The 60426-nt window shown below is 34.0% G+C and overlaps 2 protein-coding genes across 4 annotated transcripts; one reads left to right on the plus strand and one right to left on the minus strand.

The window, feature by feature from the left end:
- The first annotated feature begins 4960 nt into the window (after positions 1-4960).
- LOC110034053 lies at positions 4961-21814 on the plus strand. 3 transcript variants are annotated; one of them, XM_020738295.1, is made up of 6 exons: positions 4961-6620; positions 11383-12865; positions 12936-13050; positions 20302-20519; positions 20796-20891; positions 21574-21814. In XM_020738295.1, the coding sequence occupies exon 1, from the start codon at positions 5266-5268 to the stop codon at positions 6604-6606; it is 1341 nt and encodes a 446-aa protein (XP_020593954.1). In that variant the 5' UTR covers positions 4961-5265; the 3' UTR covers positions 6607-6620; positions 11383-12865; positions 12936-13050; positions 20302-20519; positions 20796-20891; positions 21574-21814. The 3 variants fall into 3 exon arrangements, with proteins under 3 accessions (XP_020593954.1, XP_020593956.1, XP_020593955.1); XM_020738297.1 differs by lacking the exon at positions 12936-13050; XM_020738296.1 differs by lacking the exons at positions 11383-12865; positions 12936-13050 and having other exon boundaries at positions 21574-21806.
- Positions 21815-28927: 7113 nt separating this feature from the next.
- Positions 28928-31374, minus strand: LOC110034047 (protein YABBY 4-like). The gene is made up of 7 exons (XM_020738284.1): positions 30921-31374; positions 30617-30775; positions 30369-30495; positions 30015-30063; positions 29545-29620; positions 29383-29457; positions 28928-29219 (listed from the first exon to the last, which is right to left on the minus strand). The coding sequence occupies exons 1-7, from the start codon at positions 31023-31025 to the stop codon at positions 29142-29144; spliced, it is 669 nt and encodes a 222-aa protein (XP_020593943.1). The 5' UTR covers positions 31026-31374; the 3' UTR covers positions 28928-29141.
- Positions 31375-60426: the final 29052 nt, after the last annotated feature.

Raw genomic sequence — 60426 nt, forward strand, 5'->3', positions numbered from 1 at the left:
TATATATATATATATAATTTCGAGCAAAAATGAGCTAAACATTAACAATAAATCTTTGTTCGTGTTTTGTTCGTTTGTATATTGAGCACAAAAAAATTGTTCATGTTCAGCTCATTTGTTTAGCGAACGAATCGAACACGAACTTCTTAACGAGCTGAACACGAATTATTCGTGAACAACGATAGACAAGCAGAACACGAAAGTAAAATAAGAGAAAAGAAATAGAAACACTAGTGCTGAGCGCTACATTTCTGACTCCAACGTAGCTTTGATCTAATAAAGGTAAGGGGCAACATTGGGGTGCGAGTCCATAACTTAGCGTCCAATTGCTCCTTATGCTCCTCCATTTTGCATTCTTACCCATATATTGCATATACAAGTACACATAACTTAGAAAAGTAAAAAAAATGAGACAATCAACATAAAAATTATAGAAAATATCACGTCACATTTTCTATACATCAACATTTTTGGACAACTAGTTGAGCTGATTCAGACCAATATCATCAAATTCTCTTTTGTCATTATTGTCATATTTTCAATGCTATATTGTAAAGTGCAATATGGTTTACATATATTTGATACATCCAAGTTAATGTCTAAAATATATCCATGCATGTAGTCATTTAATAAGAAAATATGATGTTAATTATAGCAAGAATACATTATTTTTTTAATTCTTTAATAAGCTTTTGATGTGTTGGTGCCAGACAACGGAGTGGCATAATGTGCACTGAAGGACTGCTTTATTGGGCCTGCTCTTTAACGAGCTTGTTCAATTGACTGTTCAACCCTTCCAACCTGTAGATTTTCAAATTATTATTTTAGCAACTAGCAATCTAAAGTACAAATATGCTTATAGTTAAGACGTTCATATAAATGAAACAAAATGAGTCCGAAATCACAAAATTTTGAGCTCATAAAGGCCTTGAAATGTCCATAAAAACATTCGGTGATCAAGGGGCTTATTTATACCATTTAATGAAATGTTTAGGATTTTAGTTGAGATGACATAAATGCATCCTCAAACAATTTATAAATAGGTCGTGCACTCATATTTTTTATATTTGTAGTAGAGGATTTTCAGTTGAATGGGATGTGAGATATATAGAGGATTATAGAGCTCCATTCATCCAATCTTATTAACAAAGGATGTCAATTGATTGATACTAATGCCTCTCATCATGCATAATCGCCCATCATCTTTTGCTTGTTATTTATTGACATTGATCCTTATATCGACCTTTGCATGTTGCCCAACATTAAGCATCACTCAAAGTTCACCCTCATGTATACAGATTGCTTGTGTAGTCATAAATTGCCATCAATGCCCGCAATTTCTCATCTTCAATTACTGAAGGACACCAAACATTGATGAGATTAAGCATTGACCAAGATTGATGTAATTCATCACCCACCTTTGACTTTTGACCGACTATCGGTGTCATGCCTAATTTTGAGGTCAGAGACTAGTAGTTGGCAAAAGTTGAATGTCTATACCATTGACATGTGTCAAGCAATATCAAGATTATTTAAATATATTTATTTATTTTCTCACCAACTCCACTCATCACACATAGGATGAAAAAGAGAGATGGAGGCCATAAATTCATGAGGAAGATTAAAAATTTAAGGTAAAGAAGCTTTTTTAAGAAACAAGAGCTCTCTCACAGAGAGATTCTCCTCTAGTATTTGTAGCTTTGAGTGTCCTTTATTGTAGTCTAAAATTGCTAAAATAATGCGAGATATAGACCACCACTTGATGTGGTGTATATATAAATCAAATAGGAGAATGATCGATGAAACGAAAAATAGAACGAGAAAATTCACATTAAAAACAGCAACACAGCGAAACACACAAATTTACGTGTTTCGTCAAATTGCCTACGTCCACGGAGTTGCAGAGGATTTTACTACTTAGGAATTTACACTAGTTGATCACCTCGACTTACAGGAGGAATCTCTCACTCTCACTTTGTGGCTCTCTCTTCTTCTCTCTCTTTTCTTCTCTCTCTACACCTGAGATGCATCGAAGAAACTTTACACCGAGGTACACCGAAGAAGACAAACTTACAGGAGATATAAACTTAATTTCTCTTCTTCCACAAGTCACCAAGAAGAAGCCAAGGGAGAACAATCTTCTTCTTCTTCTTCCTTCTTCCTTCTTCTTCCTCTACGGCAAGAAACTACTCCTCCTTGTACTTCACTTCCACTGTCCCGTGAAAATCCGAAGAACTTTTCCTCTATTCAAAGAAAGCTCGAAGAAGAACTCAAAACGTGACTTTGAAACTTTAAAGGAGAGTCGTGCTTTCTTCCTTTCCTTCAAACTGCACACACACAACCGTCCGCCTCGTTCGCGACATAGATAGATTCGAAGCGAAGCTTCGTTTTGCTGGTGAAGCGAGGTGGGAGCAGTTCGCGAACAAGGGAGGCGGGAGACGCAACGGGAGTGTTCGCGACGTTTCGCGAAATAGAGGAGGCGGGAGCGGGAGATCGGGTTCCAGCGCAACCTAAAATTAGAGGAGGCGGGAGCGGGAGATCGGTTTCCAGCGCAACCTAAAATGCACACAGAAGAATAAGGTGTTAGCACCTAAGTTGTTCATGGATGGAAGACATATAACACTTTGGCAATTAGGCCATTTTGTTTAAAGTAGTTGTACATTGAAGTTATAATATCTATATGCAACCTACGAGTTATAATAGTCATATTGTGAATTCGCCTAATACAGGTTGACAAGCGGACAGAAGTAGTGTCAAATCAGGTTCTTAAGCTAAGTTTGTGTCCGAACCGAAATTTACCCAAACACGAACCAAATATTAAACATGTTAGAAAATCAAACTCGAACCCGGCCCACACTCAATTTGCTAATCCAAACCTAACCCGTATAACATATTTAATATAAATGATAACAGTTATTCTAGTCAAAATTGAGTTAATAGGTCAATTTTGAGTGGATTTCGGGTAGACGGGTTGAGTAAGAGTAAATTTTAGGTTGGCGGGTCAATTAAGGTTTGGACGGTCAACTCAAATCCGACCAAAAAAATTCAATGTGTTAAGAATCATACCCAAACCAAACCCGAAAATTATTCAAGTCAAAACGAACTTGTATTTTTTTATTCAAGTTCAAGTCCCGTTGACATATTGGGTTAAATTTTGACATCCCTGACAAACATCACGTACTAAATCCTAATCCTAGCGGCAAGTTAACACAATTAGTGGCAAGCTATACTAGCCTACGTCGAATTGCTCGCATGATCGAGACTGGCTTGATCATGCTTGTTGGGTTGTGTTTCTCCAATCACAGGTTAGATTTACGTCGTCGGGCATATAAGAATGCACTAAATTTGAATAAAAATAGAGTGAATGTTTTGATTCAATATTCAAACTTAAAAAAAAAATCATAATAAATGCTTACAACTAATTATCTTTAACAGGTCATATGTCACAATAATATCTATTTATATAAGCAGGATCCTTATTTTTTTTACATTATTGTCCACATATAAGTTTAAATAATGTTCCACCAACTTCTGCCTATTCGACACAAGCTAAGCAATAGTTTACTTTTTCAGCCTTTGCTATCTTAATCATTGCCAGCATATAAGATATAGACAATGTGACAACTAGATCGGTCAACTTGACTAAACCTTGCCAAGCCTTTCCGTTACTTCAATCTTCCAATCAAATAATAAGAAAATAAAAATGTACCGAATTGTTTCAAATATGCCTCATAAAATTAATATCCTAGTTATAAAGTTTTGCTTCTTAAATTTAATATAATTTTAAAAATATTATTATTTTAGAGATTAAATAATCTCAACCAATTTTTAATTATAACAAATTTTTTTATGAAATAAGTATTGTCAAAGTTGGATTCAAATCTGTCTGATCATGGCCATGGGATAGAACCTAGCGATCGTGGGAGAGAAAGATGAAGAGAGAGAGACTTGCCCCGTCGGGGCAAATGGGGGTGTTCCCAGACTCTTTAGTCCCTTTTATTTCACTAAAAATGTAATTACAAAAAAGGGGAGTTCTCCCTATATGAGGAGTATGATACCCCTATTTATAGAAGATAAGGAAAGAAAGAAATATAATATTACATATTTACCCTCTCTAGAGAGGAGGTATTACATGTCATTTTGGGTATTTTAGTCTACTAACATTGACCGTTAGATTGCATCGAGATTCATGCAGATATTTGGGTGTACAAAATGAACTAAAAAATTTGCTTGGCATTGTGCGATTAAATTTTTCTAAAAGTTATTTGAACTATTTGGGAAGTTGAGATCAACTTAAAAGTTTTTATTGTGAGGATAAATTCGGCAAATCAATCATGATGAGGTGTTCCAAGTTATATGCAGTTTATTAGAAATAAATAAAAAATAACAACAAATAATAAACAATTTAACACTTATAGGAGGCGACATTCAAAACCTTCTTAAAATAGATTGCTCTCAAGAGGGGAGGAAACAAACAGAAATTTTTATTATTTACATAGAAAAATTATAATTATGATAATGTCATTTGACGAGTCTTGATATAAGTTAGGTTTGACACCTATACGGTCAGTTTGGCTTCATTCGACAGGTTTGCCCAACTTACAGTTCGATATTTATATTTCGTCTTTTGCCTGGATCACCCTAGACATAACCCGCTTGCAACTTGGTCAAAAACATAAATATTGTATACTCAAAATTATTTTCATTCTTATGGTTATCAGATTCATGAATTATGAGTGATTTTATGATAATTAAAAAATTTCAATTGATTTTAAAACAAAACATTTTCATGGCCAAAGAAAGAAAACAAACTAACCCTAAAAATTTACACAATCACCAATATTTTTCACAATTACTACATAATTTTTTTAGGGTTTGGAATTAAAACACATTTTTTTTAATCCTTGAGGATAATATACCAAAAAAAAAAAGAATTTTATGGCATGTTCGTAAGATTTTCAAGAAAAAAAAAAAGTAAAAAACTCACATTTCCCAACTCAAATCCCAGCTGTTGGAGAGAATTTGGAAGGAAGCTACACAGGGATGATGCAGATCCTCGCAGTCAGCTGATAAAACTTGCTTTTTGTTGCCTCTCAGATCCCATTCCTTGTTGCACTGCAAAGCAAAACCCTTTAACAATCTCTCCCCTTTCCTGAGACGAAGCACCAGAGCTTTCAAAGCTGAAACCCTAAGTCCCTGCTTCCATTCCGATGCCCTGTTTCCTGATTTCTTGATCGGAAAGTTCTCCCAAATTCGTCTACTGAGATGCTGCAGAAGTTTGCTTTAGCTTTCAAGGCCAAAACAATCGAGTTCTTTGCAGAGGAGGAGGGGGAGGACGACGCCGTTGTCGATCTTGACTCTGTGCCGGAGGAGGTTATTACAGGGCAACGCGTAGTTGTACTCAAGCCAGACCGTCCGGTCCAACCCAATACGGAAGATCTCGTCTCTTCTCTTTTCACTAGTGTCTCCTTCTTCCGTGCCGCCTATCTTCAGCTTCAAATTGCCCACTCCCCTTTTGATCTTGAAGCCATCCGCAGCGCTGATTCCGCGGCGGTTTGTCATCTTCACCGGCTTTCTGAGCTCAAGCGCGCCTTCTCCACCAACTCCCAAATACAAAACTCTAAACCTAGTTTACCCCTTTCAGCCCAACTGGATGCCCAGGTGCAGGAGAATCAGAGCCTCCTCCGCACCTTCGAGACCGTGGTTAATCGCATGCAGTTCGATATCGATCAGAAGGATGCGGAGGCCTCGGAGCTAAAACAGCGGCTATTGGAGTCCGAGGCCGCTAATGACCGCCTCGAGCGGCGGCTCGAGCTTGCCTGCTTGCCGCCGGAGGAGAAGGTGGAGTCTCTGCTTACAGTGGGAGTATTCAATTCCGTGCTGAAGGACTCTTGTCGGGTAGCTCACCGTTTTGTTCGGGCACTTTCCGAATTGATGAAGAAGTCAGGATGGGATTTGGAGCTCGTTGCGAATTCTATATATCCTGATATCTGGTATGCCAAAGCAGGGCACTGTCCGTATGCAATCCTCTCCTATGTTTGTTTGGCAATGTTTGAATCCTTTGATTTGGATAGTTTTGGATGCGAAGGGAATGGAATGTGTTCCAATTCTGAGGATTCCGAGTTTAGAAAGATGAATTCTTTAAGGAAATTCATTGACCATTCAACCCTAGATCCATTGGAGTTGATCAATAGAGATCCAAATTCCGATTTTGCAAGATTTTGTGACATCAAGTATAAAAATATTGTTGAATCTTGGTTGGAGTCATCTTCATTTAGGAATTCAGATCATTGCTCATCAGTTATAGAAAATCTGAGGCCTTCAAGGCCTCTTTATGAGCTGTTTGTGAATATGGCCAGCTCAATATGGATGCTTCACAAGTTAGCATGGGCTTATGAGCCGGCAGTAGAGATATTTCAATTAGGCCGAGGCGCAGATTTCTCCATGGTTTACATGGAGAGTGTTTGTCAAAAATCATTTGATAAAAATTCAGCTTGCATGAATTCACGTCCAAAGGTTGGGTTTACAGTTTTTCCAGGATTTCGTGTGGGGATGACAGTGATCCAGTGCTGGGTGTATCTAGATAGAATGAAGAAGATATTTTGATTTCATTTTGAACTGTAAGTTAAGAATTAACCCTTTTTTGTATGATATCAAAGAGGACAACTATATAAGATTGTAATAATTAAATGAAATTTTATATTCTTAATGCAAAGCACAATCAAACACCTTATTCTGTATGGATTTTTTTTTTTTTTTGAATTAATTTGTGATTGAACAAAGAGAATGACAAACCAATTTTTTTAATATATTGTTCTTGACACTGACTGCAATTCTCCAACATGATGATGCATATACTGATTTGTGTGTAGATTTGGTAAAGCTTTTTTGCATGATCTTTATAGTTTTCTTTGCAGTTCATCCAATTTGACAAAGATTCTGGTGTTGGCTATACCATTACTTAATTGATTTGCAAAATTTAAAGTGGATTTCTCTTTTTGCTAATTTTAATTAGGAAAATTTGCTCTTAAAATAATATGCGTTAAGGGGCCAAAGGAGCAACTTGCCTGAGCCATTGGTTGGCTTCTGTCCGAGCCTATCATTGTCTGATAAAAAAATTACCCATTAAATGGGTGATTTCTTTTTTTTAATGTTTATAACATTAAAATTAAGATAATGCACAGATGCATTTCTTTTGTTCCAAAAGTTTCTTAGCCAATTTCGTTTATTTAAATGTCTATATATCAATTCAATCTATTTTATTATTATTTTGACAATTATATATATTTTTACCCTAAAACAGTTTTCATTTTTTTTATAAAAAATTGAAAAATATTTAATTTAATATTTCTTTACATAGACAGATACAACCAATATGAATTTTCACTAATTCTGACATGTTCAGTAGCCACTTAGTCACCACTATTTCTTTGAAACTGTTGTTGAAGTTTCCACAGTAGGATTGGAATGTTTTGTCATATGTAACTAAATTCAAAGGTTCTATTGTATAAATATACCCATGGTAATCAGGTAGAGGAATGTCATTGATACTCTCTTTTGTACTTTCATTTATTGCAATTTTATATTGATAATTTACTCATCTTATTGTTTCTCTGTTTTATTGATTTACCATTGCTAACATTGTATCAGAGCTGATGCCTCACAACTAAGCATTTATTTTGGTATGATAAGTGATCCCGACTCTTTCTATATATGTTAATGTGATGTATGCGATTATATTCTTAATTTTTCCTTACTTATAATTCTTACTTTATAACGGTGCCAAAAACTTGATCACCAGCAACAACTAGGCACAAACTTGACTTGAAAGCAAATAAAAATATAATTATTATATTTAAATATGGGATATTACGCAAAGTATGCGTATTTTTTCAAGTAATATAGGACTTTTTGGTTAAGTCTCAAATATCGAATCCACAGGAAAAACTACAATATGCAACTACAAAACAAAATAAATTAGATAGCAAATTCTACTTAGCAAAATAATCTTACTTAAACTCTAGATACTATAATATGAATGAATGTTCAATTCTTTTTGTAATTTTTGATAATTAAAAATGAAGTAAACAACTAATTAACTTAACTAGATATTTGTAAGATGAGTGTAATATAAATAAAATATTTTTTTTTCTTATTATGAATCGGTAAAATGTATAGAAATTATGTTGTGAAAGTATTTGAATTTTGTTCTGCCAAATATGAGCAATAATATTTTTTACCCTTATTAGAGATGCTATAAATAATATTGGTTAATTTATAGTTTGAATAATCTTGAAGACGAGTTAGGTAAGGAAGATAATAGCTCTCACTCTAGAGTTCCCTTTTCTCCCTCCACCTGGGGGCTAACATCTCGTATCAAAACCTAAAACTATAAATCAATTGGGGGCTTTAGATTGTTACTCTAAAGTCCTCTAATTCTACACCTTGCAAAGTTTATTTTCCTATTTATTTGTACTCAATCATATGAATTACATTTTAATCCATACAATTCATGTGATTTTTACCATATGTTGACTGAGACAATACCATCACAGATCTTACATGTTCTCACAACAGATATTAACATTTTAATTGGCCAAATCTAAGGTTTAAAATCATCACAACTTCTTCCAACATTAAAGACTAATATTTCACACAACTTCCATCCAATACTTAATCACTTATCATTTTAAGGAAGAAACATAAAGAACATTACTCATAATCCATGGAGAGAACATTACTGCTCAGTTGAATGTTCTAATATATAATATTAAAAATATCTTAAATCGCTCTTTCAACGAATAATCAACCTTACTGGAGGTCTCAACTTTTGAAAATATTCCAAATTGATGGATTTGATAGATTTCTTGATGATAACATTATTTATATTGTTAAAGGTCTAATCTGTTTTGATTGTATAACACCGCAAACCTCATTGCACTCTATTCTTCCCTACATAGACCAAAATATTCCAGCAGCCCTTTATTCAATCATTTTCCTTTCTATTCTTCCCTACATTCTAAATCTTGAAACCTATACCAAGATATGAAAAACATTGAAAAACGCTTACAATCCACAGCTGTCTGTTGTATTGTCCTCCTCAAAAATGAATTGCACCATAGCATATTGAAGGATCTAACTGTAACTCAATATTTATCTACATTCAAAGCTAATGTGGATACAATAACTGCTACGAACACTATCCTGGATTTGAAAGATGTTATACTATATATATTAAATGGTCTTCCCTCCTCCTATCAATCCTTAAAACAGCTTTACTAACAAGCCTTTGGCTCATTAGCCTCGATGATTTATATTCATTTACTTGTAGTTAAGGTGTTCAATTTTACAACTGAAGCTATATGAGATTGCCTATTGGAAAGATAAACAAAAAAAGTTATGTGCTGATGGTTCAAATGGATTACGTAAACACTACTATTATTTCTTCAATTTTATCACTATCCCATGTTAAAATATTTATAAAAGTAGTATGAGAGTATATTGCCTTAGCATTGCAAAAATCTTGCACATGCCTGATAAGTTGAGAGCTACTCTTAAGAAACATGAGATTTTTTTTACACAAAAAGTTGAAAAGAGAAAAATCACTAGATCTAGCCTAATATTAAAATGAATACCATCATGCATGGTATATTATAAAGGGTATTCTTTTTCATACCATACATCTAAGAGGAATTGTGGAATGTATTGTGGGGGAGTTAGAATTACTGGGACACATGAGTTGTCAACAACAACATCAACAACAACAACAAAGCCTTAATCCCACTACGTGGGGTCGGCTACATGAATCCTTTTTCTCCATTGCATCCTTAGTGTCATATTTTCCATTTAGTTGTCATTGAATGAAAATGGACAATAAACTTGGTTGGAGTCGTGATTGAGAAGATGAGTGTTGGACATCAATTGCTGATGAATGTTGGATGTTGATTGTTGGTTGGTGTCAAACGAGAATTGATAAGAAACTTCTTAGATTGGGCGTCATTCGGGCAATCTGAATTTTTTGTTATCCTTGTAGAAATGGAGATCAGATAATGAAGAAGGCATTTGTCAAATGTCAGAGTTATTTACATCATTCATTTCTCTTTGGCATGTGCATAAGGCAATGATCGATGAAAAATGTTAGGAGTTTGGCAATGTTGTGTAGTTAACGTAGTTGCTCTTCTTGTAAGTAGGAAGTTCATGCGACCATGGAGATAAGGTATTCCATATTGATGATTGGAAGATATTGGCATTAGTTGGTTTCGGTGTTGAAGTCGATACACTAGAAGTGTTATAGTGATGTTGGATGGTCTTACTTGATCATACATAGATTAGGAAACTAGATAACTGGGAAGATGCTAGTTTTTAACAGATGTGAAACACCACTCTTTGATAAGGCATCAGGCTACAATTGATGAGACACATTAGAAATTGGGTGAGTTTAAGTGGTCTGATGTCATCATTCTCCTTATAAGTGAGGCGATTAGTTTATTTGGGACATCTTTTCGCCTGCTTTGCGTTTCAAACCGCCACCATAAATTTATTTGGTGAGTTACTTTCTTGCTGTTTCTTTGAAATTTTTGTGATGGAAGTTATTTTTTTTAACCTGAATTGTTAAATTGTAGTGGCTATAAGAAATTGCATAGTTCTATAACATTGTGGTGTGAAATAGATGAAGTTCATTTAATTATGCATGAAGTTATGAAACCAATTTTTAAAAAAATCTTGCTCAAATTATTAAACTTGATTTAGATGATACATTCCACTTATTTGATGAAGAGAAAACGGTGAAAAATTCTTATTTTAAAAATAAATGCAGCTAGATTTCCGGAACTACAGTACTCTGAAAATATTAATTTAGACTGAATTGATATATTTAAAGTTTAAGATAAGAAATTATCTAAAGAAATTAGAAACAAAGAACACATGTATGCAATGTTTAAATTTTAATTTTAAAAAATAAATAAAGATGAATTGTTGACTTCTATTGAGCCACTGATTGGCTTTGGCTGGAGCAAATCATTGGCTGGCTGCTAATCAAAGCCAATGATTGGCTTCATGCAAGCCATTTATTTTCAACTTTGAATGTTCAAGAGCCCTTTTTCTCATTATTATCAATTTGTAAATAAGCTTTATTAGATTTATAATGACAATCACTAGCCGTTATTACTTATTATTTATTTTTATTTCCTCATTATGCATTTTCCTATCTGTTTTATTCTGTTTTATTTTATTTTATTTATTTCGTTTATTATGTCTATTATAATTGAGTATAAATATCCCTCCTATCAATAATAAAGAGTCACTCTATTCCAAATTTCAACATGGTATCAAAGTCAAACCTTAAATCCGACAGCCACTAAACTCCTTTGCCGATTCCTGCAGGCGTCTCCTAGCTGCCGGCTCAGCAGGTTCCAACAACTGTAGATCTAGTTCGTTCCAGCAAGTACAGTCACCAGGTTTAGCCTTCTAGCTGCCGGCTCTGCAGATTCCAATGACCGCATGTCTAGTCTGTTCCAGCAAGCGCAGTCACCAGGCTTAGCCTTCCACCGGCTGAAAGTTCCAACAGCTATCGATTCCAGCGCCTCCGCCGATCTCCTTTGTTTCAGTAGCCGCCAATGCTACAGGAAACATTTCCCTCTTTTTGTCCAGCAGCCACTGGTCCTCTCACTGCAGAAATCTGGACACTTGCAGGAAAAATTTTCTATGTCGGTCTTCCCTGCAAGTGTCCAAATTTCTGCAGTTGTATCCTTTTGTCGTGACTATATCAGAATTCATTGATGGCTCATAACCACTATAACATCTTCTTTGGCTCAGATGGAACTATGGTGGATTCCTCCAACAATGAACCACTTTCATAAGGTATTATTGACCCCATCGGAGGATCGATTCCAACCTCCGCTCTTGTAGACCGCAGGATCGGAAACTAACATGAACTTCTTGATCACAACCCATAAACCGAACGACAGTAACTTTCTCCAATGGTCCCAAGCGGTGTCTTTGTTCATTAAAGGACGTGAGAAGTTCAGTCATCTCACAGATATGATTCGTGAGCATCCAGAGACTGAGCAGACATATAGAGCTTGGGAGGTCGAGAACTCCATAGTCATGTCGTGGAGATCAACTGCATGGAGACTTCAATTGGTCGTTCATATATTTTTCTCCCTTCAGCTAGTGCTTTCTGGACGACAGTCTGTGATACCTATTCAGATGTAGGAAACTTTGACTAACTCTATGAGATTTCTAAGAAATTCAGGAGGCAAAACATGGGTCAAGGACTGTGATTCGGTACTATAATGACCTTGTTGCACTATGGATGAAATGCGACCTGTACTACGACTACACGTGGGACTCTCCGAACGACCTATCTCTTTTTCAAAAGATTGCAGAAAAGGATAGCATGTTCCTATTCCTAGCTGGCCTTAACTAAGACCTCAACGAAGTCTAGGGTCGTATTCTTGGTTGGCATCCTCTTACTTCTGCTCGTGCTGCTTTCACTGAGATTCGTCGGAAAGAAAGTCAGAAACTTGTCATGCTTGACACTTCTAATCTTTCAACTGAATCGTCCGTCTTGATCTCAAATAGCGCTCAACCCTCGTTTGTGCCACCTTGGACTGGTCATCCCACTTGTAATTACTGTCACAAACCCAACCATATTTGGGATTAGTGTTGGAAACTTCACGCGAAGCTAGCAAACAAACCTTCGGCTAAATTTTCCGCCAAAAGGGTCTCACGGAGAAGTTTGAGTCTACCACAACTCAACCGACTCATATATCTGGAACATCTCAGGATACTCTGAATTGCTAAAAAATCGGATGAAATAATTGGTCAAGCTTCTTGGTACCAATAAAGTCCATCGACCTCCCAGGTTCGACATGATACTCTTTCTGTGACTCTCATGGTTTATTCATTCTCTAATCAATGTTTTATTGATTCAGGTGTCATGGATTACATGATTAAATGTTTGCAATTTTTCTCGACTTACTATCCGTGCTCTGGAAAAAATACATTCAGGATTACTGATGGTTTTTGTAGTTCCATTGCTGGTAAAAGGTCAGTTGTACAACCAACCGGTCTAACTCTAGAGTCTGTTTTGCATGTTCCTTTGTTGCAATGTAACTTGTTATTTGTCAACAAGTTGGCACAAATAACATCGATTGCGTTGTTAATTTTTCTTATGATGGTTGTGTTTTTTAGGGTCATGGTTCGGGAAGGATAATTCGAATTGCTGAAAGAGTCATTGGACTCTACTGCTTCTAAGAGGAGAGCATGGAGAGTGAGGACACACAACTCAGGAGTTGTAGCTTATCTCGAGTCATTAAATGTTTCATTATGTTGTTGCATTGTCATTTGAGTCATCCTAGTTTTTAATATTTAAAAAATTTATATCCTTTGATGTTTTCTGATAAAGTCTTTTTAACTTCCATTGTAAGACATTTCAGTTAGTCAAGTATCATTGGGTCCATTACCCACCCCATACTTACACACCTTCCACTCTTTTCTCCATCATTCACAGTGATATATGAGGACCCCTGCACTTCTAGCTACACCAATAAATGGTGATTCCTAATCTTAATTGATGACCATAGTCAATTGACGTTAGTCTATATTTTAAAAGACAAATTGGAAGTTGCTGTCACCTTCTAAAACTTCTATACATATGTTTAACTCATTTCAAAACTCCTATTCAGGTCCTTCTGACCGACAATGACCGTGAGTTTTTTAATTATATTTTGGGTGAGTTCTTGGTAAGGGTATTTTTCATCATAGCTCGTGTACGGACACTTCTCAAAAAAATGAGATGGTCGAGAGGAAAAATCATCACCTCATCGACATTGCTCGTTCCATTATGTTTAAATCCAGTATCCCGAAATGGTTCAGGAACGATGTCATTTTGACTGTCACTTATCTCATAAATAGAGTCCACTCTAAAATTCACAAGTTCTGTGCCCCCTTAGCTTTCCTGATGTCATGCTTCCATACAATCAGATCTTCTCCACATTAGATCCCAAAATTTTTGGGTGCACGACCTTTATTTGGAACACTGCCGCACTCGGAGTAAACTTGATCCTAGATCCGTAAAATGTATCCTTCTAGGATACTCTACAACTCAAAAGGGGTATCAGTGTTGTGACCATACCACAAATAAAATCTTTATGAGTGTTGATGTCTCCTTTGAAAATGTTCCCTATTTTTCTAGCTCTGCCTCAAGTGAGGGAAAGCTTGAGTTCTCAGACACTATCCTTTATCCTACTCCCATGGATGTTCCCCCCATTGTTCTTACCACTGAGGAGTCCTCCGTTCCGTTGAGTACACCATCTCCTCCTCCCATTGTCTGTGTCTACACTTGACTCACCTGTCCTAATGCTTCTACTCTGGAGCCTGCTACCTCCTTACAGGATCTTGATTCCACTTCGGGCGACATCTTCAACACGACCCCTCCTCGGAATGAGAAGGTGTGCTCTCTAAGTATAGCACACAATTAGACATGCTCTCTCAGTTCTATGATAAAATATGTCTCTTTCCACAATCTATCACTGACGTAGAGAGCATTTATTACTGCTTTCACAGACCATCGGATCCCAACAACTATTGGGGTTGCTCTTGTTGATCCAGCCTAGAAAACGATAGTAATATAGGAGGTGAATGCCCTTCAATGGAACCATACGTTAGACGTCATGAATCTTCCTCAAGGTAAGGAAGTTGTAAGGTGACAACAGGACACACTTGGTCGGCAAAGGATACTCACAGACCTACAAAGTTGACTATGAGGAAGCATTTGCTCCAGTGGCTAAGTTAAACACAATTCGGTTCCTGTTGTCACTTGTGATGAATTTGGATTGACTTTTATTCCAATTAGATGTTAAGAATGCATTCTTGAATAGAGAGCTTACAGAAGATGTGTACATGCCTCTCTCTCTTGACTTTAACTCTTCTACCTCCAAAATATAAATCTGCAGGTTACGAAAGTCTCTCTACGACCTAAAGCAATCTCAAAGGTCTGGTCCGATAAGTTCACAAAAGTTCTCGTCGACCATGGTTTTACTCAGACTCAATCAGACCACACTCTTTTCTTCCGACATTCTTCCAATGGTCAAGTAGCTATTCTTATTGTCTATGTTAACGATCTTGTTCTTACAGGTAACAATCTCCCTGCATTGGAGTCCTTGAAAGACGTTTTTTGCTACGTATTTTAAAATGAAGGACTTAGAATCTTTTCGATGCCTTTTAGGAATGGAAGTGGCGCGGTCATCTCGGGGCATTTGCTTGTCTCAGTGCAAGTATGTGCTTGATCTATTGGCAGAGAACAACATTTTTCTCTACAAACATGTTCCTATGGATCCCAATGAAAAATTATCTAACATTTCCAATGTTGTGTCTGTGAACAAGACTCATTATCAGCGTCTTGTGGGAAAACTCATCTACCTCGCCCATACTTGCCCTGACATATGTCATGCAATTGGTATAGTGATTCAATTCATGCATGACTCCTATGAGCACCATCTCCAAGCTGTCAACCAGATTCTTCACCATTTAAAAGATACACTGAGCTCAAGTTTGTTTTTCTCTTGCCATACTTCTCAGTCTATTGTTATTTGTACAGATGCTGATTGCGTTAGATTTATTCATGATCAACGCTCCACTCTATCGTATTGCTCTTTTGTATGAGGCAATATTGTCATGTGAAAAAAAACAAAAAATAATCCGTGGTTGCTCGGAGCAGCGTTGAAGCTGAATTTCGGTCTATGTCTTTGGTAATGCATCACGCTCCATGAATTTCATATGCCAATCTCCGTCCCGCTGTAGCTATTCTGTGATAATATGACCGCAATCAACATTACTCACAATCCAATTCTGGAAGATCGTACCAAACATACGGAGATTGACAGACACTTCATTAAGGATAAGATTGAGTCCGGAAAAATTTGTTTTCCTTTTGTACCCTTCAGTGGTCAACTAACGGACATCCTCGCCAAGAATATTTCTTGCCCTTTGTTCAATAATTTCAAATTCAAGTTGAGCATGATTATCATTTATATTTCAACTTCAGGGGGAATATTAGATTTATACGGACAAATCTCTAGTTGTTATTACTTTTTATTTGCGTTTATTTCCTCATTATGAATTTTCCCATTTGCTCTATTTTGTTTTATTTCTTTCTTATTTGATTAATTCTGTTTTATTTTTTTCATTTATTATGTCTATTTTAATTGTGTAAATACTCCTATCAATAATAAAGAGCTGCTGCATTCCAAATCTCAACAAGTTTCTTTAAAAAATGTCTCCTTGTGAATTTGGTGCATTTTTCATTTTAGTACTTTTTTCTTCTTTTTGGAATAAAAGTAGAAATTTTTTAAATCTAAGTTTTTTCTTCTCATAATTCTTTGTTTTTACAGTGGTATTCTAGTTATTTTTTCCTTACATAAATAGCTGAAATTTTAAAAATAAATTAATTCTGAAAGCCTTTTAGCACATTGTTTATGGGGCAGGCATTTGCAGAGATATTATTTTTGTTGTTGTTTACCTAATGGAAGAAAATAAGCCTAATCCTTCTTGAAGGAAAATTACATGCTATAGATTGGATGATTTGTATTTAAAAAAGGGACATTTACCTACATCTGACACCTGAACTTTAATTTTTGTATTTGTACTACCTAAATCTTTCATATCATATTCAAAATACCACACTTTAAAATTTATAAAGTGAATTACACCTTTTTTATGCATAGGTAAGTTGGCATTTATGTAAAAATTAAGTTTAGGTGTCAGAGATGTAAATGCATAGGAATTAAGTGGTATGTATGTAAAACTTCCTAAAAGAATATATTGAAATGTGATGAAGCATCTTGAGCAGGTTGAGCTTTGCAATCATTGTAGATTGATGTAACGTTCTAGTACAGACTGTTGTATCTCTAGTATTGTTCTTGGAAGATAATGGAACTTTAGACATTTATATTGCAAAACTGAATTCTTGCAGAATCATATTTCTGTTCATCAATATCATTATAGTTAGACATGCTGTTCCTGTCCAAAATTTTATATGTTTGTAATCCTTTATTTTCCAAGGACTGAGATTTTTTAGAACTGATTTTCTGGATGATGTAATTTTGTGGTAGATAGCTTGCTGCAGCCTAACAAACCTTAAATGCAGCTGTTTTTTTTTTTTTTTTGGAATCATCCTATCCTTTTATTCTTGGTTGCTTTCATGCGGTTAGGTCTGGTATTTTCCTTCCTTATCTATTAGTCTATCTCTTGAAATTCTTTCCCTTAGAGCTAATGCTCATTATGGAAAGTAATGACTATGACCTTTGTTTTTGGTATGTGGCTCCTTTCTTGGAATGCGTATATTATATTTTCTAAAGATATGCTGGCTGTTTAATTCCGAGGCAGCTGCTTTGTCTTCAATATTACCTAATATACAATATTGAATACAATATGTGAACAATCGTTAAAGGAAAATATAATGGGGCTTAGCCTAGTTGAACAAATTTTACTTGTGTGAGTTGAATAGAGAAGGCAATAATATAATGTAATAGATAGAAATCATAGAAAATATCTTATGTGTTCATGGGAAGCTCGAGTTGCCATTGAAAGGTGGAGAAAAGGCTCAATCAGGGACTGGACGACTAAGAGGCGTGTTGGACATCTGCTGCTAACAAATATCAGATATTGGTTATGGTTTGGTGTCTAGTGGCGATAAAGAATGATGGAGGTGGGTAATGTTCGGACAAACCAACTTGGTTATTTTTTGTTATAGAAGTGAAGATCGAATGATTGTGAGTGTTTGTGTTAGATGTCGGTGGAGGACGGACATCAAAGGTATGATATGAAATAATCCATGTACTCTACTTTTTTAGTTTATTTTATTGGTTTTTAAATCTATGTAATCTACTTGCTGCTTTTGTAAGATAAGAGATTGGGTTGAGAAGAAAGGGTGTTGGATGTTAGTGATTGGTAGTGCTACTTTTTGGTAGGTCTTAGATTATGATTGGCGAGGAACGATTCAGGTCGGGAAGCGTCCGGCTGTACGACTCGATCATTTGCATTGTAGGAGGGGAGATTGAATGATAGGGAAGGCTTGCACAAGGGTAGTTGACTGGCATCCAACATCACTCTTTGATATGGTCTGGAAAACTATCAATTAAGAATGTCGTGGTAGCACTCGTTGAGCAGTCTGACTCAAACTTTCTCCTTATAGGAGAGCATATCGAACTATCAGGAAAGCTAATGTCGAACATTGATGGCTAACGGATGTCGAGCGTCACTATTTAGCATGTGTCCAGAGGCATTTGATGAGTGATATTGGAGGTCAGTTAATGTTGGGTAGTTTGACCTGAACGTTTGTGGATGATGAAAATCAAATGTCACCAAAACCTCATTTCTTTTCTCTCTCAACACTTGAGCCCCCATAGGAGTAGAGCCTATTTATAAATTTTCGAAAGGGATGCCTATTCAATTTTTTCTATTTATCAAGAACTACGGTCCAAGTTGATCCCCTTTGATCTTGATATATATATATATATATATATATACATATATATATATATATATAAGCATCTCAATATCTTAATTAATTTAAAATTGTGCAAGGGTTTGTTGGATTTATCTCTTCAAGGTGCTTGTTTTGATCAAAGCATGCTAAATTTCCAATAAATAGAGAAGTTTTCTATTGTGTTTATAGTGCTTGATTTGAGTACATTTGGACTCTCGGATCAAGTCCCAGTACTTTTGGGTTTGTTACACTGAATTGTATTATCTTGAGTAAAAATTTGCTGAAAATGGGGTTCGACTGATGTTGAATTTGATTCTAGAAAGTTTATGACCCTAGATTCTTTAAGCGCCAATATTTACTTCAAAATTGGTGTGAGAAGAGCTGAAATTTCTAGAACTATCAACCATGTTCTACCGTGGCTCAAATTCCTTTCCAACAAGAGTTTATAAAGTAGCTGAAGGACTAAGAATTATTTGTCCTAAGACATTACAAGGATATTGTCTGTGAATATGATTATCGTGAGCTAAAATTCTTGTTAATTTCATATTTGTACTTCATCTCAAATTGTATCCGGTGTATTATCATATCAAGCATATCTTCTACTTCATAGTTTAAATTTTGTATTTTAATATTTATTCTTCTTCATATTTGTATTCAAACTATTTCTATAACTATAATTATTTATGAAGTGTTATGTTGATGTTAATAAATGACATCTTATATAATTAATTTTAGAAATAAATGACGTAGTTCTATAACTTTGTGCATAAATGCATTTAATTTGCTTGAAATTATGAAACCAGTATTTCAATTTTTTTTTGTCAAAAGCAAATGGCGAAAAAAATTTTTGTTGTGACAATGAATGCTGCGAGGTTCCCTAGATATAGTACTTATGATTTATTTTTTCAGATTGAATTGATATGCTACAGTTTAAAATCAGAAATTGATCTCATCGTCAGTCTGTGCATGAGCTTCTAGGCTATGTCTCGTCTTTACTTGAATAAACTGCTTCTACTTCTACTGGAATGAAGCGACGTTCGTGAGAAAAAAATTCGTATTCCGTCGAATTTCAGATCTACCTCTCTCACGACTGTCTTCTTTACTTTAGTGTGCAGCTTTTATCTGTATATCTCGGTCGTCCTTTTTTAGACTACAATCGGTGACGATCTTTTTGACTGAAAATTTTGATCAAAAGAATTCATGCATGCAATATTTAAGACTTAAATTAAAAAAAAAAAGATTTTTGTTTTTAAAAAGGTGTTATCCTGGCTTTCTTTCCAAACATGAATAAGTTTGATTACTTAAAACTAAATGAACTTGAAATCCTTTCGACTATTTTGTTTTTTTTCCTTAAATTTTATAGAGTAGGCAGTTGTGATATTTTTGTTGTTGTTGGGATGACTTAATTAATATCAATAAAAATATTGCCATGTGATTAATAGTGCTGAATACTTGTTCATTTGCAATCGTTATTGTTTGATGTGATGTTGCAGTACAAACTGTTGCATTTGCTCATTAGATTGCAGTTATATTACAAAGTTGAATACTTGCAAAAACATATTGCTTTTTATTACTATCATTTAAGTTAGATATGCTGTCCTGGACAGAATGTTGTGTGTTTATAATCCTTTACCTTGTTGGATTTTTGTAAAATTGATTTATGTTTCATTAAGGGGCTGTTTGTTATGATGAAAAAAGGAATGGGGTGTAATTGAAATTTAATGTATTTAACGTATTTTAAAGTTAGTTGATTGGGTATAAAATAAGTGCAAAAGTTAATTCCTTCTTTTTTTTTTTCTTTTTTTCTTCAGGGAGTATATGAAATCAATATAAAATCTGGCGGCAGCTGGTTGGTGGTGGTTGTAGACAACAATGGGCAGCCGTGATGGCGGCCATTAGGGGGATGGCAATGATGGCAACCAATTGCAATGGCAGCTAGCAGTGGTGCTCGAAGCCGACAGTTCCTGCAGTGTATTTAAAAATTGATCAAATCGAGCAGGTTTGAAATACACCAAAAATGAACAATACGGTGAGTTTGGCATTCATTAAACCCTTACTTTGCATTCCAAATTCATCAAACTGAACACTAGAATTCTTAAAACCCCTGTTTTCTAAATGCAATAAGCCCATTTTTTATCCAACCAAGCGCCACTTAATAACATCCCATGCTTTTTTGTCTCAAAATAATATTATTGTGCAGAAGCCCGCTCAGTGCAGGCTTGTAAATCTTAAATTTTGCTGCTTTCTTTTTGTTGGATTTATTCCTTCTGTTTCATTCTTGGCTGCCTTCATTGTCTTTGTGCAGGTAATGGATTTTATGAAATTTCTTACCTATATTTTGTCCCTTAAGATTCTAGCCTTACAGCAACTCGGCAAGTAACAACCCTTACCTTTATTGCTGGTATGTGCTACGTTTCTTGTTACATCTATATTCCTTTAATCACTACTTTAATTTAACTATGTTTTCTTAATGATAAGCCGGTTGTTTAATTGCTGGGACGGCCATCTATATATTGCTCTTAAAATAAAGTGCCAAAATAGCCCCTCAAGTCTTGACTATTTGCATTAGGCTATTTTAATCTCAGAGTCTACAAGAGAGAGTCATCTTAGATGGTTTGATCACATTAAATGTCGACCATTCGATGATCCGATTGGGAGAGTAAATATTTTAGAATCGACTTATGCTAAGAAAGGAAGAGGTAGATCTAGAAAGACTTGGGCTTATTGTATAAACAATGATCTTAATTTATTAGAACTAAATGCAAATATGACACTAAATAGGACGAAATGGAGAAAATGGAGAAAAAAAAAAGGATTCATGTAACCTATAGGAAATGAAGTCTTTGTTGTGTTGTTGTTGTATTCTATAAAAGTATCAATTTTGTCCCCAGGCTTTTTTAATTGGGGCTAAAATAGTCCTCCCTCAGATTATTTCATCCTATATTTAAACAGGACGAGGATTAAGTTGATACTTTTATAAATTATGGGACTAAAATGACCCTTGTTAAAAGTCAAGGACCATTTTGACACCTTTTTCCTTACTCTGATAATATGGTTATGTTTTTGCAATCCCTTTCCTGCAGGTAGATGCATTGTTCAGCATTGCTCAAGGACACCGACAACACACTGCATCCAGCAATTTATGAGAAAACTTGGCGAGTTCAGTCGTGTATTTGATGTGCCTGTTTCCAATATTTAAAGTGTTTTCTCTATATTTTTTTTATTGCATAAAATTATACCTGGTATTTGACCATAATTAGGTTGATTTCATGTTTTACAATTGTTCTGACTGTGGCACTAATGCTTAATGTCCTGGTTCGTTTCTATTTTTCTTTCTCAATTGGGCCTGTCATGCCATTTAATATATTATCTTTGTGTATTACTGGGCTTTTGAGCATGCTAGGATTGGGCTTTTGGGCCATCGCGTCAGCCAATTGATTTTTGAAGGTTTTACATATATGCCACTCAATTCCTATGTGTTTACATATTTAACACTTAAATTTCTTTTTTCTTTTTTAACATGTATGCCACCATAGATATGCATGAAAACATAGGACTTCAAATTTATGGATGTAGTCCGAAGAAATGAGCATGTATGTCAAATGCTCACATGGTAGCATATAGGGCTGTAAACGAGTCGAGCTTGCTTGAGCGAGCTCAGACTTAGCTTGTGTTCGGCTCGTTAGAAATTGCTCGTGTTCGAAATTGGCTTGTGAGTGTGTTAGTGTTCCACTCGAAATTGGGTCGTTAAAATTAACTAGAAAAAATAAATGTAGAGTGTTGGATTCGAGTCTCGATCAAATCTGTGTAAAAAAAAAACACATAATCACATTACCACGATCTGTCATGATTTACATTTAAATGTAAATATATATAATTTATTATTATATTAATAATGTAAAATATATTATTATCTAAATAATTATATGATTTCTTTTTTTACGAGTTAAAACGAGCTGAGGAGGAACAAATAAAGAGTTATTCGTATTTGACTTGTTTATAATTAGAGCTTAAGAAATTATTTATGTTCGGTTCGTTTACTTAACGAACGAACGGAACAAGAGCTGTTTGCGAACAACGAGCTTTTTTTTTGACAATTCTAATAGCATATTGAGTCGAAATAAAATAAATAATCTCAAAATTTTGAGTTGGATGTTCATGATGTCCCTAAAACAAGGAACATGTCATAAAAAAAGCTTTGTTTTGCTCCATTGCCAATCCTCTTAACGATATATTTAGGAAAAAACAAATGTGTTGACATTTTCTCAGTTTGTAGACTTGAAGCATATACTAAAAAATAAATATTAATTTAAAACATATATTAATAAATAAATATTAATTTTTCATCAATTCAATGTATAATAATCTAACTCTAGAATTTTTTTTTCTCTTGAATATTTTGAATATGATTTTAAACTGAAACGTAATATTTTAATTAATCATTTCATTATTAGTCACACATAGGGCTGTAAACGAGCCGAGTTTAGCGAGGTCAGGCTTGGCTCGTGTTCGGCTCATTCAAAATTGCTCATGTTCAAAATCGGCTCGTGTTCGAAACCAGCTCGTGAACAGTGTGTTCTTGTTCGATTTATATATTTGTGTTCGTGTTCGGCTCGAAATTGGCTCGTCAAAATTAAACTGAAAAAATAGATGTATAGTGTTGGATTCGAACCTAGATCAAATATATTCAAAACAAGACACATAACCACATTGTCATATGAGCAACTATGCTCTAATCATAGTATATATATATATATATATATATATATATATCGAACTAAAAAGAGCCGAACACGAGCTACTTAACGAGTCGAACACGAGCTGTTTGCGAACAACGAGTTTTTTTGGCAGCCTAAGTCACGCAATCAAAATCAAAAGGCCAAATTTTGATTAATATTAAAGCCAAGTTAAATTACCTCGAGGTAAACTGAACATGTTACTACTTGCCCTACAATTAATTATAGTTTACATTAATGCAATAATTAAATAGTGTCTGTAGCTATTTATTATTATTATTGTTATATCAATCAAGAGAGCAAATTCGCTTGTTCAATTAAGGCCACTTGGCCAACATAGTTATGTATAAATCATGAAAAGACCAAAGCTATTCCTGCAGTTAAGCGTGCTGCTTCATACCACAATTTGGAAGCAGGAACAGTGCAATGAATCATTTGACAAGATAACTCCTTCAACTTTCTAATCATTCAATAGTTCTTCTTATTAAAGTACATATGATTTGGGTCTCATTTATTGCTTCCTCTATCAATTATTCATTTCTCTTTTCATTTTGGCAAAATTGATTTTTAAAATGAAATTTCATGGAGAGATGGGAAAGTAGTTAATTAGTTAGCCCTTATTTTCATATAATCATATTGTTGTTAATAAATAAATATATTTCTCTGTCCTATTTGTTAATGTGATGTAGTTAAGTTCTTATCATATCAAATACTTGTATGGTGTGATTATGGTCTTTTAATGAGTTGAAGTGATCTTATAAAATATATGCGAAAAGGTTGACATTTTGGTTGTCAGCGGTGTCGAGGCTCGCCTTGAATAGCACATTATCAACTTGGAGTAGCCTGCAAATATTACAATCCATTTTTTTTAAAGTGACCTTATAAAATATTTTAATTAATGTCATCTCCTCAAACTAATATTTGGTTGCCTTTATAAATTAATTTTTTGAAGAAGTTAACATCATATAATCACAAGTAAAAGAGTGGAACGAGAGAGGGGATGTCTATCAAAAGAGCAAATTACAACATTTTTAGGGGCTTCTGAGCGAAGTGTTATATATATTTTTTTTCAAGTTGAAAGAGTTGATGTTAGTTTATTCTTGTCTATATCTCCCCCGATCTTTCTAGGAAGCGAGTTTGTTTAGTCTCAAGTAATTTTCAAGAGAAAATGGTACATTTGTCTTCTTCTTTAACCCTATATATAAGAAAAAAATGAAATATCTATGTTCTTAAGCTTAGTGTAATATTAAATTTACATGCTATCATATTTACATATTTCTAACTACTTGAATAAAGGGAGAAAAATGCAAGAGTGTAAGTTTAGAGAAAGTGCATTGAGAACTTTATAGATGAGCCTATTTCATTTAATTTTTTTAGCAACGGCTAGATGATCAACTTAGGGTCTTTTTGGGGCAGTTGCAGCTTTTTGAAGAAGCAACTGTGAAACTGCTAAAAATAAACTGTTGTTCAAAAAAACTGCGGTGACTATTATATATATTTAAAAAAAAAAAGTTACACCACAAAGCCACTGTAGGTTGCCAGGTGTGGTGGGAAAATGCAGCTTTCAAGTATAGTTTTATTTAAAAACACAGACAAAATATAGTTTTGTCAAACAAGACAAACTGCAGTGGTCAACACACCGCCATAAAAATAAGAAGAATTAATTAAGCTAAAATATTAAATGTTTCTACTTTTTATTTTTAATGACGACGCTTTATTTGAAAAAAATATAATCGTTCCCTCTTCCTTATTAAAAGATACAAAAAAAAAGAAAACCGTACATAAATAAGTCAACTATATATCCAACTTGGTAAGCTCTAATTCATTGAGTGGAGAAATGCCACCAGATATGGGTAAAAAATCTCTTAAAACATTGAATTTTTTCGAAAATGAGTTTAATTATTTGAAGTATATCAGAGAGCTTAGGGTCATCAAATATGCAGCTTGTCTTGTTAAATGATAATGAGTTAGAAGGGCAAGTTACAGAAAAGTTATATTTAGTTGGCATGCATGGTGAAGCAATTGAGATAATCTAAGACTTACTTTTGTCTCATAGGTTGTTAGATTAGAAGAATCTTTTTGGCTACAGTATCTCCCGATACTAACCCGTGCGCCTTATAGACAGCTAGGCAGGCAGACACCCCGATACAACCCCCTCAAATGATGATGACACCAAAAGGCTGCCATAATTTATGGTGATTTTGGACTTGCAAATGATCTTTAAAAATAGAATTATTTGAAGTTTCAAATGATAAATAAAAGAGATAAAGAAAAAATGAATTGTGATTTACAAGTAAAAAATAATTATTATTCAAGTCATTTAAAGAGGATAAAATTATTTATGCGTGACACAAGTTCTTGTGAATAATTTGATAACCAAAAATATAATGGTATTTGACTTCTCTTTGACTTCAAAATCATCATATTTAAAAGTGATCAAATAAAAATATATGTCCTAGTATTAATGAATCTTTATATGATATATTTTAACACCTAAAATGGGGGTTAAACTTGACTTGAATATAAAACATAATAAATTGGAGCTAAATATATATTGAATACCAAATTCTATAAATTGGTGTCTCAAGTTGACTTAATAATAAAATATCATAATTTTAGAGCTTGTAGCTTGACTTAAGTGAGTAGACAGTTTTATTTCTCCCTTGAATCGTATGGTGGTAGAATATAGTTTAATTTATTTTTGTGATTTGATTTATAATTTATTATAATAGCACTGAATGAGCTTTTATTTAATTTTCTTCTTATTTGGCTAGTAGGAATGTTAACACCCATCGTGACCTATGCGATCCGGAAGGATACATGGTGGAACGATAAAAGTAAACCACATAAAATCTTAGAAATAATATTATTACCTTGGAATTTATGCTAACATTCAAGGAGATAATTTAATTGAATTAGTCAAGGATTTAGGGAACTGCACTTTTATTAGTCAAATTTCCATATACCGCCGAAAGGGGATAGGGGATAGGTCAACTTCTGTTTGACACTAACTTTTAATCACTTGTTCAATTTATATTCTCCACTAAATCAATTCAAGCGAGGAACTTTTTGAAAATTGAATTTCGTATAAACATTTTTCTGCTCGCTAGATTAGACTAGTTTTTTCATAACTTTAGGAATATTTTAAACTTTAATTTGCATTTTGAACATTTCAACCTTGGACTGATAATAGTAGGCTATAACTTTTCTTAATTAAGTTCATCTCATTTCTTATGCGATCGACAACCGGACGTCAACTCCGGTATTACTGATACGCCTTGTATACTTGCGTGACTCGCACGTGCTTTGCAGTACCTGGTGTGTATCAAATAGCCATCAAGCATATCCCTAACCGCTTTTCTTATGCTTTCATCACTGTATTTCAAACCGATGTTATCATATTACAGACTGCTGTTGTCACCAAATATGGCATTTTGCAAGCTCTAGCTAGGTCTTCTTGATCATTATAAATTGTATCCATTCACTATTTAAGTTGTGTAAGCGCTTCCCCTCTAGAACCGATCATATGTATTTTGGGCCCCAACACCAAAGGGTTAATATTCATCTAGTTATTTTTCCTATAACATCATCTACTAGCTTAGAGCCATGCATTGTCTAGTTCTTAGAAATTTTTTCTCATCATCGTGCTTTCTTTCATTGAATTATCCTTAGGTGCATAAACTGAGAGCATTCTAATCATATTATAAACCAATGCATTTCTCTTATGAAAAGGTAAATTGATTTTACTTAATAATGTCTGATGATAAATTATCTAATTTGATTACTCCTTTTTAGTCTCTCTCTCTCTCTCTCTCTCTCTCTCTCTCTTTATGGAAATAATCAATTGGACTCCACATTTTGATCTCCTTTTGGATTGAATCACACTTATATGAATTGTTTTCTGTCGCCTCAAGCCTATCAATTCGATAAATTTTTTTTTTTTTTTTTTCATTTTACTTGCATTAATTCCTTGTTTTTATCTACCCATCTTGGTCCTCATTTGAGCTTCTATTACTTTAGTTTTGGAGGAATTTGATGTGATTAACTAAATTTTTAACTCGAAAGGAATCATATCAAAATATAATCATTATTATCACAAAAAGATGACTAAAAATATCCTTAAAATTTGTAAATTTTATCATCTTTTTAGGCATGAGAATTAATAACCCCTTTGTATATCTGATAAAAGCTGCATAAATAATAGCATGTCTGATTTAGTATATCCTTTAACAGCATAATCTAAGCCTTTTTTTTTAAGTGTTTCCTATTAAAATGGCTACTTTTTTTTCCCTAATAAGACACCTCCTCTTGAATACCAAACATTGGATCAACCAAAATGAGGGCAATGAGAGCTATCTACTATTTCAGACCCCAAATATTATGCTCAACATGAGAGTAATTTCTCTGCAAATGTTGTTCTTCCTCCTGTCAATTTTTCAATACAGTGACACCTTTATTCCATTATGGATCACTTATCTCTAACCAAAAACCCTCATTGACTTAAGGTCATATTTATGCAATCAAGTCCTTATTATATTTATAATTATATTACATTATAATATAATGCTGTGAGTTACTTCAAGAAACCTGCTTTGATTAAATGAGAAAAAAAATAAGAAGGAACACTAAGAAAAATACCCTAGCTAACTTTATAAGATTAGTAGAGATCAATGAGCCTCAAGGAAAATGGATAATGAAGCAACTCCTTTCTTTAGTTTATGGCTAGCTTATCTTCTATATATGGGCTACTCTTTTGTTATATTAAATAATTTAATCTAATCACCTAGGTGGCTTCTCATCTAATTTGAGGAGCTCAGCCTATTCCTTTTTAGTACTTTTCATTTTGATTAGTAAAATTTATTTTTTCTTAAAAATGATTATTCTTTATCAAAAATTATTATCAAATTTAGAAAAAATCAATCCATGTCTTAAAACAATTTTTAGAAAAGTAAATGACCAGAGCTACAAAGAACACATCTTTAAGCAAAAAACCGATCACATATCATTTGCTTGTTGAAAATTAAACAAGAAAAACACAAATTTTTGAAGTTCAAGATAACATAAATATAACTACTATTGTAATAATTAATATAGATTTGGTGGAATTCACACCTTGATCGACCACAGAAAAATAATGCAAAGGCAATCTTAGCCAAAGCTAAAATAAGTCAATTAAAGCAGCTATATACTATACAAAGGAGGGTGGAAATAAGACAAATAGCAACAAATAAAACTCTGATAGCAAATAAAAAACGGTGCCACCAAGTAAATTAAGGCTTTTGCAAGGAACCAGAGTTCAGAGATAGAACTGATCAAAAGGCTTGAAAACATTGCTTGATTCTCAATATTATTCTTAGAGATATTCTCATTTCCTCTCAAAAAGAGGAGTAAATCAAATAAACTATTATAATATAAAATAAGTTATATATTTAGGGAATGAATTAGTTTAGTAAAAATGTTTCATATTATGGACAAGTTTTCAATATTATGATAAACTTTCATATAATCCTTAAAACTTTTTTAATGAACTATAATCATATTTTAATTAATTCATAAGAAACCTTTAATTTGCGATCAAATTGATGAAATGACATGAAATATCTAAATGATTATAAAGCAACCACAACCCTCTCCTCACCATAATGACAAATCAAATATATATTAAACATCATAATAATTTCAAAGAAAACTAAGAGGCATATTAATCAAAGAGATAGAAGTCTGTAACAGCGTTTAGATAAAACTAAAAAAAAAAAAAAAAAGGCATGCAGCATTGTCTTCTTTTCACTGACGCTCAACATTGAAACTTGCAAAGACAGCTAAAAAAGAAATAGAGATCACAGCCTAATTCCTTTTTATGATAAGAGCAAAGAGAAAGAAGAGCCCTAAATCATTAGCAACAACCAAAACCCTAACTAAAATGGAGATATTCCCATGCTGGCTGCTGCTGCGGCTGCCAGAAATCCATCTTTTAACAGAATTTCCTCTCCTTCCTAAAACAACCAATTAATTAGAAAACTAACCATCACATCAAAATCCTCAAAAGGGAAACAGTGAAAGAGACTGAAAGCCAGACTTATAATAATAATGAGATTGTGTAAAATATGGATTTATTTGTAATGATTTAGAATTTAGAGAGAAGAGTAGAAGGATCACCGGAGGACGAACGGTGGTCTTCTTCATGGCCTGTTCGGGCATGAGCCCGAAATGAATGTGGGGGAAGTGGGCCCACTGGATACATAATAAAACTTGGTCAAAAGGTTGAAAGTGAACAAAATGAAACCCTAGCTAAGCCATGGTGGGATTCTTGTGGCTTACGTTCTTTGCTGCAGCGCTGAATGCTTCTCTGTGAGTAATGTCGGGGTTGCCAGCTTTGATGCGTTGGATTTCGTCCCTGAAAACGCAGTTCATAGTCAATGTTGCGAGAACTGTAACATTAATCTTATATAAATAATATCATATTTTCATAATTAAAAATATATCATATACCCCCATTCTATATCTCTTCTATATATCAAAGATTTTTTTTTTTTTTTGGTATCTTTTTATTTTTTGCGTTGGATGCACATTGATTTGATGAGTGTAGTAGAACTTGTTCTGTAAAGTATTTATGTTGAAGGATTAAGGGCTATCAAATATCACATATTAATAGAGTAAAGAGTACTATTTTATACAGTAAAATAATTATATAATTACTTTCCTTCTCTATTTGGGCGTGCAATTAATGTGAAGAGAACTCCACGACATCTTTCTGTAACTTTAAGAGATTGTATTTAATAAGAGCTCACTTGATGAAACGGTTGTATGCCGATGGAACTCTTTGTCTCTTCTCCGGTGCTGAACCAAAAGACAAATAATTAGAGCATTTCCTCTAGACACTGATCATGGTGGAAGGAAGATGCGAAAACTATCAATTGCTACAGCTAAGGGAGAAAGAAGATGGGGGAGAGAAAGAGAAGGCATCTTAATTTATCTCTTATATATATGCAATTCCCATGCAATTTTGCTTCATTTCTTCTACTTTCAGGAAAGAGAAATATGAGAGTAAAAGGAAAGGAATTGGAAGAAGCTGACATGTAGTGTTTACTGTTTAACTCATTTGATTGATAAATAGGGAAATAAGAATAGGGAAATGATCTCACGTCTATTGGCCATTTGAGTCTGAGGAAGCTCTTCTTCCATTACTTTTGTAGCAGGTGGAATTGAGTTGTTGCTCAGGATGGGCTGATCCAACATCAAGTTTGGTGGAGGGCAACTCAGCACTTCCTCCTTCGTTTACAATATCATTTATTTGTCACACAAAAAAGCAATAAATTTCATGAATGATTATGATATAGAGTAGAAGAAATCATGCATCTATAGGTCAGTGTTTGTTTTGAAGAAAATTTACCAAAAGATTGTGCTGGACAGGAGCCAAGAATGGATGGCCAAGATGGAGCTGATTGGCAGAAGGGAGAAGAAGCCCTCGCATATTAACAGATAGAAGATTAGTGCAGTGACCACACCTCACCGTCACTGTCTTGAACAAGCTGCTATAAGGCACGCTCACCTGTAAGAAATCAATAAAACATTTATATCAATATATATATAAATCTATATCTATATCTATATCTATCTATTATTACTGTAAGAAAAAAAAATTTAGATGAAGGGAAGGGAAGGGAAGGGAAGGGAAGGAGGAGAAGGAAATATACAGCGAGGACAGTGTCACAAAAGTTGCAATGAACATAGCAGAGCTGTTCTGATGGAGGTGGAGAGAGATGTTCCAAAGAAAACGCGGCAGCTGAAGAAGATGACATGATGCCTGTTTATCTCTGTTTCTGTGAACCTTTGAAGCTTCTTCTTCTTCTCTGACCTCTTCTTGCTCAGTTGATTTGATGGATTTGAGCTCCAAATCTCTTCTGTCAAGTCCTCTTCTTGATTTGATGATATGATTTGATGGCTTGATTTGATGCTGAGATTGACTTCTCTGAATGCTTCTTTCCTCGGATACTTTGTTTTGTAGCCTTTTTTATTTTCCCTTCTTTTTTGATCTGAACTTTTGTTGTTGGCGGAAAGAGGAGAAAAGAGATGGTGGAAGACGAGGGAGGTTGAGGAGGAGAAAGGGAGCGAGAGCTAACGGATGAATGATGAAGTTAAAAGGAGAGAGTGTTTGCAAGATATAACCATAAATATTGAATTTTTTTTCTCTCGCACTACTAAAAAATGTTTTTTTATTCAATAAATATGCTAAAAGTTAGTAAGTAAATAATAAATTAGAAAGCCTTGGAATGTAGATTGATGTGATGTCTTCAGTGGATCTATGGATGAATATATATATATATATTTTTTTTGTCGCTCTACCTATTTTAATAATAAATAAGATTTAGATTTAAGTGAGGTATTGAATGAGCCTGTTGGCTTAATATTATGTTCTTAGATTAGTAGAGAGATAAAGGAAAAAAATAGGTCATCCCATCTCTGTGTCAAGCGGTTATATCTCTAGTTTTAATTAATGAAGTCAAGTACTAGTAGCTTATATACATCTATCTTAGTTTTAAAAGTCATTAAAAGGTCTCATGTTTGAAGCTCACAAACCATTAAAAAAAACCATAAGAAGATCCTAAGATTGAATTTTGTTTTCATCAATTTAATATTTAGTGTTTAAAGTTTAAAAAAATAAATAAATAAGAAAAAAAAAACATGTAACAATATCAATATGAGTCCACCATCAGTATTGACTTAAAATATCTTAAGTTGAATATAGCTCATAAATAAATTAATTAAAAAATAAAATTTAATATCATTGTGTGAACATTTTTATATATTTACAAAATATTATTCATAGTCATCTTGATAAGTGGCTTACAGATAAATAAAATACATAAAATAAGATATTTTCATAGATAAAGTTTTTTTTGTCAAGAAGCTCTTTATAAATTTGTTTTTTTCTTTATTTTTACCAACAAGTTTGATGGAGTCAATAATAGTGTTGATGGGCTTGTTGAAGAAAAAGCTATGTCAAGAAAGTGTCTCAAAATGAAGACATTATTTTCAAACATATTAATAAGATAGGTGCATGTTTTTCCCAATCACTATGTATGATGAATCTTTATTAAATGACCTTTTTTTTCTAATTAATTATTTAAATAATGTATTGGTTTATTTGCAATAAATATGGTACATCTTGAAAAAAAAAATTAAATTTATTATTAATTATATTTTGTTAATAATTAACTTAAAAATTAAATAGATTTTTAATAAAACATAAAAATTTGATTACTATACTAATAATTTTTCATTATACATAGACTCGAATATGTGGAATTTACAAAAAAATTATATTTTTTTATTAATAAGTAATTAAAATTAGAAAAAGTTACATACATATCACATAATTCTTATGTATTGACATATCAAGTCAATAAATTTTGATATTTATGTTTAGGGCCTTCTACATAAATACCACACAATTCTTATGTATTTACATAAGCATTGAAATTTACTTACATTTCACTGAAATATTTAACGTCACATAAAAAATGTCACCATCATTATCATTTTAAAAGTGAAATACAATTTTACATGCATAAGGTGTTATAAGTTAAAATATTAAAATTTGGGTGTTGGTATATAAATACATAAGAATTGTGGGGTACGTGCGTAAATTTCCCTTATTTTTCTAATGTCATAATTACATAAAAATTTATGAATGAAAATATATACTTCACTTTAAAAATTTAATATTAATGATACTTTAAATTGGATGTCAAATACCTAGTTTTATTATATAAGTACGATATAAATATTATACAAATTTATTTATTATTTTCCTTATGTTCGAGATAGAATTGACCTTTTAAGGACTCAAATTAATCATATTTATATAATAATAATTTAAACATATATTAGTGATCATAAATATATTTATTGAATTTAATTTACATTGACATAATTGATAAGGTATTATTTTATATTGTTTGATACTCACATTTTATTTATACCTCAAAAAACCTAAATATTTTTAAAATAAATAGGATATATGAACACAAAAAAAAACATAAATATAATCAAATCATAATTATATATGTATTTTATCAAGCTTTTACTATCTATTCGTTGAATAATAATTTTCAAGTAAGTTCATTTAAATGTCAAATTTAAATTTTTATGTTAAATTTTATTCAATTACTTGAATAATTAGAAATAAAATATTTCATATATTTAATTATTCATTGAGCACTTTAAGCTCCTAAAACCCTACCAAGACTTCTCTAACTTCAAAGCTCGAGCGCTGGAGAAATATATACAACAACAACAACAACGATGCCTTAATCCCACTACGTGGGGTCGGCTACATGAATCCTTTTTCTCCATTGCGTCCTATTTAGTGTCATATTTTCATTTAGTTCTAGTAAATTAAGATCATTTTTAATAAAATAAGCCCAAGTCTTCCTAGGTCTACCTCTGCCTTTCTTAACACAAGTCGAATTTAAAACATCTACAAAATGATATTAGAAAAAAAATAATCCTTTTACAAAAATGTCAATATCAAACTTATTAACTAATTATTGTTCTAAAATGAGTTATTATTTTCACCACTATAGGAAATGCAGAAAAAAACCGATTCCAATATTCCTTAATATTTTTTATTATTTATATTTTTATTTTAACCCTTAGATTTATTTGATTATTACATAAAGTGTTTCAGAGAAATTGGAATTAATAATATGATTAGGTTTTCTATAATTTTAATGGTGTGTCTCATTGTTACATGCATACGACTCAACTCTTAGGTCTTTTCATATCGAAAACCAAAGCTTTAATTTCAAACTTGCATACTTTGCACACAATTTTTATGTATTTAATGCATATAAACTTTCATTTTTATGTACATGACACTTTGGTTCTTTAAATCCATGCTTGAAAATATGTATTTCAATTTTAAGCTTAGCACATGTAAGTCATGGATACTTGCAAATTTGATGACCATCTAATCTTTTATAGCACATTTGTTTATGGTTTATTAACAACCACCTAATCTTGAGTTTATTTTTCATGTTCTATTTTAATTATTTTATTATGATTTTTTTATCATGTTTATTTTTTTTTCATTTTGCAGAATAATTATCTTTTTCAACTTTTATCCAATAATATAAATTATTTATGTTTTTTTTCTTCAAATTGGATTAAAATATAACTAGATTTTATATTTTATGATCAACTAAGAAAAATTCCTTATATGACATGAATTTATACCATATTCATTTAATTTAAGGGGTCACTATATAATTAATAAAACTCGTCTGATCAAATATGAATCTTGAAGCAACATTTGCATTGATAATTTTAGAAATTAAAGTTAAAATCATTCAAACTCTGGTTTTAACATTCTTACAATCAAAGTAATTTTTTTTTTGATAAAATGACCCTGAATAAGACAATAAAAGTGATATAACTCTTTGGTAGTGTAGCTTAGCGTAAGTCCCTTGGGGTCACGGGTTTGATTCTGCCTGAATACATCTCCCTTGCAGTGCGAAATTGAGTGGCTAGGCTTATGGGATGGTTGGGGCTCGTATCATAGCCTTTAGACATTATTAGACAAAAGCTAAGCGGCCTAAGGAAACTTTTGACAATGTCAAAGTTAGTAACCTTAACATTCTTAGGAAACTTTAATGCCTCAGATATAATTTATATTCAACACAAATACAATAAAGTGTTTGAAAATTTTAGTTAAAATCACTAAAATGTAACTTAAAAAAAAATAAAGAAAAGGCCACATTCTTTATGTGAATGAAACTAAAAATTAATAAAGAAAATCAAAGTTCTAATGAATTCCAAAGTAATGCCTAACGTTTGAGACAGATGATTAAAAGTAAGTAGTCAATGTCACTAAACAACAGTGCTTAACGATTTTCATCTGAGCATCATTGCATCTCCTGATTACAAGAGTTCAACTCCCTTCCTCTTATTATTCTCACTTATCTAATTTTGCCCCATCGTTATTGTCTGATAACTATATCATTATTGCTACGATCCATTGATAGCATTAACATCAACCAACCGACACATATCTTTTAATTTTCATAATCACTTTTTGCTTTTTTCACTTTTTCACAATCACTTTCTACCAGGATGTGAAGTCAAACTAGCAATTCATATTTTATAATATTTTCTTCTACAATATTCTATTTTTATGATGGATTATGTTAGTTGATTCAAATACAAAAGTAATTTTTTTTAACTAATCTTATTTCTGTGTATACATACAACATTAATATAAGAAACTATTAGTATAGAAAAAATATTACATCAGGACTCCATATGCATTCGGAGTTCAATGGTGGAGCGTCATGTGTCAAACGACTCCATCATTCTTAACACTAACCAATATAAGTATATTTGCGGTGGGGCCCACTTTGCATGTGGCACCTCACCTTTAGACTCCTAACTCAAACTATGTTACGAGTCCTTATGTAATATTATCTCTTTAGTCTACTACCATTACATGATGAAAACATTATAAGTTTTGATATATAAAATTACAATAAATTATATTTATTTATATGTTAAAATTATAATCTTCATGAAATTTTGCTCCTGAGAAATTAATTTAGTAATGCCAGTGAGAGAGAAAGAGAGACAAACAGATTGAGATAGGACTTAGGAGAAGGGGGAGAGAGAGAGAAAGAGAAATAGCAGTGGGCGGCAGAGGTGGGGGAGAGGAGCTGGATAGGGACGTTTGCATGCCCTCCTTAGCTTTTCCACACCCCCATCTCTTTTTCTCCAGTAATAACACAATAATTACATATAGATCACTCCAAACTTTTTATTTACAAATTAACCATTTTCTCTCATCCATTTTTACAAATTCTCACTCAAATGTCGACATTCGAGTTTAAATGTGAAACACGTAAATATACTTATTTTATAGTTCAAAAAATCACTTGTGTTGTTAGTTTGTAAATGATAATGTTTCGGGGGGGCCGTACGTAATTATCCCAAAAATAATTATAGCAAAATTAAAAATAAAATAAAATATTTTAATAAAATTTATTTTTTTTCTTATGTGGGTTAAAAAATTTAGTAATTTTACCTCTCATTAATATATTTTCTTTGCGTGATATTAAAAAAAGAAAAATTAGCAATTGAGAATTTTGCACTCCGACCCACTTCTCGTAAAATATTTACATAACATAATTTTAATTTTGTTTAAGATTATAATAAATTTCATTATATCAAAACAAAGAAATAGAGGCAGAATTTATCGCGTCCAGTACTTCCTCCACTGCCGCGCGGGCATTAGGCCACAGTTGCCACAGCGTAGTTGCTGTATTAATAGTCCCAGCAGCAACACCGCGCGCTTAACCTGCGCCACCCCCACACCCCCTGCCCCACCCTACTTAACCTTTTATAATACCCCCTTCCATAAATTTTATCCTAATTAAATAAATCATAATCTATATTTAAAAAAAAAAGAATATTCTGCTCTAATTTTTTATTTTCTTTGTGTCATGTCGCCTACATGCTATTGGGAATGTGGACTGGTCGCAGACACACAAAAAGAGAAATTCTTATACTAATTGTATATAATTAAACTATCATTTTTATATAATATCATAAAATAGACTATTAATGATATAGCCATCATCCCATCAATTTGCAGTAGTTGCATTACTTCATTCTCTACTGTAGCAGATGAGCATCATAAATATTTTCGACAATGAAATAAATGGCCGCCCGCCCAAGAAAATAATTATACATATATCATGTATCATCTGCCATGATTTTTTTATGATTTTAATTATTTAGAAATTTTATATTTATTAATAATTGTTAGATATGAATACCATAAAGAGATAGATTCTGGAGCAGAGCGAAAGATTCTGTTCAAATCAGGGGAGTATTTATGTGAGTGGGGTGTGTACATGGGTAATTTGGTAATTACATGTGGTAGCTAAGATTTTCTCGACTGCTCTGTCTATGGTTATAAATAAATCTATATGTAACCCTATGTGTTATCTCATATTTTGTACTCTATAGTTTTTTTCTGGATTAGTGGAAAAGCTGTCGCTTTGCTCTCGAGAATGTAGGCATATTTACCGAACCTCGTTAAATCTTGGTGTTATTCTGGATATGTGTTGATTACAGTTTTTTTTTTCGTCCTAATTTCTCAACAATAATGTTTATTATGCTCGGTTGTGATAAATATTTGTCGGTTATAATACTAATGTAAGATATTGTTATGTGATTATAATCACACCATTAGTTGTACTCGTTATTAAAACTCTCTTTATTGTATGGTCAAAAATATTGAAAATTTTAATGATAATGATAATGATAATGATAATGTATTTCGTTAATGAAAGTCATCATAATTGATCACGTTATACGTCAAAAATTGTCTCGCTTATAACAAGATTTTGAATGCATTGAACGCCATAACTGATATTTGTTATTGATAGGACTCCCACTAGCCCAAAATTGTGACATTCGATCAGATCAACACTAACTAATCTATTTGTCGTTTTCTTGTTTAGAGGCATAATTATCAGTCACCATGGTCAATGATGTTGCTTGTGTTTATGCAGAAGATATATGATAATGAGCTTCAACGTCATCAACAGTGCATTCTCCTTTTATTGTACAAAATATAACTTTTATTGGAATTTCACTAACTCTTTAGTTGATGGTCCTCTTACAAATTAATGAATTCTTAAAATTTTGATGAGACCGGGTTTTTTTTTTTTTTTTTACTTTGATAATGGTGATGAAAATTTGATTTTGATCATGTCTATTACCAACTAAAAATGGGCTTGAATACTCATATGTGTATATATACACACACGTGTGTGTGCCAAAATGAGAATTGTGGTAATGAAATATAGATTTTGAAGTGAATTTTCATCTTAGAACTGACAAATTGGATATTGAATTAAATATTTATTCTGATTGTGGAAATTAGACTTTGCAATGGAGGTTGCAATGAAAACACTTACATCATTTGAAATATTTTACTATAAAAAGATATTTCGAAGTGTGTAGTAAACAGGGAAATGACTGTGACAACGAGAATATTTAGTTCTATGATTGACTTTGAGGTTGGAAGCAAAATATGAAACAATATGCTCATGATAGAGTTGAAGTAACTACAGTTGCAGACAATATTAGAAAGAGACATCATGAAATCTAAATAAACATTAAAATTACTTTTTCTTCATACAAAATAACAATTACTGCTTGACAATTGACTAATTTTAAAATTAACTCAAATTTATTTAGAGTCAGCAACAGTTAAGCTCAAAATCAGAACGTTAACAGCCTGTTGAGGCTGTCGAAGAACGATAATCGACAAACATTAATCAATATTTTATATCTAACCTTGTTTGTCAACACAGTCTACAAGGACTTTCCGGTCACTATAAGTCGCGTTCTCGTCGATGTGTGCCCAGCTATCTCCTGTTGCAACTATGTTGTGAAAGTTTGGTGACAAATGCGATGGTTTCAAACAAAACAGCGAGGGGGTGGAAGGAGATGCGATAGTTTCCAAGGGGAGAGGGCTTCGTGGGTAGATGAGTAGACGAGGGAGATGATTGGGGCAAGAGGGGGAGGGATGCGATTTCGACAATATAATGGATTATTTCCGACTGCTAATAAATAACTTTAAATCATTCGATTATTAACACTATAATTAACGGGAATTTATGCCGATTATTAAAAGAACGCGTCGGTTAATACTCCACCAGCTTACGAGTTCAAAGATAATAGATCAAATATGGTCGTGTGTTAATATTTGCATATATTTGATAGTTTAATGTATTGATAATAATTAAAATCTTTGGAAAAATATTATTGTTGATAAGTGACGGCTTGTCATGTAGTTATGCAGTCACCAATAACACATATCAAAAACCGTCGAGAAATAGAACATTTTTTTTACTCAAATTGAGGTTGTTGGTTTTATCATCGATTTTAACGCTTTTCATGCAGTGTATTCCTGTTAAGTATGACTCATATACCGGGAATTAGGAGTCTCTTAGATTTGGAGAGGTGTGTCCTTGAATAAAGAGGCATGCCTCTTGGTTTGAAGAGGTGTCTCTTGGATTAGTGGGTTGAGGGGAGCGAGGGCTTGTTTATAAATTTATCTATGAGTTTTATCTATAAATAGATGTGTAACCCTATGGGTATGTAACTCCTCTGAAATAATAAATTCCCTGCTCTGCTCCTGAGGATGTAGGCATCTTTGCTGAACCTCGTTAAATCTCTATGTTGTTCTTCTGGATTTGTGTTGATTCTTATTTTTCTTAGCCCTAAATTTTACAACAATTGGTATCAGAGCGGGGTAAGGTTCTAGGGCAGAGGAGATCGACACACGCAGAAGGAAGAAGAAAGAGGAAGAGGATCGCGACGAATTGGAATAGAGGATTTCGCAGAAGAGAAGAGCAGTTTCATTTTTGCCAGAACAATCGCAACAGGGCCAACGAGAGGAGTGCACGACATAGGGGAAGAGTTGAAGGAGAAGATTTCAACAGTTCGAACCAGGCTTCGCGCGATATTCAGGATGCAGAGGAGTTCGGTCTCACCAGGTACTGCGAGTTTGACTCAGGATAGGGCTTCACGCAGGGGTTCGCGCCAGAGGAGTACACGCCAGATCGCTCAGACGAAGGAGTTTGGAGGCGCGATAGGTTTCTACAGCACTCGCGGAGGAGTTTGCGATCGATCACTGTCGCAACAGGATCTTCAGACGGGGAGGAAGTTCGGCGACAGGAGACAGAGAGTTTGCGACGGAGGAATTGGCGTGTTCTCGGCAGCGGTCACAGGCGCAGTTACGGGAGTTTCCAGGCGGTTTCTGCAGGAGGAGAGGAAGGATTGTGAAGGAGGAATATTCCTCTTGAATTCAGCGGGAAAAGATTTTGCAGAGGCGGGATCTGAAGTCCCTTGGATTTTTGAGACTGAAGACAGGAAGATTTTCTTTCTTTGGTTCTTTGGCTGGAAGTGAATATTCTTCTGCTGCAGCGACGATGTGGTTCATCAATTTCACGAACCTTCACGGCATTTGGCGAGGTGGAGTTCATGAACAAGAGTTCGCGCGCAGTTATCGCGAACAGAAGCATTTGTGAACAGAGGAGTTCACAAATTTGTCGCAGGAGTTGCAACATGTAGTGTTCAGCTAGTGGATTTTGCAAGTTTGTCGCAGGAGAAATTGCAGCAGGTGCAGTTGCTACAGGTGGTGCTCGACCAGAGGAGTTCGCAACTTTGTCACAGGTAGAGTTGCGGCAGGTGCAGTTGTGATAGGTGGTGCTCGGTCAGAAAAGTTTGCAAGTTTGTCACAGGTAGAGTTGCGGCAGGTGCAATTGCGACAGGTGGTGCTCGTCCAGAGGAGTTTGCAAGTTTGTTGCAAGAAGTTTGTCGCAGGAGGAGTTGTGGCAGTTGTAGTTGCGACAAGTTGTGTTTGTCAGCAGAGTTCGCAAGTTTGTCGCAGGAGAAGTTGCGGCAGGTGCAGTTGCGACAGGTGGTGTTCGCCAACGGAGTTCACAAGTTTGTCGCAAGAGAAGTTGCGGCAGGTGCAGCTGCGATAGGTTGTGTTTGTCATCAGAGTTTGCAAGTTTGTCACAGGAGGAGTTGCGGCAAGTGCATTTGCGATAGGTGGTGTTCGACCAGCAGAGTTCGTAAGTTTGTCGGAGAAGAAATTGCGACAGTTGGAGTTCACAAATTTCGGGGATTGTTCGCAGGTTTGTCACAGGAGAAATTGTGATAGGTGGAGTTTGGTTGGTGTTCACAGTATTTCAGCCAATTTTTTGTGCAAACAGAAAAGGTGCTTCATGTGAAAGATTTGATTCACGAATCACATAAAACTGCAAAAAAATTGCTGCAATTGACAGAGGAAATTTTTAGTTTATTTGAATTTATTTTATTGTGTTTTGTTTCAATACAAGATAGTAAAAATTCTCTGCAGGATTAATTTCAAATGACAATGTATGGTGTAAAATTTGAGATAATGAAGTTCGATGAAATAAGGAACTCTGATTGTGGCAAACAAAGATGAAAGATTTGTTGACACAACAAGGAATTTTGAAGGTATTATGAGCTATGAAACCTGACGGTAATATCTATGAACTGTTGGGGAGTGCAGTTGTAGGTGGAGTTCACTCTATCGGATCATATGATGAAAATGCAACAGGTATTTTGACCAAGCTAGGTATTTTCAACAAGTTCTTGCGTTACTTAAACTTCTTAAATGTTTGCAGTTGCTAGTTGGCATGGTTGTCCAACCCACTTCGGTGTAAGAAACTTCATGATGTATTTCTCCTAAGGGTCTGGATATTCGCAAGGTGGAGATTTTCTCCTGAGGAGCTGGATATTCACCAAGGTGAAGAATTGTTAGGTATGGCTCATATACCAGGAATTTAGAGTCTCTTAGATTTGGAGAGGTGTGTCTCCTGGAATGAAGAGGTGTGCCTCTTGGTTTGAAGAGATGTGTCTCTTGGATTAGTGGGTTGGGGGGAGCGAGGGCGTGTTTGCAAATTTATTTGTGGTTTTTATCTATAAATAGATGTGTAACCCTATGGGTATGTAACTCCTCTAAAATAGTGAATTTGCCGCTCTGCTCCCATGGATGTAGACATCTTTACCTAACCTCGTTAAATCTCTGTGTTGTTCTTCTGGATTTGTGTCGATTCCTGTTTTTCTTAGCCCTAAATTTAACAACAATTTCGACGCAAATTTGACAGAATGACACAAATGCCCTAATTTACTCAATCTGCGCGCCTACATTTCATTTCTTCTCTTTGCATTATCGCATATTGCCTTCTACCCGAAGCCTTTGCTTTCCCATTTCCCTCTCCCTCACGATTTGGCTCAAAGCCATCTTCTTCCCGAACGAGCCATTGCAATATTGTCATTGATGATGGAATCTCACAAGGAAATCTCCAGTATTTCTCTTCCTTTCACTATGCTCCAATCAACAAACATTGAGGAAGGTAATTCAATTTGCACCATTTTTTTTTTTTTTTTTTTGGCCAAATTAGTGTCACATCATGGTTCTTTTGGCATAGGTAATGCCTTATGAATGTACAAATTGAAGTTAAAGTGTTAGGTTTGTACATATATAAGAATTTAGTGATATGTATTTTAATTTTGGCATAAGTTATGTGGTATGTATGTATAAATTGAAGTTTTGGTGTTAGGCATATATATACATATGAGTTCAATGGTATGTACGTAAATATTGCAGTTTAGGTGTTAGGTTTGTACATAAATAGAATTTGAGTTATATATATGAGTTATATGCATAGGTAATGTGGTATGTAAGTATAACTTGAAGTTTTGGTGTTAATTAGGTATGTATATACATAAGAGTTCAATGATTTGCATTGAAATATTAATGTTTAGGTGTTAGGTTTGTATATACATAAAAATTGAGTGATATTTATGAATTAAATGCATAGGTAATGTGGTATGTTTATGTATAAATTGAAGTTTATGGGTTAGGTATGTATTTAGTTATTAGTGGAATTCAAGTTTGTTAGTTGAAGTGAAGTAAGATATGCATGAATTCATGTTAGAATTGATGGTGATATAGAAGGAATCTTTTTTCATCACCATGGTAATGTAAAGTCATTAAGAATAATCCCCTCAAAATTGCATATTTTAATACTTCTTGCAATAGATCAATCATTATTGTTGTGGAATTCTAAGCAATAACAAATATGAAGTGGAGATCCGTCAACCAATGGACTTGTGACACTTAACTATAGAAGGATCAACTTCGATGACAATGAGTCCCATATTGACCCTTGTAATATACACAAAAATAATGAACTTCTTATAATATACGCATCGTTCATTGATATTATCTGCCATAAATTCGACCGTATTCCAATGATATTTTTTTATCTTATGATATTTTTAGGTGCAAAATTCGTCGCGCGTGTACTCCGACATTGAGACGACACAAAAAAAGAAGCTAATTACTTGCAGTATATTAAAATTGAACAATCACTCTCTTTACAAAAAGTAAAGCCCCTCTGCCTTTTTCTTTGAGTAGGACGAGTGCTCAAACCCAACACTCTTAGATTGCTCAATGTGCTATGCATTCTAGCACAAACCCATGTACTTGTAATAACTAAATATTTTTTTGCGCGATGATGATAATAATATAAACCTATAATTAAACTCATAATGCAATATTTAAATATCTCAGTGAAATGATAATAATATAAGGGGCATTTACATACAGACCACCTACTTTCTATGTATTTATATATATATCATTCAAATCTTCCATATCACATAAAAAATATCACAACTTTAATCTAAAAAAATAAAATTCACGTTTTCATGTATATAAATAATTAAATTTTAGGTGGCAGATATGCAAATAAATAATAATTGATGCCGTGTATGTAAATCTTCCTAAATATCACATGACCACTAAGAAACTATTTAAAAAAAAAAAAACTGCATGAATTGTGCAGCACGAAACAAACAGTAAATTTGTTAAATATTACTCGAAATAAAGCAAAAAATAAAATTAAAAAAGCACATCCAGCAGTAGAAATGATTGACGGTTGGGATCTCCAATCAACATCATTTTTTTTCTAAATAAATAATTAAAAAAACAAAAAAGAAACAAAAAGCTCGGCACTTTTTTGTGATTTGACCGCACAAAACCCCCCACTTTCCCTTTCCCTGAGTTACTAAGAGCAGCGCGGCAGCAGACAGCCAGCCAGCCAGCCAGCCAGCCAGCCAGCCAGCCATGGATGATGATGATGGATCCTCTCTCTGATCCCCTCCCCATTTCCCTCGCCCTTCCATGCGTCGCGAGTCGGGTACTAACCTGCCCCAAGTGGGACCCACTCCATCTCAGCTCTTTAATTACCTCCTTTGTCCTTTGCCATATTCCCCCCCGCCCTCCGTTCGGGAACCGTGTCCATTTTGTTAGCTCCTAATAATTCATCCAATCAGCCTATACCTACACTCTATACTCTATGCCTTCCGCCAGAACTCCTTCTAATATTAATATTAAATATCAATTAAATAAAATATTATTTAATTTAATATAACATCTTTTTATTCTTGGAATTTATAGGACTGCTAAAATAATTTAAATTGGTTTGAAATAGTCCCTAGATAACCATTGTAGCTCAATCTTAGATTAATTAGGTGTTAAATCCACATCTATCCTTTAATAAATCAAACTTTAAGGAATATAACCTAAAATAAACAAAAAGGACTAAGAGAAGGAGAGAAAGATTGAGTGTTTAGTAAGAAATTAGTTTTTTCAAGAGACTGATTAACCAATTGATGTAGAAATGACCCATATTTATAAACAATGAGTTATAAAGTGTATAATTATATGTGCTATTATTTCAGAGGGGAGTTAAAGGGCATTTTAGGTATAACTTACCAATTAAGATCGGTTGTCCTTAAGTCATCAAGACCCGTTCAGCCAATTCTATTGAGGTGGATCACGAGTCGAACGGCTCTAGTGGTCATTCAATCGTCAAGATTATCAATGGGTCGTCCTTTTAAGAGCAAATTCACATTTTACATTGCACTTATTATGCAAAAAATAAACATAAAAAAATAAACATAAAAAAATAAAATAAATGCAAAAAAAACCGACAAGCCGGCCCGGCGCTGCCCATTTCTCCTTTCCATGCTTCGCCAAAGCCTGCGCCACCACTCATCTTCAAACCCAAGCCCCATGCCTCATCCCATCATCCCATGCACCCGAACATATAGCCTTCCCTGTAGCCTCCATTGCTCGCCGCAGTCCACGTCACCGGCCCTGGTCCTCCCCTGCATCGTCGTTATTGGGTGAGCACACGTGTCATCCTCTCAACTGCGTTGATGAGGATGTGTGTGGACCGTTCGATCCACGCCGTACATCAGTATTGATTGATCTGATCAGATCGGGGGGGATGGTGACAGTGGTGTGTCGCTATGGTATTGAATGTGTGGAGCTCTCAGCAGGCTGAATTATATAACTCGTGATACGATAAAAACTTTGCAGATTTGTCTGCTTGTCTTCTCCTTCTCGTCCCCCACCGACTATTACGGCACTGTGTGGCCTCTCTTCCCCGCACATCTCCTGTAGCCCACCGCAAGTAGAAGCCGTCTGGCGATCTATGGCTTCTAGGCTCCGGTGGAAATTCAGTTATAATGTATTTATAAGGGACATAAATGACGTGAATATAATATCATATTTATGTATGAACATATATAGGATGTATTTATTATTGAAACATAAGGACGTTACTATAGTACTATATATATTATACAAGTTAGATGTAATATAATAATTGAATAGAAATTTACATACATATCTCCAAATTCTTTCGTATTTACATAGCTAACACCTGTATTTTTACTTTTAAAAGGAGGTTAATAATGATATTTTTAATGCAATTTTAAATGATTGAGTGTTTTGTTAGTAAACATGAAATTTTGGGTGTAGATATGTAAATGCACAAGAATTGTGGGGTATAAATATAAAGCCCCTAACAAAATAATGTTTAACTTCTTATGTATATGCATATTTATAATAACTATAGCAATTTTAAGAAATTTTGAAATTCAGGGTCTGTTTGGGGCAACTGCAGCTTATTGAATAATCTGCTGATAGGCTAGGTGTGGTGACTATTACAATTTTCTATTTTTTTGGAAAAGTCAGCCCGTTGCCAAAAAACTGTCACCGCACCTACATAAGTGTTGTGTGAAAATGTTGTTTTCAGCGTTTTGAAAACGCATAAGCTGTCAAAACGCAACTTACCCAAACATGTTAGGTGTGTTTTCAAAACACCACCGCACCAATTAAGCTGCATCAAACGGACCCTTAATTTCTTAACTTCTTATAAATACATTTACAAACAATTATAATCTACGCAAATAGATCCTTAAACTCAACTAAGGAAGAATAGACATGATCTTATAGATTATTAGATTAAAATTTTCAAAGTCATTTTTTTATAAAAATAAAATAGATAGAACAAAATGTATCAAATACACAAGAATAAAAGAATAAAGTTAATATTAAGTAGATGTTAATTGATTTTAAGTAATGCAATTTAAAATAAAAGAGAATAAATGTTTTAACTTGAGTTATTTATGTAATATACTTCTAAAAATTAATTTGAATATTCAAGATATAATGTGTGCGCCTAATTTTTTTAATTGAATGCATAGATGATATGTACAACACTTGTTATGTGGGTGTGTACACTCTTATAATTACTATAAAGTTGTGTGTTGGTTATTACTTTATTCTTTGATTTTCTCATCATCATATAATTGTAAGTGTTCATCCTCCTAAGACTTAGGTAAAAGCTCTCACACCATCTCATTTAAAATACATTCAGTTCCTTTCACTACTTCTATGTATATTAATTTATTTTATAAGGTTGTATAATATAGAATTATTGTTAAATAACAGAGGTTAAAATAAATTTTTCTTTCATATGGGAATGATTTTCTCAAAAAAATTGTTCAATCAAAAAGTGTCTACGAAACACACACAAGGTACAGAATGTTTTGCAAGGAAAGAAAAGAGAGAGTATAGTAGAGAATAGTAAGAATGTGTAGCATCTTATTCATGATATAGACCTCCTATTCATAGGACTTAGTCAGTCCTTATATCATTAGTCTCTAAAATAATCTTTTACTAATTACAAAAGTATTCTAATACAATAAGACAAACATATTGATTCCGTCAGTAAGAATTTTTTTGCTCGCTGGTCCCATCCTGACTGAAAGCCGATCGTCGTCTTGTGAAAAATCCTCAGCTTCCGATCCAAATCAGAAGATTATGTAAACTTGTAGACTTGAAACCGAAATTATTGTGAAATATTAATTCTCTGAAGAGAGGAGCTCATCTTCTAACGAATGTATCATCACACTTACAATATTGATTTTAATAGGGATTAGTTTCTACATTCATCGCCCTTTTGCAGATTATTTATGCTACAAACCTGGATAGAGGTGACAAAGGCATAAAAAGTCAGCGACTGGTAACGAAAGTCAACCACAACGAGCTTTCTGAGCCAGACTAGTGCCGACCGTCGCTCCAAGCCGTATTTTAAAAGATTGACATATTACTACTTAACTCTTATGTATTTACATATCTAGCATCAAAACTTTTATATATAAACAAATGTATATCATTTTTTTAAAAATAAAAAAATTATATTGTTATGAGATATGAAACTTTTGAGTGATACAAAATATAAAAAAATAAAAGTATATGTGTTAGATATGTAAATCCGTAGAGATTGAGAGGTATGTATGTAAATGACTAAAATTTTAAACGAAAAAAAAAAGAAGATAAGAAGTAATAGCATGTTAGTATTCATTGATTTATATGTGATAGAACTATTAAAAATGAGGCTGAATGTCTATGAATGTAATAGGTATAAAACAATATACCTTTTCTTGAGTTCTACTTAATGTCTATCGTTTTTAAATTTAAAACCAATCGCTGCTTTAATTTAATCATAGTTCATTTGAAATAATTTAGATTACCAATTAACACTTATCTTAGGGTGATGTGTCGTAATGAAATTTTCATTATCTTGCATGAATTTTAATGCATTTTTTTATGAAAGATCTTCTAAATTCAAATTCATGATCATCTCAAATTTCATCAAATTTATAATCAAAATGAGCGTGTTAATGAGTTTAAAATTGGAGCCAAATAAAGACTTAAAAATAAATCATCATTCTTTTCTTCTTTTCATTTTCTTTGACGTCTTTAAAATCAATATATATGCTTAATTATTGTTGAGAAATTTAGGGCAAAGAAACGCAAATTCAGAAGAAAAACACAAAGATTTAATGAGGTTCGGCAAAGATGCATATGTCCTCGGTAGCAGAACGACGACTGTTTTTCAATTCAAAAAAGAGTACATGATACAGAATAAACCCTAGGATTACAAACAGATATAACAATATGTAATTACAGAATTAACCATGTATCGTACCGCGGGGCATTGTCCCCGCACCACCAACCCACAAAACGTAACTTTCACGATTGAACAGATGCTTCTGCATCACTCCACTCGCGAGCTCTTCCCCATTGGCTCACTCCGTTCCGCTCTAACATATGTCCCTTATCTGGTATATGAGTCATACCTAACAATTATAATAAATTATAAGATTTTTTAATTACTAATTACATAAATGAAAACTGATTGCATATTTATATAATTATGATTTCAAACTATAAGTATTTCCAAATGACTAAAGATCAGGTACAATGATTCATAATGAGATTTTTGAGGCATTGGACACTCTCAATTGATCAATTATAGAACCAAATATAAAAACTAAAATTTTAGTGCTAGATTTGTAAATACAAGAATTGAGTGGCCTATATGTGGATAATATATGTATGTATGAAAGCATTATTGGCGTACATTGAATACAAATTTCGCCATATGTTGTCGTCTGGACTTGATTAGGGAGGTATAGCTGTCGCTGTTCCTCGAGTTTGTTGTGGAAATAATTAATGAGTGGAAAAAGGGGGGAATGGTTATGCATATTGATGCATATAGCTTTTATAGGGCTAAGCCTGACCGCTGATACCAAGTCTGGCTTATATGGCAGCGTAGGTGGAGTATTAGCCCTCTTATTGAACCCTAGAGGTATCGAGATGCCTACATGCAGCCACGTGACCTTTAGCACCCATCTCACCCTCCTTAATCATATAAATTTTTTTTTATATAGATTGTTAAGTATTTGTGCCCAAGAAATTTCAAGCCACATCACTAAAAAGATTGCATTATATCGTGTGTATAATGGTGTGGTACGATTCATATGTTATTCGTACATCCGGACAACGCACATGATACATTCAAAATGTCGTGATGACTCACAATTACTAGACTAATGCAAGGGGCATACTTGCAATTCTATCAAAACTATTAAAGAATTATGAAAGCTTCCAATTTATGAACCGGGTCTATTTGTACAAGGCTCATGAGTTATAAAGAATGAGAAACACTTGTTGGGAATGTGGAAGGAAAGAAAATCAGTTTTTTAGAGAAAGAAGAGGATAGCTTGTAGAGAGTAAGGAGAGATTCTTGAAGATCTTGTATTAAGGTAATTTGAGAGAGAGAGAGAACATGACAATATGAGAGCTCATTCTTAATATAAAAGTTATGTAAATTTTTTTTATTGTCTTAGTGGGTTTCATAGTTGATTTTCCTCCCGTCAATGTAGGTCATATGGACCGAATCACGTAAAATTCTATTGATGTTCTTCGTTACATTCTTGTTTTCTTGTTATGTGTTCTTTAAGCTAGAATTCAGTTCTTTGTGTTGCTCGTGATGAGTTTTTATTGTCAAGGGTGATCGGTAGTTCCATCAACACAAAATCACAAACACGAGCATAAGATGAGCTATTAGGCAGGGAAAATGGGTGCCTAATGATGGTGAAATTAAGGCCAGATGCAATTTGAAAAAGTGATGCAATATATAGGAGTATTTATTGAGCATATTTAGAGCAAAAAGTTTTTTTATTTGAATTATGGTAATTAAAGTACTAGCTTAATTTTAGTCATTGATAACATTCTAAAAAGTATGAAACTGATGCTTGTATTAAATCATTTATGTGAGTTTAAACTCTCATTAATCTTTGTTATAATTGTGCAAAATACCAAAATTAGTAAATAAATCTTATAAGATTTCATATCATGAAATAAATTCCTGATATATGATAAGATTTTGAAAAAAAAAAATATTTATCAGTGAGTGAAAACTTAAACATAGATTTCATAAATGAAAAGGAAATTAGAATTGAGCACATTGATCAAGTTAGCCGAGCTCTTAACTGTTTATTGCTCTGCTAACTTATTTATAGTTGCAATAATGGGTAAGTAGAAGGATGGTGGTGAAGCAACCACTACAATTATTATTATAAATAATGTTTGTGATTGATCACAAGCAATTAATAATAATCACAACAACTCTCAATCGATCATAGATTCATATTTACAAAGCCCGGGAAAGGTCAAAATGACAAGTATGCATCCAACAAATCTTCATAATCCGGCATGAATCTCAAGGCATGACTGGGATCTCGATGCAAACTTTTGAGGAAGAAAAAGTTAAATTTTGATTGAGAGTCATCTAGAGCTTCAATTCCAACAAACTTAACAGTCAAACTGATCTGCTCCATTAGCGGACTCAATGTACTGATCCAATTTGAACCAAATTAAGCCGTGATCAAACTATTAAACTGCTTTTGGAAGCTTTCTGGACACATTTAGAAGGTAAATCGGATGACGAATCTAGCGAGTTCATGCTCAAATCGAGTGTCTCGATAAGACAAATCTAATAAGCTCAAGATCGCTCAATTCTGATATCGTCAAGGCACTCAAATGTACATTAAACGTTGTCAGATCGAAGGAAGCCCTCTGACCCTTCCGATTATAGTAATTCATATTCATACATTAATTGCACCGAGAACTCTTTGAATAAAACCTCGCCCCTATCATGGAGGGGGGAGCTTGAGGATTGAGGAAGAATTTGAAGCTTTGAGGAGCTGAAATCCAGCATCACTTCTGCCACTGTCGACCATCGCTAACCACCATCGACTATCACTTGTTGGTCTCTGCCTATCGTTCTCGGTCGCTGCTCGTTCCTTGCAACAAGCTTCTCTAAGAATCGATGTTATAACTCAAGAGACTTTGTAACTTTTCCCACCTAAGGGACAATGGGTTGTACTTGTTATCTTTAATTTATAATGGATCTCTTCAACTGGATCCGACCCCTTAGATTTTTTTTCTTTAACGGTTTTTTATGTAAAAACTTTTGGTGTCGCTAGTGGTGGTGTTTCTTCTATCTGAGTGAGTATTGAATTCTCGTGCAATGCAAAAATGATAATCTATTATTCTACCGCCGCGAATCTTCTAGCAACACACATCAAATAGACAAACAACGCATCTAAAATGCATATAACAATATGCAAACAATATTAGAAACACTAATAGACTATTTGTTTGTCATCAATATTGAAAACACAACAATTCAAAACTGTTATTTTACTTGAAACTTAAGGCTAAGTGAATATGTTGCTAAGACAATTTTTGGTACATATAAAAATTCAAATTTAATTTGTCCGTAACAAATTAATAAAAACCTAAAGCTACCTAAACATTCTACTTGACATCATCAGTCTAGCATTTGCAAACAATCAAAATACAACGAGCAAAGAAAACACCTACTATTTAAGGTTGTCATCACAGCTATGACTCAACAAAGTGAGATTTTGAGAGGCCATTGTCAAAAGAGTTGTTGAGGGTCAATTGTCATTCATCAAAGCCTATAATAGTTGGAAAAGGATATCGATCGGGGGTCGGAGCAGCAGAGAGATGTTATATTGGGGGCACGAGACCTGAAAATTCTATAATTTGCAACAGATATCGACCAATCACAAATCTCATCACAAAATTCAATTATATTAAATTGGTTATACTGCGCTTGACTATTTCAACTAACATACAATAACAATATGTTGTGTATCCGCACAAATGATTCTGACAAGATATTAAGCTAATACTAACAATATTTTCAATATAAGTTTGATGCGTGCTAGAAAATTCACGGCGGTAGAGTAACAGACTATCGTCATGGCATTGTACAAAAGTTCAACACACACGCAGATGAAAGAGAAACAAGCGGTGATGACTCCAAAAGTCTTTACGTGGAAAACCCGTAAGGGAAAAATCACGGGGCTTGGGCCAGTTACGGAAATCCGCTATTGATTGATGATTACAGAAATCTCTTGTCCCACAAAAAGGAAAGAATAACTATACTTTTTAGATTACAACATCGACTGATGGCGTCTGGTTGGTGGTGATCGATGGTGGTTAGTAGTGGTCAATGACAGCTGGCAGAAGTCGACGACGGTCGGAGGTGGTCGTCGGAGGTCAGCGGTGGTCTTCGGCGGTCGACGGTGGTCGACAACTGAGGTCGGCGGTGGTCGACAACTGAGGTCGGCGGTGGTCGACGACAATCGGCTATATCACTGAGCTGCAGCTTCTCCTCAAGGCCTCAAGCTCTCTCTCTAGACTTTAGTTTCCCCTCATGTGAGGGGTGAGGGTTTATTTATAGTGTTCTGGGTACAATTAATGCAAGAATATCAACTATTTTGATCGGACGGTCCAGTGAGTTTCCTTCGATCATGCGATGTTTAATGGACATTTGAGTGCCTTAACAATCAGAATTGAGTGATCTTAAGCTCGTTGGATTTATCTTGTCGAGACGCTTGATTCGAATATAGTCTTGCTAGTGTCCACATATGTTTGACCTACCAAACGTGTCCGAAAATCTTCTAATGATGGTTAATGACTTGATCTGAGCATAATTTGACTTGGATTGGACTAGTTTTATATTATTAGGTATGTCTCATTGAGTCGGTTAGTTTGACTATAAGTTTGTTGAAATCGGAGTTTTGGATGAATTTTTCTCAAGATTTGAACGTTTCTTGCTCAAAATATCATCTCAGGATCCGTGTCATGCCTCGAGATTTGTGTCAGATGATGAAAATTTCTTTGTGGTGTATCAAATTTATTCTTTGCTCTCATGTAAATTTTAATTATATAAATCATTCATTTACTGAAGACAAACAATTGTAAAACTCCATGTTAATTAATGTATCAAAAATAATCAGTCTCCAAGGTTCAAACTTGGACTAAACGTGCAAAAAAATTATGCCCTAGTTTTTGTTTAATTTTCCTGATCAGGTTTTGTCACCAAGCATGCACCACTGAGTCGACACGTACCTTGTACCACCACATTTGACATTGATGGATCAAGAGGCGTTTACGTACATACTACCTATTCCTGTGTATTCACATATATATCTCTATCGTCTGGACATCACTTGTTATATTTATACTATCCAAATCTTCTTGAAATATAAATTTGATTTTAATTATTTAAATAAAACCCAATAAGAGTCTAATTTCTAGAAGCATGTCCCATCTAGAAGTTTATTATAGAATGTGTAATAGGTATGAAATTATTGTGTGGTAGGTATGAAATTATTTGTAACCATTAGATTAGAATTGTAATGACACAATCCTAGCCATTAATTTAGGAGGTGTCACTAATATAAATAGGGATGGAGTCTTTGAGTTTGTATCAAGCCAAGAAAAGACGATAAATAGAAATGAAGCTTCTTCCATAAATTTTTAATATTTATCAAATCCTAAAAGCTTCTTCATTCCAACAAAGTGGTATCAGAGACTAAAGTTTCTTTTATAGAGCAATGACAAATGGTGACATAGTTTCCTTCCAAGTTCCGATGCTTAAAGAAAGCATCTACGACAATTGGAGTATAAATATGAAGACACTCCTTGGAGCGCATGACGTTTGGGAGGTTGTGGAGAAAGGGTACGATGAGCCAAGCAACGAGTCCGCTCTATCCACAACACAAAAGGATAACTTAAGAGATTTGCGAAAGAGAGACAAGAAGGCTCTCTTTCTCATCTATCAAGCTTTAGATGAAGATGGTTTTGAGAAGATCTCAAGTGCTACTTTGGTCAAGCTAGCATGGAAGAAGCTTGAAGTCTCGTATAAGGGAGAAGGAAAGGTTAAAAATGTAATACTTCAAACTTTAATAAGCCAATTTGATGTTTTGCATAAGAAAGAAGGAGAGTTGGTCTCCAATTACTTTTCTAGAGTCACTATCATTTCCAATCAACTAAAAAGAAATGGTGAAAAGTTAGAATATGTGCTTATCATGAAAAAGATTCTTCGATCGTTAGATTCAAAATTTGATAGTATCCCAACCATTATCGAAGAGACCGAGGATTTACAAGCCATGACAATAAAGCAAATTTTGGGTTCATTGCAAGCCCATGAATAGAAGAAGAAGAATGATGAAATTGTCGGACAACTTCTTAAGACAGGTCTCCAACCAACTCAAAAAGATGAAAGTTTCAACAATATTAGAAGCCAACATGGAAGAGGAAGTGGACAAAGACGATATCATGCTAGCAAGCAAGGATGGGGTACCAACCAAAACTATGAAAAAGGAGAAAGATCTACAAGAGGATGTGGACGAGGGCGCTCAAATTCGAGGTATGATAAATCTCAAATTAAGTACTAAAATTGTAACAAGTTCAGACATTATGTGAAAGAATATAGAGCACCTAAAAATAAAGTTAATGAAAGAGTCAACTACATAGAATAAAAGACAGAAGAAGATGACACTCTACAGCTAGCATACAAGGACAATGAAAGAGGTGAAGATAATACATGGTACCTGGACACCGTTGCAAGCAACCATATGTGTGGGAGACGAAGCATGTTTGTAGAGCTTGATGAATCAATATGCTACAATGTGTCTTTTAGAGATGAGTCTAAGATAGAGGTGAAAGGCAAAAGTAACATTCTCATCTGCCAGAAAAATGGGAAGCATCAATTTATTTCTAATGTTTACTTTGTGCAAAATATGAAGAGCAACATTTTAAGTTTATGAAAACTTTGGAGAAACAATATAATATTCACTTGAAAGAAAATACTCTCTTCTTAAAGACAATATTGGTAACTTGATTGTTAAGGTGCCAATGTCTAAAAATAGAATGTTCTTGCTCAACATTCAAAACGATATTGTCAAATGTCTTAAGACCTGTTATAAAAATGCTTCTAGGCTCTGGCATCTTCGATTTGGGCATCACAACTTTGGAGAGCTCGAATTACTTTCAAAGAAATAGATAGTGAGAGGATTACCTTGCATCAACCACCCTGATCAATTATGTGAAGGATGTTTACTCGGAAAGCACTTCAGGAAAAGTTTTCCAAGGGAGTCAAGTTCAAGAGCCTAATAAAAGCCTTCAAGAGCCTAAAAGCCTCTTGAGCTCATACATACAGATGTATGCGGTTCAATAAAGTCAAGCTCACTCGGTAAGAGCACCTATTTTCTTTTCTTCATAGATGATTTTTCACAATAAATGGGTGTATTTCTTAAAACAAAAATTAGAGGTTTTTGGAATATTCAAGAAGTTTAAGGCAAATATAGAGAAAGGGAGTGATTTCAAGTTCAAAGCTATGCGATCTGATTGAGGAGGAGAATTTACTTCAAAAGAATATCAAGAATTCTGTTAAGCCAACGGAATATGTCAACTTCTAACTGTTTCAAGATTCTCCAAACAAAATGGAGTAGCGAAAAGTAAGAAAAGAACCATCCTTGACATGGCAAGGAGTATGTTAAAAAGTAAGAGATTGCTGAATGAGTTTTGGGCAGAAGCGGTTGCATGTTCTATTTATTTGGCTAAACTATCATCAACAAGAAGTGTGTTGGGAAATACACCACAATAAGCATGGAGTGGAAGGAAGCCCGGCATCTCTCATCTATGAGTTTTTGGATGCATAACTCATGAACATATAGCTGACCAGAAAAGATGTAAGCTGGATGTCAAGAGCCAGAAGTTCATTTTCATTGGTTACGACACCAACTCAAAAGACTATAAGTTATACAATCCAAATACATGGAAGACAATCATCAGCAGAGATGTCATATTTGATGAAGGAGGAGAATGGGACTAAGGACTACATGATGAGGACGACAACCTTTTCCCATATTTTCAAGAAGAAGAAGTAGAGCAGCCAAGGATCAAGCAAGCAAGAGAAGAGTATACTGCTCCACAAACAACATTGACTACAAATACTCATCGTCAACTTCAAGAGAAAATTTAAGTGAAAGAGTATCACACTTCAGAAGATTACATGATCTTTATGAGGTAACAAAAAATCAAGATAATCTTACTCTTTTTTGTCTCTTTGCCAACTATGAGCCCATGAATTTCCAAGAAGTCATACAAAGCAAGAAGTAGAAAGATGCAATGGATGATAAAATCAAGGCAATCAAGAAGAACGACACATGGGAGCTAGCTTCACTTCCTAAAGGGCATAAAGCAATTGATATAAAGTGGGTGTACAAAGCAAAGAAGAATTCCAAAGGAGAAATTGAAAGATACAAGACAAGATTGGTGGCAAAAGGCTGCAGTCAAAGAGCAGATGTCGACTATGATGGTATTTGCCCCTATTGCTCGATTAGAAACTATTAGACTAATTATCTCTTTGGCAGCTCAAAATAAGTGGAGAATACAAATAAGTGGAGAATACATGGAGAATACATCAAATGGATGTAAAATATGTCTTCTTGAATGGAATACTTGAAAAAAAAAGTCTACATTCAACAACCACCAGGATGTGAAGTTAAAGGACAAGAAGACAAGGTTCTAAAGATAAAAAAAGGCTCTCTACGAGCTGAAGCAAGAACCAAGAGCATGAAATAGCCGAATAGACAAGTATCTACAAGAGAAAGACTTCATAAAGTGTCCTTAGGAGCATGCTCTTTACATCAAGAATGAGGATGGAATTGTCTTGATTGTTCGTTTATATATCGATAACTTGAACTTCACTAGAAACAATCCAAGCATGTTTGAAAAGTTCAAAGAAACGATGACAAAGAAGTTCAAAATGACAGGAAAATGGGCTCATGGCATACTACCTTTGCATTGAAGTCAAGCAAATGGAAGATGGGAATTTCATCTCTCAAGAATGTTATGCAAGAGAGATATTGAAGAGGTTCAAGATGGATAATAACCGACCTATAAAAACCCTGTAGAATATGGAGTCAAGCTATCAAAGTATGATGAGGGAAAAAAAATTGTTCCAATGATTTTCAAGTGTTTGGTTGGAATTTTGCGCTACTTGACATGCACGAGGACTAATATTCTTTATGATGTTGGATTTGTCAGTCGCTACATGGAGACTCTGACTGCTACCCACCTGAGGACCGCTAAAAGAATTATGTTATATCAAAGGTACAATTGATTTTGACATATTTTACTCATCATCTAAAAATTTCAAGCTTTTAGGATATAGCGACAGTGATTGGGCTAGAGACATGGATGATAGAAAGAGCACTACAGGTTCTTCATAGGAGACACTGCATTCACTTGGATATCAAAGAAACAACCAATTGTCACTCTTTTTACTTGCGAAACAAAGTACGTGACTACAACCTCATGTGTTTGTCATGCAATTTGACTTTGAAATCTATTAAAGGAGTTAAGTTTACTGATACACAAAAAATATATGCATTTTTAGACTCATATTTTCTACTCATTTTTGGTAATATTGTACTTTAATGGAAGGTATTTTTATGTTTTCTTGCAGATTGTTGAATTTTAAAACTTGAAGCAAAAAGGAAGCAAAAAAATAAAATTTGGGGCAAAAATGAAGAAGTTGAAAATTTGTTCAGCGCCAGACTTAGCGTCGACGGCGTTGTTTGATACAGAGCAGCAATTAATTAAATGAGCACTGGCACCGACGGCGCCAGAATGGGCGCTGACGGCGCTTATGACGGTTTAGGCCCTATTTCTAGAAGATTCAACGAATCTGGACGTTTTTTGAAGAGTTTTTGGATGCACTTATTAGTTTTTGGATGCACCTATTGGAGAACCAACTCTAGGCTCTATTTGGGGCCGAAATTCATCAAAAAAAACTCTCTTGGTCTTTATTCGCCCCCTCTTCGTTCCTCTTTATCCCTCCTTGCTCATTTTCGCCATACCTCGCCTCCATAAACTTTTTCTATTTTCATTCCACCACCATTTAGGAGTCTATTAGTGATTTTTCTTTAAGAGTTTAGAATTTTTGTGGCGAGATTAAGTGTGAATTCTTCTCTAAGAGTGTTGGAGAAGGAGAAAAGTGAGAGATTTCTTCTTCCTACATTTCCTAGAAGATGTTACAAGGGATTTGCTTTGAGAAAGAGTTTCAGATAAGTGTTGTTTATTTATTAGTGTGTTGTTTGTTTATTAGTATTGTATGAACTTTCTTTTATATATAAAAATTGTGTTTTGGTGTATCTTTCCCATGAAGTATGAGTAGTTTACTTTATCTTTCTCCCTACTCTGAGATATGGTGAAATGAAGAGATAATATGGATGTATCAATATTAAAATATAAAATAAATTGTGATGATTTTCAACTCTGAACTTAATTTACTTTTCAATCTGTACAATTGAATTGTTAAAATGTGTTGTGAAATATATGATCCGGGAAATGGAGTATGAGTTCTACAATAAAGTGAGGATCACATTTGATTCCATGAAGGAGAATTTCATTCATGGAATTAAGTTCAAATAAATAGGGAAATAGACTTTGTTATGTGTAGAATTGGAGAATCTTTAGGGTGACAGACTAAAATCTCCAATTCAGTCTTAGTGTTTAAAAACTAAAGTGAGAGTTAGCCTTCAGGTGAAGGGAAGTGAGAGTTCTGAAGTGGGAGTCAATATCCTCCTAGCCTAGCCACGGATTTAGGGACTAAACTTGGAATTAACCAATGATTTTCTATAGCATTGTATCAAGGTAGAGAATTAAAATTGTTCTTATTTGACACAATACATATTAGAACTATTTATCTCATATCATTTTACCAAAACCTCATTGTAGTAGGAAAGATTTTTTTTCATATAAGAAATCTTCATCACATAAACATAACTTAATAGTATAGTAGTTATTGTTTAAACTTTGTATTTCAGTTTTGTTATTAGTTAAATAATTTAGTTCAATAATATCTCAACATTCGAAATTAGAGACAGTAATTTTGTTTTGACTTTCTTTGAATTTCCTAGTAAATTTATCATTTCAAATATAAACATTCTCCGTGGGATCGATATTTGGGGCTTAAATAGAAGGACTTTTATTATTTGATAATGACATGTATACTTGCGTAGAATCCCAACATTAATTGTTTAAATTTCTTATTCATAAAATATTGCATTAAAGCTTTTGGCACCGTTGCATAGCGGATTCAATTTTATAATTTTTACACAACTATATTCTCGAGATGATTTACTACAAGAAGAGGCGATCAAGATTTGTATCGATAATAAGTCTGCAAAAATGCTAGCAAAGAATCCAGTTTTCCACGACAAAAGCAAGCACATTGATACGCGTTATCACTACATCAAAGAATGCATCGAAAGAAATGAGATACAAGTGCAGTACATGAAGTATCAAGATCAAGTTGCATCTATTTTACTAAGTCACTCAAGAGTGAAGATCTTATTAAAATGAAAAGTTACTTGAAATCACAAAATCAAGTTTAAGAGAGGGTGTTGAAATATAAACTTGATTTTAGTTATTTAAATAAAACACAATAAGAGCCTAATTTCTAGAAACATGTCTCATCTAGAAGCTTATTCCAAAATGTGTGGTAGGTATGAAATTATTGTGTAATAGGTATGAAATTATTTATAATCATGATATTAGAATTGTGGTGACACAATTCTAGCTATTAATTTAGGAGGTGTCACTAATATAAATAGGGGTGGAGACTTTGAGTTTGTATTAAGCCAACAAAAAATGATAAATAGAAGTGAAGCTTCTTCAATAAATTTTTAACCTTCGCCAAATCCTAAAAGCTTCTCAATTCCAACAAATCTTTCATATCACATAAAAAATATCATTATTTTTACAATGAGAAGTCACAAAGGAAACAATTGATGGTGAAGGTAAAATAGTTCAGCATGCAAAGGGGACTTAGCTTTGTGCACAGAAGCTCCATCCACTCGTCGGGTTTTGGTTGCTTTTCCAAAGCGTTACTTTAGAGTTCTTTGTTGAGAAGTGGGAAGAACAACACTACAGACTTCTACAAAACCTTTAATGTATATGGAGCTCCTGTTGCATTATTGTATAATGAGTATATATACATATATATATACAAGAAATATGTTTTAATACGAAATGTCAGTCGTCATCTGCTCTGCTAGGGTTTCGCCCGATGGCGAAACGGGCGAAACGGGCGAAACTCTGGTTTGACTCCTTCGATCGTCAATCTTTTATCTGGTGCTTGACGACAAATTTCCTGCACTCGATGACAACGACGAAGGGCTTTGCGTTCGTCGTCTTCGCGTCATAAGATGAAGGGCTTCGGCGCTTTCCCTTTTCGAGCTCCGGTTTCGAGCTGTTGTTTCATCTGCGATTCACTCCTGTTCGCAGAAGGGCGCGCCTTCTTCTCGCTTCCTGCCTGGCAGAAGGTTTCCTGTTCGCCTATCTGCTCGCTTCCTGCCCGCCAAACTATTTCTCTCCTGTCTTGTGAGAGAGATGGCATCGACGCTTCGTTCATATGCAAATGCTCTTGCCGGTGACTTTCCTGCTCATGCCCCTCCTCCAGGTTCAACGTCTGTGTCGGCACTATTTTT

Source organism: Phalaenopsis equestris, unplaced genomic scaffold, assembly GCF_001263595.1.
Source record: "Phalaenopsis equestris unplaced genomic scaffold, ASM126359v1 Scaffold001339, whole genome shotgun sequence".
Lineage (NCBI taxonomy): Eukaryota > Viridiplantae > Streptophyta > Magnoliopsida > Asparagales > Orchidaceae > Phalaenopsis > Phalaenopsis equestris.

What these genes read in the sequence shown, in the direction of transcription:
- LOC110034053 (XM_020738295.1), top strand. Translation starts at nt 5,266, where the DNA reads ATGCTGCAGAAGTTTGCTTTAGCTTTCAAGGCCAAAACAATCGAGTTC.
- LOC110034047 (XM_020738284.1), bottom strand. Translation starts at nt 31,025, where the DNA reads ATGTCATCTTCTTCAGCTGCCGCGTTTTCTTTGGAACATCTCTCTCCA. An exon ending in GACTCAAATGGCCAATAGAC is followed by an intron (nt 30,064 to 30,368) that starts GTGAGATCATTT and finishes CTTTTGGTTCAG; the next exon opens with CACCGGAGAAGAGACAAAGA. An exon ending in AGACCACCGTTCGTCCTCCG is followed by an intron (nt 29,220 to 29,382) that starts GTGATCCTTCTA and finishes TGGTTGTTTTAG; the next exon opens with GAAGGAGAGGAAATTCTGTT.